This window comes from Poromitra crassiceps, assembly GCF_964638095.1.
Source record: "Poromitra crassiceps genome assembly, chromosome: 2".
Lineage (NCBI taxonomy): Eukaryota > Metazoa > Chordata > Actinopteri > Beryciformes > Melamphaidae > Poromitra > Poromitra crassiceps.
Genome location: NC_139624.1, coordinates 23840168 through 23892667, shown reverse-complemented (window position 1 = coordinate 23892667; position 52500 = coordinate 23840168). Strand labels below are relative to the sequence as shown.

At 44.2% G+C, this 52500-nt stretch overlaps 1 protein-coding gene across 1 annotated transcript; it reads left to right on the top strand.

Annotated features, from left to right (window-relative positions):
- The first annotated feature begins 2542 nt into the window (after positions 1 to 2542).
- Positions 2543 to 32812, top strand: prkcq (protein kinase C, theta). Its single transcript, XM_083660027.1, has 18 exons — positions 2543 to 2571; positions 5596 to 5995; positions 11138 to 11337; positions 13129 to 13189; positions 17765 to 17984; positions 18079 to 18110; positions 19116 to 19201; positions 21263 to 21392; positions 21611 to 21720; positions 22123 to 22255; positions 23084 to 23259; positions 25374 to 25547; positions 26260 to 26351; positions 26933 to 26995; positions 27099 to 27237; positions 28238 to 28426; positions 30714 to 30842; positions 30923 to 32812. Exons 2-18 carry the CDS (start codon positions 5878 to 5880, stop codon positions 31079 to 31081), a joined length of 2211 nt encoding a protein of 736 aa, XP_083516153.1. The 5' UTR covers positions 2543 to 2571; positions 5596 to 5877; the 3' UTR covers positions 31082 to 32812.
- Positions 32813 to 52500: the final 19688 nt, after the last annotated feature.

Genomic DNA, 52500 nt, shown 5'->3' with positions numbered 1-52500 from the left:
TTATTCTCTTGTCCACAAGATGGTAACATTTAACCATGCTCTGTTTTAAACATCTATAGACTGTTGAAATAGCCCATTCTCCTCTCTCGTCTTACAGAGCAAAACAGAAGGAGAGAGAAAACAGACGCAGAAACAGGCTTGATGTTGCATCATATTTAAATGTTATATACATGGCAAAGCTATAAAATGATGTGATGTGACATTTTGTAAGTACTAGGGTATCGGCCCCGGAGCTAATGTTGAGCTGATGCCATGATGCTATATGGAAACTGCTGGTAGGGTCAAAGTGCAGTGACTCCAATCATGAATCATCAATTATTATTTTTTTACTTCTAAAATACATGTTATGGGGAACTAACTACCATACATTCAACAAAAGATTTCTGACTCAACAGCCAACATTAACACAGCCTACCCATCAGCCATCATGGTAAGTGCATTGTACTGTGAAGAGTTTTCTTGTCTTTTTTACAGTCCCTGCATGCGTCTGCCTTTCATGTCTTGTACTGATAGGGAAACAAACACTGCACACAAATGATTGCCAGTTTCATCACATCAACTCTTGATAGGTTCCACAACCAGTTTCCTAGTTTGGGTTTCCTCCACCAGGAGGTGCCAGTGTTCATTTAATAACTCAGTGGGCATTGTCTCGTACAGGTTAGTCAATCTGTTTTAGCTCATGTATTTCCCTTTGTTTCAAGGGTTTTACTATTGAGCATTTAGCCTACTATGAACCATACCACTATTTTAGCTGCCTATAACAGTATTTACCGTTTTGTTGATCTGCAGGTAGGCTATTGGCCGGCTATTGGCATGTTATGTTTTACATGTGATGTGTGTCCTATAATGAAACCCTAATATGCTTGAGTAAAAAATAGTTTTGGTCAGAATGGATGAAAAGGAAGAGTCGTACGATCCATTTTAGTTTCTGCTTTGAAAGTTATCATCTTTATTATAGTATATACTAAGTTATACTAAATACTATTATAATAGTACTTAGAGAGATCTTATAGGTGACCATGAGCTGTATGTTCACGAAATGAAGGAAAGAAGAGCTGTTGTGTCCTGTCTCTTTGAATGGCTCCTGTTAAACCAGACACACACACACACACACACACACACACACACACACACACACACACACACACACACACACACACACACATGGACATCCTGTCAATAACAACAAAGAGACCCTTCCCCTCTCAGCTGCTTCAAAAACATTTGGTGCAAACACACACACACACACACACACACACACACACACACTCCCCTTTTGATGGTGCACAGAACAGAGGGTTGTTTGAATTTGCCCTCCCCGATGAGAGGAATCTGAAAGGGCACGCTGAGAAAGGTCTCTGACATTGGTACATTGGCACTTGTGTGGGGGGGTGGGGGTGGCATTTGAGTGCTCATGGGTGGTTAAGTGTCAACCCCCCCCCACCCACACACACACACACACACACACACACACACACACACACACACACACACACACAAGTGTATGCTGAGCAGTGTTGGGGGTAACTCATTACAAAAGTAACATATTACATGTAATATATTACTTTTAGCAGTAACTCAGTAATATAACTTATTACTTATAGGATTTCAGTAATATTATACCAGTTACTTTCTCAAGTAACTCAAGTTACAAATTGAGTTATTCTTTTTTTAAACCAAAGCACATATTTAAATTAAGATACAATCATTTCCTAATCAAACTGTGTGTTTTTACACAAATAACCACTATAGATGACAATAACAAAGGAAAATGATAACATTTAGAATTTTGGATAGTTTACAGTACTGACTTCAAGGCGGTTGAAATTATTTTTCGTTATGGTTCTGTCATTCTGCTGCTGCTGTTGTTTTGGTAAAAGTAATGCAAAAGTAGTGTAATAAGTAATGAGTTACTCTACACAGACAGTAATATTGTAAAGTAACTTATTACTTTCAAATCAAAGTAGCTAGTAATATGTAGTATATTACATTTTGAAAGTAACTTGCCCAACGCTGATGCTGAGGCACAGCCAAATAGGATAAAGTAATCCGCTTTGGATAATGCTATATTATGTGCAATGCACAATTCACCTCAAAGATACACGAACCAGAACTAAGCAGCTGAGAAAAAATGAACAGCAACACATTTGCGGCTTGTGAGTGGCTGGTTTGGTTAGAGTGGGTTTTATAAGCAGAGATCAGCAGCTTGCAGCAACAATGACCTCTGTGTTGCTCCTGCCTAAATCCACCTAGACTTACTGTATGGTCACTGCATGAGGGAGAAAGAGGCCACAGACCATAATAATCCCAGGATGTCACAACGTCATTAAAGATAACTACGCTGTGTTTTAATATATCGGTGTTATTCAATGTCGTGTTTGCATCAGCCTCACCTGTGAAGCTTTAAAAAAAAAAAACGGCAAAACGGCCCAGAGACAGGAAGTGTGGTTGCATAGTCGTAAGTCAAACACAGGAAGTTTGACTCCCCTACATGCAGGATTCTACTGAAACGTTCAAACTGCTGAAGAGGCTGTTAGGCTGAGAGGGCTGCAGCGCTGCACACTTCTCAAGGTACTGTACCAATCTGCCTTTGTAGGAGTCTTCGTGTGCGTGAATGGGGGGGGGGGTGTGGGTGTGTGTGTGTGGGTGGGGGGGGGGGGTGTCAATGTCAGGCAGTGTATATGTCTAAATCTGTGTGATCAACATACTGATGAAGAGATCCATTCCAGAATCAAATATCCACGGACGTACAGCACTCAACACGAAACAACTACTTGATCCAAAATGATCAAAATGATTGATAACACAAAGTTAGAAAACTATGTTGTTGTTTTTTTAAGGATAGTATATCATTTAAAGCAGGGGTTCCCAACCTTTTTTGGCTTGTGACCCCACTTTGACATCACAAAGATCTAGGGACCCCCCCCCCCCCCCCCCCCCCCCCGGTACATCAGCAATATCATCAGTGACATCATCAGTGATGTCACATGTAACAGTCTGCTGACTTTTCTTCTCAGATTTCTGACTTTAATCTGAGAATTCTGACTTGAATCTCAGAATTCTGACTTTTTTCTAAAAAAAATCTGACTGTAAAACTCAGAATTCTGACTTTATTCTCAGAACTCTGACTTTTCCCCCCTCAGAATTCTGATTTCTTCTTCTCTTTTTCAGAATTCTGACATTAAACTCAGAATTCTAACTTTATTTTCAGAATTCTGACTTTATTCCCAGAATCCTGACTTAAAGTGATCATCTCAAAGATTTTCATGTAAATAAATGTCTGTTAAGTCACCATCTATGATAGTGAGTTAATACGATGGTGTTATAAAATCCCCCAGGAAACATTGAATACTTTGGCATAAGATTGAATATTGCCACAAAATATATGATAGCTTCAGTACAGGAATATCAGTATCAGCTTTCACTTGTGCATATGGGCCGAACCCTAGACTGTAAATAGAGTGTAAAAAGAGATGATGGAGTGAATGTGACATCACCTATTGATTTGTCAACTCCTGTTTTGAAGCCTCCAGTTTGGCCGCTGCCATCTTTGTTCTCACACGAATCCAGGCGTTTCCCACAGAGCCGCAGCACCGCCTCCTCTTGGTCCAAGATCGGCGAACTGCACGATCACTGGACAAGCGACCTGTCAATCATGCCCAGAACATCTTTTTTTATCGTATTTTACTCTAAATGCGCGAGTTATGTAAGAATTCACCCCCCGTACAGTTGTCATGAAAGGTGAAATGATCTATAGAGACCAAAAGCGTTTTTTTTAACCACGCTGTAAACATGTTTATTTTTGCTGTAAAGTTGAGTATTTTAACATGGGAGTGAATGGGGAATGACTCCCTTTTGCAGGCAGCCTCAAGTGGCCATTCAAGGAAGTGCATTTTTTTGTTGTTGAAATACACGGCATTTCAATACACCATTGTGCGATGATTGGTCCCTGGTACCTCACTTTGAGATCTAACTGGGTTAGCATGGGGGTTGCAGGGCAAGTCGCTGGCAGCCACCTCTTGTGGTTATGGGTGATGAAACCTCTCTCTCTCTCTTTCTCTCTCTCTCTCTCTCTTTCTTTTTTTTTTGCTTCATCTGTTCAAGCCGGAACTCGCCCTTCGGTCTCTACCATTGTGTGTCCAGGTCATGGCACATGTGTCACAGGGTCAGCGAGTGTTGGGTAAAGGCTTGTTGTACATGGTGACTGGTGCTGGGTTGTCGTGACGACCACAATGACAACGACCAGTACTGCAGAGTCAGTCTTGTGTATTCCTGATCCACGTTTAGTATTACAGCTCTATTAATAGTCCCTTCTCCACCACTGGGACTGGGACACATACAGACACACACACAACTCTCAGGCAGGCCTCACATGTCAGTTGCCATCAAACCTCTACTGCTGCCTCCCTGTCTAAGCAGCAGGAGTTAACCTCTACTGCTGCCTAACCACGGGAAGTTTGGTAGCAGTTTATCTGCTAAAAGGACAAGTGGAGAGGGATTGTTGCAGTTACAAGACACTCTAGGAGTCCCAAGGAAGACGGTTGGCGTTGACAAGTGCTGAAGGTATGGGCAGTTTAATTTGAGCTGAGTGGAGGTTGAGAGAACTGGTTAGAGGTCTGCCAGTTATGCTTTTGGGGGGATTTTGAAGCAGGTTCAACCACTGCAGGTTTTCTCAAACGTCCTAAAATGTCAGCCCCCACTCCCCAAAAAACAGAGACAAAAGAGGCACATATTAAAGGAGAACTTCACTGAAAAACAAGGCTGATTTATTTTACACATGATCTCACACATATCCGAAAACTGTAAACAGTTTTGCAGACATTTATTTAGTTTGACAGTTATTGAGAGTTGATTTGAGTTTAAAGTCGATGCCAGTGATGTCATTTGTGCAAACTTTGTCATTTGTGAAAACTGTTTTGACTTTGTCCATGAGAAGATGTTTGTGTATAAACCGTCGGCAAGCGTGGCTGGTGAGAAAAGTCACTCTTACGTGCCGTGCCGTGTATTTCACATCAGAGCGCTTTGGAAATCATGTCGAGAGCGCTTCCAATGCGCACAAAACACAGCGCACGGAGCGTTTGTGTGTGTTTTGTTTTGTTTTTTCCTGCAGTCTGTCGCAGATTATTGGCAATTCTGGCAGCAGCGGAGGGTGAAAATCTCCCTGGCAGGAGAAGAGGTAGGAGGAGTGACATTGACGAGCAGCGCGCTTTTCCTCCAAATGTTGAACTTTTTTCAGCTTGAGACGCCCAGAGCGCTCCGCCAAAAACACTAGCCCCCAAGAGCGCTTAAACGCCAGGTGCGGTCCTTGAAAGAGGAGTGCGCCTAGCGCGTCCTCCTTACCATAGAGAATGAATTGCAGAAAGGCACTGGTACTGTAGCTCTAATACATATGTTCTGTGTGCACGGCACCTTCATCTTCCTATTGCGATGATTGGTCCCTGGTACCTCACTTTGAGATCTAACTGGGTTAGCATGGGGGTTGCAGGGCAAGTCGCTGGCAGCCACCTCTTGTGGTTATGGGTGATGAAACCTCTCTCTCTCTCTTTCTCTCTCTCTCTCTCTCTCTCTCTTTCTCTCTCTCTCTTCCTTTCACAGGGCAACTGACATCTCTTAATCAGGTCAGGGCAGGGTGTGCGAAGCGTCAAAGGCGGAAAGCAGCCCTCCCCGAGCCTGCCTCCCTCTGTCCTTCCTCTGACAGCCCAGCATCTTTCCTCTGGAGGGAAAGGCTAGTCAGCGCGTGCTGCAGCGGAGGGGACAATCAATCTCCACAATCTGAGAGATAGCATCCAACTGTTCTGAAGGAAGGACTATCCCGTGGTTCTCCAGAGGTTCTTTGGACCCTTTTTGGCAGAGGTCAAAGAGCAGAGACCTGCAGCCATGTCGCCGTTCCTGCGGATCGGTTTCTCCAACTTTGAGATGGATCCTGGTCTGGCCTACCATGAAGAGGTGCTGAGCCCTTACTGCGCCGTCTACATGAAGGAGGCCATCGACACAGGTGACCTTGTGTGTGTGTGTATATGTGTGTATATGTGTGTGTGTGTGTGTGTGTGTGTGTGTGTGTGTGTGTGTGTGTGTGTGTGTGTGTGTGTGTGTGTGTGTGTGTGTGTGTGTGTGTGTGTGTGTGTGTGTGTGTGTGTGTGTGTGTGTGTGTGTGTGTGTGCAAAATAGAGAGAGGTAGACATATAGAAGAGCATGGTTAAGTTGTTGAAGAATAATTTTGATCAGATTCCACACATACATGCAACTGGATCTTTAATTAGTATTAGTTGCAGTAGTACTAGTAGTAGTAGAAGTAGTAGGCTAGTACTAGTAGTAGTAGTAGTAGTAGTACTACTGTAGTACAGTAGTAGTAGTACATTAGTAGTAGAAGTAGTAGTACTACTACTACTGTAGTACAGTAGTAGTAGTAGTAGTACAGTAGTAGTAGTAGTAGTAGGCTAGTAGTAGTACTACAGTATTAGGGTTAATAGTAGTAGTAGTAGAAGTAGTAGGCTAGTAATAATAGTAATACTACAGTATTAGTGGTAATAGTAGTAGTAGAAGTAGTAGGCTAGTAGTAGTAGTAGTAGTAGTAGTAACACAACAGTGATTCAACCTCGAGTTGAATCAAAAGGCTTTTTACATTCGCTGCTCCAAACACCCGGTGTCTGGTAGCTCTTTCCAAACACCCGGTGTCTGGTAGCTCTTTCCAAACACCCGGTGTCTGGTAGCTCTTTCCTGGGGAGGGGAATCCTGTTTCACGTTTGTGGAAGCAGCAGCAACCGTTTGTCTGGAATAAATAGCAGAAGGTAGGAGAAATAGAAGAAGCTGCAGTCTACACTGATGTCTTTTACCACAAGCTGTCGACATTGAGTGCAAAACACTAAAGCAAGGAACGCTTATGACCAAAAGTCTCGCCAAAATCAAGAATCTCGCAGATGATCACTTTTAGGAGTTTTATCAATTTTGGTACATAATTTCAGCTATATGAGGTTTTACTATAAAAAAATATTGGTAATGGCGTTCATATTCAAACCCATACTAAGCTAAGCCCTGTGAAAGGAAGAGCTAAGCCTTAGCTGGGGATCCGAGCTAGATGACAGGCGCTGGATTGTCATGTTTCAAGGAATGTAACGACAGATAAAGATACTGTAGTGCCGTGTGTGTGTGTGTGTGTGTGTGTGTGTGTGTGTGTGTGTGTGTGTGTGTGTGTGTGTGTGCGTGCGTGCGTGCGTGCGTGCGTGCGTGCGTGCGTGCGTGTGTGTGTGTCTCCTTATATATTTTTAAAACAAGATGCCTTCATATCCTTCCATTTTTAAGGTCTGCACTGCGGTCGGCTGAGTCATGCCAGTATCATGCCAGTATCACAACTTTCAGCAAGTTCCGAGAGCAATAATGGACGACACTAGAAGTGGTTCTTCTGCTTGTGACTATCTTTATCCGCTGGTGAATATGAGTGCAGAGTGCTGCTAAAAACAGTGTGGCATTGAGAGGAAGGAGGAGGTGTCGTTTGTTTTCCTCCACTCTAACCACAAGGCCGGTCCTGCAGCGTCGCAGGGAGATACTCGAGTGTGTGTAGGAGCACTGAATTCAATCGATTGACTCTTTAGAAGGACTACGTCACTTTAGTTTCAGATGAAATCTTGACCTCAGCAACTAGTCTACGATACACCGAAAACGTAAAAATCAGCGTCATTATTCACACAATAGTATGGGTGATAGGGGTTTTTGGAGGCCGATAGATTGAAGCTGTTGATATTTTGTGAAGATAGTCAGTATCTGGTGGAAAGCCTCTGAAATGACATTTAGACACCCGCTCAGCTTCAGTGCTACAGAGCACACCCACTCAGCTTCAGTGCTACAGAGCACACCCGCTCAGCTTCAGTGCTACAGAGCACACCCACTCAGCTTCAGTGCTACAGAGCACACCCGCTCAGCTTCAGTGCTACAGAGCACACCCGCTCAGCTTCAGTGCTACAGAGCACACCCGCTCAGCTTCAGTGCTACAGAGCACACCCGCTCAGCTTCAGTGCTACAGAGCACACCCGCTCAGCTTCAGTGCTACAGAGCACACCCGCTCAGCTTCAGTGCTACAGAGCACACCCGCTCAGCTTCAGTGCTACAGAGCACACCCGCTCAGCTTCAGTGCTACAGAGCACACCCGCTCAGCTTCAGTGCTACAGAGCACACCCGCTCAGCTTCAGTGCTACAGAGCACACCCGCTCAGCTTCAGTGCTACAGAGCACACCCGCTCAGCTTCAGTGCCTTCAGTTGTTTGACTGACACGTTGCTCACCGGCTCCCTGCTGAGCTCGTATCATTAACAGCTGATGATGAGAAACGTCCGGCTAAATAAAAAAATCTAGCCGGCACTTTGGCTCACTGTAAGATGATGTGCAGCTGATTATATCCAGAAAAAGAAGGCATTTAGGGCTGCAACTAACAATTATCTTCATCGTAGATTCATCCGTTGATTTTCTCGATTAATCGATTAGTTGTTTGGCCTATAAAATGTTACAGAAAATGGTGAAAAATGTCGATCAGTCTTTCCCCAAGCCCAAGATGACATCCCCAAATGTAAATGTCAATAAATAAAAACATTCAAACCGATTAATCGATTATCAAAATAGTTTGCAATTCGTTTAATAGTTAACAAATAATCGATTTATCGTCGCAGCTCTAAAAGTGTTCCATTACTATGATTCTTACAGAAGTCAAAGTTGAGAGCGTTGAGGGTATTGCAGCATTACAGGTCCCATATTATTCCATTTGATGATTTTTATTTTATTTTATTTATTGAATGAATTTGAAGGCTCACAATGCTAGATCCTTATTGGCCGACAGCAGCCCCTCTCATTCAAAAGAGGTAAAACACGAGTGGAGGCTTTCCAGTTCAAATGCGGCAAACTGTCCTGATTGGACGGAAAAGATCCTTTACTGAGGGAGCCAATCAAGCAAGTCCGGTTTTTATGTGTTTTACTGGAGATAGTCAGAAACTGACTGGAACAAAGGATGGATTTTTAAAAGTCAAACAAACAGAATCGAGAAAAAAAAAATCTGGTAAAAAATCTGGTAAACTCTTTGCTCATGTATACAACCCCTTTAAACAGAGACATGAAAGCACACTCAAAGCTACGTTCACACAGCCATCCTTAGTGCTTGAATCTAATCTTTTCCCCCCTAAGTGACTCAGATCCGTCTTTTTCATGACTGTGTGAACAGTACAAGTCACATTGAAAGTGACTTTTTTTAAAGACGACCTGGGCTACTTTCAAATGTGGAAAAACATCAGATTTGAATCTGATGTTTTGGAATGTGAACAGACATCTGGCCCATATCTGACTTAATGCTTCAATGTGACTTTTACGCCATTCCAGAGCGACATTCGGCGGGAGGAGGGAGGACCAAGCAGGCAGATTGTGATTACAAACATGGAGGACAGCTGTGAGGGAGCTAATCAGGGGAGGGACAGTGAGGCGTTAGACCTTATATGTATTAGCAAGAAGTAGCAGCTATTGCTCCACAAAATGCCATCATTAAAATTTTGGCTCTCTTTTACCTCCTCCTCGCTATCATCTGCTCCTGTATTTGCTGGCTTCCACTGCACAATAACTTGTAAATGAAACCATGAACAACAGATGAAACAACATCGTCAGCGACCCCCATGTTTACTGCTGTCTTCTTCCGGCAGTGTGCTGCATGTGACGTTATAGTTGTTCTTCTGTGTATGCGGGTCACTTCAGGTCCGTGACCTGTTCACACTGGAGTCTGATATGGGCCACTTTTAAAAAGTCTGTGTGAACAGCCACACACAAAAAATCAGATGTGAGCAACAAGTCAGATTCAAACACTAAGGGTGGCTGTGTGAACGTAGCCTGTCAACTCTGTTTACTCTTTTTTTATACTGTCTTTTTTTTACAGAGAATTCACACAGGAACTGAGAGACCATGACACCTCTCGCTCTGAATAAGACAGCTAGGAAACTTTCTTGCGTGAAAATGATGCGTGCGTCTGGGGAGAAACAGACATATTTTCCTCTCTGGGCGGTTGAATCAGTAAACACAGCAGCTAAGCAGGGCAGGGCCGGTGGGCAGACATTACAAGCCGATGTTGGAGACAGATGCAGATCTCTCTGGGAGCAGAAAGAGCTTAGCAGGCTTTAGGCAGGATGGCATGTGGCAGTTATGTAAGTGGATATATGGGGTGTTATTATGGGATTTTATTGCAGGAAAGAAATGCATATGTCATTGATCAATGCCATTAAGAAGATTTCCGGGCCATGTGACGAGATAAAAAATCTCTTAGCACTATGATACATAATCATAAAGAGTGACTGGACTGTATAGGACTCGCTGTGGGGGGAAATACAGTTCCAGCTGAATGTTTAACTTTTTAATTTTATTCTTCCATAAATATCTAATTCTGTGCTCTTGAATATATTTAATAAGGTGAATAGTTTTTCCCATGTCTGCGTGTTTAACACGTTATGTCCATATGTAAATGTAGACCTGATAATGTGAATATGATGCACATTTTGCACATCATGAGATGTAAATTCCCATATTTGTTTTCTTCATAGTTCCATATTCTCACTCATTTGTATACATTGCATATCCTCTATCACAATATATTTATTATTTCTCACTCATTTAATACGTGGCTATTTATTTCTTTTTTTGTATTGCATATTTTCATGTCATGACATTTTGCACAGGCTCATAATGCTGTATTTTGCTAATATTTTTCATACTTCTCATGCATTTCTTTTAATATTACCATGCCAGTGGAATTTTAGATTGTTAAAGGAGAACTTCACTGAAAAAATAATGCAGATTTATTTTGCACACGATCTCACACATACTATCTGAAAACTTTCAACAGTTTTGCAGACATTCATTTAGTTTGACAGTTATTGAGAGTTGATTTGAGTTCAGTTGTGGACCAGTGATGTCATTCATGCACAAATGACATCACTGGTCCACTCCACAACTTAACTCAACTCAACTCTCAAACTAAATGAATGCCTGCAAATCTGTTTACAGTTTTTGTATATGTGTGACATCATGTGCAAAAATAAATCAGCATTATTTTTGGGTGAAGTTCTCCTTTAAGCTTTACAGTTTCATCTGACAGTGTGTCCCCTCTGTTTCCCTGCCAAGACAAGGGCCAGGTGTACAAGCAGAAGAAGCCCACCATGTACCCTCCGTGGAGCAGCACGTTCGACGCCCACGTGCACCGCGGCCGGGTCATGCACGTGATGGTGAAGGACCGCACGGCCGAGCTCAAGTCTGAGGCCACCGTGGCCCTGGACACCCTGGCCTCCCGCTGCAAAAAGGAAAACGGCAAGCTGGAGATCTGGGTGAGTGTCAACCCAATCGCCAGACGCCAGAATAAAATGTCGACATTGTACATTGCAATCCACGGATATGTAAAATCTCAATGTAAATTTGAAACAAAATGCCGGCCTGTTTACCTTTTTAAAATGTGGCATTTTACGTTTCTACAAATCTACAATCTCAAACTAAATTTGAAACAAAACGGCGGTTAATTTGAAGACCTCGCTGCCTTTCCAACGTTAAACGCAAATAAAACAACTTTTAACAACTTTGATTATGTTTAGGCGAGTACAAGTTTGGTTATGCTTGGGCAAGTAAAACCAATTGGTTATGGTTAGTTTTATGTTCTGGGTTAGGCTTAAATAACAAAAACGTTATGTGACTTAGAGTTGAAATGTAGACTTTGGAAAACACTGTGACCATGACTGGGACTTGAACACACGGCCCTCTGGTGTGAAAGGTTTACGCCCTCCATCCACCCCGCCCTCAACACCTTTACTGGCCACCGCACTATTTCTATACCAGACTCTATGACATGTTTATACACATAGAGTTGAAAAAAACAAAAGACTCCAAGGCACTCTCCTTTAAAAAAGTTAAAATGCCTTTATTTACATGGCAATGTCATATTAGACTTTACAAATCAACTTTGACGCGTTTCGGCATCTAGCCTTCTTCAGGAAGTGAATAATCAAGCAGATCTCCTGCCCCACCCGGTCTTTATGTAGAGGTGTTGAGCCAATGGGAGACTGCCACAGAAGGTGCTGTTGGTTAGAGGGTGTACAAATACACAAATTCCAATAGATGGCAGCATTCTGGCCTACATTATGTCAAAAACATACAAACACTACACAAACAACACAATGGTTTTGGGCCAACAATGTTGAGCAGAAACTGAATAAATAAAACAACCACATGAATAAATCACAATAGTAATACATTTACATCCTGACGATGTTTACAAATCAAAACATAATCAATGTTTACAAAAAAACAGTGAAATCTAGGTCCTCATTAAGGCCTGGGTGTTTAGTGGCCTGTAGTTTGTCAATCCAAAAGGTTTCACGTTGGTTCAGTTTCCTTTGCCTGTCACCTTTGCGGATAGACGATGGGATGTGGTCAATGCCAAAAGCCTGTAATGTAGATGGATTGCTGTTGTGGAACTCCAGATAATGTCTAGCTATAGGGTATTTTAAATTCCCTGTACGAATCGCATAATCATGCTCTGCTAGTCTGTCCTGTAACCGTCTTTTGGTTCTTCCAATGTAAAACACTTTGCAAATAGGGCATTCTAGCCTGTAAATAACAAAGGAGGTTTTACAATTGATGAAGTGATTGATTGTGAATTTGTTCTGAGATGTAAAATCTACAAATGTCTTGGTCTGTATGACATTTTTGCAGCGGTTACAGTGGCCACATTTGTAGGAGCCATGTTTATACACATGTCTAGAAACATGATATGCAATGTCTTTTTGGTTCAGAAACATGATATTCTACATATCCGTGGATTGCAGAATCATACAATGCCTATGTTTTATTCTGGCGACCATGCTGTGAGTGTGAGTGTGTGTGTGTGTGTGTATGTGTGTGTGTGTGTGTGTGTGTGTGTGTGTGTGTGTGTGTTTATGACATCAGCCACATTCTTCCCCTTTCATTCTTCATGTTTTTCTGATGAATTCACTCCCGTCCATTCATTCATTCCAGAGAATCGCTAAAATGTTGCCTTTGTTTGTTTCCCTCTTTCTTTCTTTCTTTCTTTCTTTCTTTCTTTCTTTCTTTCTTTCTTTCTTTCTTTCTTTCTTTCTTTCTATCAGCTGGAGCTGAAGCCACAGGGCCGCCTGCTGATGGAGGCCAAATATTATCTAGAGAAAAGCGGTGAGTGGTTCAAGGCCGTCATGTTAAAGGGACAGTTCACCCCAAAATAATAAACAAGTTTTTCCTCACACCTGTAGTGCTATTTATCCATAGATCGTGTTGGTGTGAGTTACAGAGTTTTGGAGATATCTGCCATAGAGATGTATGCCTTCTCTCTTGTGGTGCTCAAAGCGGCAAAAAAAATACATTTGAAAACCTCAACAGCAATGTCTCTTTCCACTCATCATGACCCGGTTACTCAAGATGAGCCACAGACCTTGTTGCGAGCAGTTTCATGTATAGGAACTATTTTCTTTCAATGGAACTACACCCGCTAGCTGATAGCTAGCTGCTGCTAACTGAACTAGCTGCTGCTAACTAAACCGAACTACAGCTCTGGAGTTGAACAAAGAGAGAACAGCGCTGCAGTCATTATGCTGCAGTGGAATAATGAGTGGAACAAGCTATAAGCTTCGGGTCGTATCAATTTAAGTTTGGCACAAATGATGGCATGCATTGAAACAGCGATCAATATAAAATAGTTTGGCTGAGTAATACTGTGCTGCGGTCACAGGTGTGTGTAGAGTATCTAACAACGGCTCCCAGCCAATCACAATAAAGAACTGGAACTATTCGTTTCATAATATAACACACAGGGCTTTTGAGGCAGAAAGCAGTGGTTACATTTTCTCAAACTGAAAATAAGGGTTTGGAGCCTCTTGTCATCAGCTGGTTAGAAGGACTGCAAATGTGGGGGGCACCGTGGCGCAGTGGTAAGCGCCGTCGCCTCACAGCTACAAGATCCTGGGTTCGATTCCCACCTGGGACGTTGTGAGCGCTGAAGGAGTGCGTGCCTGTCCACATGTCCCCGAGTGCCCACCGCCCAGGTGGGGTCGTCAAAAGGGCATTTCTGTGTGGAGTTTGCATGTTCTCCCCGTGCCCCGTGGGGATTTCCTTCATATAGGAACCCCATACCAAAACATACAATATCCTGGTCGCTGATGTGGTGCCTCCTCTGGTCGTTCGGGGCGCCTGTTAGGAGGGAGGGGAACTCGTTGGAATAGCGTGAACCTCCCACGTGCTATGTCCTACCGGTGAAGCTTCCCCTGTCAGGTGAAAAGAAGCGGCTGGCTACTGCCCATGTCTCGGAGGAAGCATGGAGCCAGTTTCGGCTCTGGGAGAGTCAAACTCTCAGAGCAGAGGGTGGAGCAGCAACCAGGATAAATAAATTAAAATTAGCACTAATGGGGGATAAAAATGGGATAAAAAAAAAATCTGGGGGAAAAATATATTGGGGGGGGGGGGGGGACTGCAAATGTGTTTTGTAGTATGGCGTTCACTGGTGCTTTGCTGACAGCAACACCATGCCAAGACGACCTGGAAGAAGCCCTCTCATGTATCTGTATTACTGTATATATATACATATATATAGACTTGTCAATTATAAGAGGCTGCTGCCCACAACAACAGGTGGCATAGCACTTGGCACACGTGTCCATTTGCTCGGTAGATGTCCTCCTCTGACACACACAAACACACTCACAGCAGCAGAGGACATGTAGCAACTAATATAATAACTGGCAGATAATAGTAATAATAATAATAATAATAATTTCACAATATAATAATAATAATTGTAATAATAACGTAATAACGAGCAGATTATGCATTATCAGTTGTTACTGGACATGCATCAGCTGATGGGAATGCTTTTAATAAACAAATGCCTGTCAAGTATTTACAGATGAAAATGTGGCTTGCCTCATGTGGGTTAGGGCTTTATCATTGTCTCTGTTAAAGGTTAAAAAATGTTTTTAATGAATGAATGAAAGGAAATTAAAATATGGTTAAATTAATATAGCCGATGTAGCCAGGTTTAGTTTGGAGCTCTTGTCAGTGAGAGTGATTCTTTTATTTTTATTTTCCCCGCGCCCCTCTCCCACCCCTCTTTCTTTTTTTAGCTTTAGTTTACACAGTCGCCCAGCACTTTCACACCTTTGAGAAAAATAGCCTCTGGTATTTCAAACAGTATGCACGTTATATTTCTTGTAAATCTTATCGATCTCTTACACCGAGTTCTCATTTTCTCACACTTGAGACAATGCCGGGGCCTGTTATCACTCAACATAGTGTGTATGCTGACTGTTACAGTAGCATGGAGCAAACAATCTTACCAGGGACAATACTTTAAAGCAGGCAGATTGTCTGCCTGCTCAGTGTGTTATAGTTGCCTTGTGCAGCTTTAATGGGAATGATGGCCAATGGACCAATCTCCTCCAAACTTAATTGCTACCTTTGACTTGTCATGTTCATATCTGTGTGCACTGCCTGTCTGTCTGTGTGCACTGCCTGTCTGTCTGTGTGCACTGCCTGTCTGTCTGTGTGCACTGCCTGTCTGTCTGTGTGCACTGCCTGTCTGTCTGTGTGCACTGCCTGTCTGTCTGTGTGCACTGCCTGTCTGTCTGTGTGTACTGCCTGTCTGTCTGTGTGCACTGCCTGTCTGTCTGTCTGTCTGTGTGCACTGCCTGTCTGTCTGTGTGTACTGCCTGTCTGTCTGTGTGCACTGCCTGTCTGTCTGTGTGCACTGCCTGTCTGTGTGCACTGCCTGTCTCTCTGTGTGCACTGCCTGTCTGTCTGTCTGTCTGTCTGTCTGTGTGCACTGCCTGTCTGTCTGTGTGCACTGCCTGTCTGTCTGTGTGTACTGCCTGTCTGTCTGTGTGCACTGCCTGTCTGTCTGTGTGCACTGCCTGTCTGTCTGTGTGTACTGCCTGTCTGTCTGTGTGCACTGCCTGTCTGTCTTTCTGTGTGCACTGCCTGCCTGTCTGTCTGTGTGCACTGCCTGTCTGTCTGTGTGCACTGCCTGTCTGTCTGTCTGTGTGCACTGCCTGTCTGTCTGTGTGTACTGCCTGTCTGTCTGTGTGCACTGCCTGTCTGTCTGTCTGTGTGCACTGCCTGTCTGTCTGTGTGTACTGCCTGTCTGTCTGTGTGCACTGCCTGTCTGTCTGTCTGTGTGCACTGCCTGTCTGTCTGTGTGCACTGTCTGTCTGTCTGTGTGCACTGCCTGTCTGTCTGTGTGTACTGCCTGTCTGTCTGTGTGCACTGCCTGTCTGTCTGTCTGTCTGTCTGTCTGTCTGTCTGTGTGCACTGCCTGTCTGTCTGTGTGCACTGCCTGTCTGTCTGTGTGCACTGCCTGTCTGTGTGCACTGCCTGTCTCTCTGTGTGCATTGCCTGTCTGTCTGTGTGCACTGCCTGTCTGTCTGTCTGTGTGCACTGCCTGTCTGTCTGTGTGCACTGCCTGTCTGTCTGTGTGCACTGCCTGTCTGTGTGCACTGCCTGTCTCTCTGTGTGCATTGCCTGTCTGTCTGTGTGTACTGCCTGTCTGTCTGTGTGTACTGCCTGTCTGTCTGTGTGCACTGCCTGTCTGTCTGTGTGCACTGCCTGTCTGTCTGTGTGTACTGCCTGTCTGTCTGTGTGCACTGCCTGTCTGTCTGTCTGTCTGTCTGTCTGTCTGTCTGTCTGTCTGTCTGTGTGTACTGCCTGTCTGTCTGTGTGCACTGCCTGTCTGTCTGTGTGTACTGCCTGTCTGTCTGTGTGCACTGCCTGTCTGTCTGTGTGCACTGCCTGTCTGTCTGTCTGTCTGTCTGTCTGTGTGTACTGCCTGTCTGTCTGTGTGCACTGCCTGTCTGTCTGTGTGCACTGCCTCTCTGTCTGTGTGTACTGCCTGTCTGTCTGTGTGCACTGCCTGTCTGTCTGTCTGTGTGCACTGCCTGTCTGTCTGTGTGCACTGCCTGTCTGTCTGTGTGCACTGCCTGTCTGTCTGTCTGTGTGCACTGCCTGTCTGTCTGTGTGTACTGCCTGTCTGTCTGTGTGCACTGCCTGTCTGTCTGTCTGTGTGCACTGCCTGTCTGTCTGTGTGTACTGCCTGTCTGTCTGTGTGCACTGCCTGTCTGTCTGTGTGTACTGCCTGTCTGTCTGTGTGCACTGCCTGTCTGTCTGTGTGCACTGCCTGTCTGTCTGTGTGCACTGCCTGTCTGTCTGTCTGTCTGTGTGCACTGCCTGTCTGTCTGTGTGCACTGCCTGTCTGTCTGTGTGCACTGCCTGTCTGTGTGCACTGCCTGTCTCTCTGTGTGCATTGCCTGTCTGTCTGTGTGCACTGCCTGTCTGTCTGTGTGCACTGCCTGTCTGTCTGTGTGCACTGCCTGTCTGTCTTTGACTTGTCATGTTCATATCTGTGTGCACTGCCTGTCTGTCTGTGTGCACTGCCTGTCTGTGTGCACTGCCTGTCTGTCTGTGTGCACTGCCTGTCTGTCTTTGACTTGTCATGTTCATACAGTATCTGTGTGCACTGCCTGTCTGTCTGTCTTTGACTTGTCATGTTCATATCTGTGTGCACTGCCTGTCTGTCTGTGTGCACTGCCTGTCTGTCTGTGTGCACTGCCTGTCTGTCTTTGACTTGTCATGTTCATACAGTATCTGTGTGCACTGCCTGTCTGTCTTTGACTTGTCATGTTCATACAGTATCTGTGTGCACTGCCTGTCTGTCTTTGACTTGTCATGTTCATATCTGTGTGCACTGCCTGCCTGTCTGTCTGTCAGATGCTCCGGGTCAGAGTGGTCCGGGTCAGAGTGATCCGGGTCAGAGTGAGGGGGATGTGGAGTCCGAGAAGGAGAGAGAGGGTCTGTTCGCCCTGTCTGCCCTCCATCAGCGACGCGGCGCCATCAAACAGGCCAAAATTCACGTGGTCAAGTGTCACGAATTCAGTGCCACCTTCTTCCCCCAGCCCACCTTCTGCTCCGTTTGCAAGGAGTTTGTCTGGTACGAACACCCGCTCTCCTCATATGAGTCATTTATAGATGTTTGGTTGACCACTCCCCTTATCTGTTTTTCTTGTGGTTTTTCTCCACCACAGGGGTCTTAACAAGCAGGGCTACCAATGCAGACGTGAGTGGCATTTTTCTTCTTCTTCTTCTTCACTGTCTCTGTATTGCCAAGGCTGCATCACAGCATGCTACTAGGGCTGGGCGATATGGACCCAAAATCAGGATAATCAGCATATCTCTCTATTTTTAGGCACTATATATATATATCATCATAATCAGCATATCTCTCTATATCTTTAGGCACTATATATATATATATATATATATTTTTTTTTTTATACGAAGTGGGCTAAATGTTCAGCCACGTGTGATATCAAGCACTTTTCTTAAAATAGGGCTATACGATATTGACAAAATCAAATATCACAAATACCTTGATATCAATATTGTGACAATATTGTAGGGATGACTATGGTGCTTTCACAAAATATTTATACAATGAGATTTTGTGATAAATCATCATCAGTAATGTGAATATACTCGGGGCGTCCCGGTGACTCACCTGGTAGAAAGAAATCGCAAGTGACCCTAACAATCTTCGCTAGTTTTAAATTGTGTGTGGTGTAAAGAAAAAGAAAAAAAAATCAAGTGACCCTATTTGAATTCCAGGCGACCCCACTTAGGGTCACGACCCTAAGGTTGGGAACCACTGGCTTAGTCCCTCACGTTGCTGACCCGGGTTCGAGTCCAACCCGTGGTCCTTTGCCACGTCATCCCCTCTCTCTCCCCACCTTTCCTGTCTATCCACTGTCCTATCAATAAAGGCAAAAATGCCCCAAAAATCATTTAAAAAAGTAATGTGGATATAATGACTAAGCGGTTAAAGGCAAATCATAGAACAGCTAGAACAGTCTGGTAAGTTCAAGAAGTCACTTCACTGTAATGCAGCCTTTAAAACCAGGAAAAGACAACACTTACAGTAGGCCATATCACGATATTACGATATTCCAAATCTAAGATGATATCTAGTCTCATATCACGATATGGATATAATAATGATATGCCCAGGCCTACATGATACACCTCTTCTCTTCTTTTCTCATCCCGTCATCTTCTCTCCACCCAGAGTGCAATGCAGCCATCCACAAAAAATGCATCGACAAAGTTATCGCCACATGTGCAGGTTCAGCAGTCAACAGCAAAGAAACAATGGTGAGTTTTGTCAGTTGTTCCAGAAATAGAAATCTCGCCCTTAATCTGGTTTTGAGACTCTTACACACATATGTATGTCACATCCGATGCCGTATAACAATGGGTGGATTGTTCAGAGCAGAGGTGATCTCTGAGGTGGCTGATGTGTAAAGGAGATTTGTAAATGTGTGGTTACAATGCTTACTAATCAAATAACCTCATGCAGGAGTATCTTATCGTTACATGACATTCTCATCGCGGCTCCCTCCTGCCTGCTTCATCTTCTCGCCCTTGTTTCACTTCCTCCTCAGCCGCGTGCCTGCCGTTTTCATATGCATGAGAACAATAGAAAATGCCAAATGTTGTGGTCCATATAGCATAGAGAGGTTCCGCCCACTCATGTTTTTGCCATAACTTTTTTGGCATGATACTGTACGTTTAGGGACATTTAGTGGGGATCAGCCCCTAATCAGAACGTGACATGCATACATGCTAAATCCCCCACTACACTGGATAACACAATTAGTATTTTTCTATATATTTTCATTTACAACAATAATACTTTTAAATAATTACTACTAAGTAACATGAGTTTTTACACCACAAAATATGTATTAAAAATGAAAAATGTAATATAATTCTTGAGAAGTTGTGAGATCAGCAGTTTCAGAAATACTCACACCTTAAGCGACTTTGACCGCACGGCATGGCTGGTGATGATGACCAGCCCCCCCCTCCTTCCCCATATCTGATGTTTGATGTGAACATGAACTGAAGCTGCTGGCCTCTATCTGCCTTGCATTGCACTGTTGCCAAATAATTGGCTGAATGGGTAATTGCATGAATAAGCTACAGGTGTTCCTAAAGGTGCTTTCCCACCTGGTTCTTGTCTCTCTCTCTCTCTCTCTCTCTCTCTCTCTCTCTCTCTCTCTCTCTCTCTCTCTCTCTCTCTCTCTCTCTCTCTTTCTTTCTCTCTCTCTCTCTCTCTCTCTCTCTCTCTCAAGAATTAGGTAGAATGGGTGGAGCCATCTATCTCATAGAAATTAATAGTAAAAACGCTTTCAATGACTATGACAATTATAATGTATAATGTATGTTACAGGGACACAGTGCAACTAGTGCCTGATGCTTTGCTACCATAGTTGCCATGTCTGCTAATTATAAGTAAATCTGGGCCTGTTCCCCCCCCCCAGAAGGTTGCTTAAAAATATTCATAGTCTCAGGTTTTTGGGCTTGTTTTCAAAATGTCCTTCTGCTTTTGAAGTTTTTATTTTTATTTCTAGACCCCCGTATATCAGTTTAAATAGAAGCTATCAAACACCACCACCTGCTGTCCAGTTCTGTTAACTGCACAACTGTTTGTTTCTCCTCTCCTCTACCGTATCAACTAGTCAACTATTCAGCTATCTGACACTGGAAGATACCACCAACAAAATGGCCAAATGGGCTGTCTCAATCAATCAAATTAAATACATTTTCAATTTCTCACAATTGCTTTCACTCTGTATATAATTCAGTAATAGATTTTGTGCGTGCGTGCGTACGTGCGTGTGTGTGTGTGTGTGTGTCTTTAAAAGAAGGAATGTGGTTGCTTGTTTTGGCCTTCATGTGCAGTTATCCAGAGTTTCAGGCTTCTCTTGAAAGCGGGTTTGCTGTTTCTCTCCCGAGATCTGGCAACCCTGCTTGCTGTGCGAAACCTGTGTAGCAGGGTTGAGTTCAGCCCCGACAACACGTAGCAAACTATTTATTTAAACAGAAACGGCAGTACCTATCTGTTGGATCCACTGTGCACACTGCCTCTGTAAACGGCAGGGTTTATATACACATCGCTGCTGATTTGGTAACCCCTCTGACACCCCCAGCAAACAGGAGACAAAGTACCTCACAGCCTGTTGCACACCGTTTCTAGTCTATGGTTTCGAGGAACATGACGTTCAACCCGGAAACCATAGCACACGGTGTACACAGTTTTGCAGATTGAACACACCCCTGGTCTGCCATGATAAGTTGTGTGTTACAGTATGTAGGCTATCTGTAGGCTTCTGTGCATTCAGGTGAGAGTGTGTTCACTGTGTGTTGCAGATCACCAAGGAGCGCTTCAAGATCGACATGCCTCACAGGTTTAAAATTTACAACTACAAAAGTCCCACCTTCTGTGAACACTGTGGGACTCTGCTGTGGGGGCTGGCCAAGCAGGGGCTCAAATGTGAGGGTGAGAGCCCTCGGTTACATCAGCACACATTATAATATCATTTTGTAACGTAAATGTATGTCAGAAACTTCACAGTACATGCTGAATACGTTTTCTACCATGTAATCAGTGCACAACTGTTCTCTATACTTAATACTGTAATTCATTGCTGCATCATTCATAACATTATGGTTTTAGCGGCATGTCCAGAGTGGTCGTCTTGTGTTTTCTGTTTTCAGAATGCAGTATGAATGTCCACCACAAATGCCAGAACAAAGTGGCCAACCTCTGTGGGGTCAACCAAAAACTGATGGCCGAAGCACTAGCTGGCATCGAGAGCCAACAGCAGGTCAGGCAAACAAAAAACAAACAAAGTTCTGGGCTATCTTCTCATTTAGAAAAAATACTATTGTTACTATTGTGAAAATGTACAATTAAAGGTTCCCTCGTCTTGAAGTCAATGGGTTGTTTGGATGGGGATTTTGGTTAGATGGCTGAAATATGTGGTAAAGAAAATGTTATGAAACTGAGACCGATTGCGATTTTTCCCAATCGCATTAACGCTTCAAAAATCATAAAAGTGTTTTTCTAATCTTTTATGAAGGTTATCTTGCTGAACACAAAGGTCTCAGTTTCATAAAGTTTTGTTAACCACAGACCTTATTTCAGGCATCTAACCACAATCCTACAAAAATACTTTGTCCCTGCGGCACTCTATCGGTCTGACTCTGGTAATACCTCCCCCCTATAGGCCAGAAGCACCAGCAGAGACCCTGACATCATTGGTCGAGAGGGGCCAGTAGGCGTGGGTCAGGCAGGAGTGGTGCGAGCTCCATCGGAGTTAGTGATGGGTTTGCCCGCTACAGCAACTCCTGCACGCAAAGGTAAGTGACAACACATGTGTGTATATTGCCAACTCCAACAGGTCTGAAATCTTCTCAAGTCTATTATTTCTTCTTCATAGGCCTTTAAAGGGATAGTTCGGATTTTTTATTTTTTGATCTGGGGTTGTATGAGGTACCTGCCAACAGTCAGTGTACTACATGCAGTAGAATGCATCCAGCGTGGTCCCAGTTTGGAGAAATGGAGAAAAGACAGCAAGTAGAGCTGTCTGCTGAATGTGAATGGGGTCACGAGCAAAAACATGTAAAAAACACGAAAAATATATTTATGCTTCCATTCTGCTCACCTGGCATAATCCAAGTCTCCACAAGCCCTGAGAAGCCAAGTTGACTTGAAAAGATGTCATTTACACCCTGTCAGTTTTTAGTTGAAATCAGCACTGGAGCCAGGTGCTCAAGCTATGAGAAGAAGGAAGTGAGGGTCCAGCTGCACATGGCCATGTCTGAGCTAAAAACAGCATGTAAATGACATATTTTCATGTCACCTTAGCATCTCAGGGCTTGTAGAGACTTGGATTACGCCAGGTGAGCAGTAGGCTATGGAAGCATTTTATGTTTTTCTTCTGTTGTTTCTTATGTTTTTGCTCGTGACCCCATTCACACTTGACAGCTTGGCTGACGCGGCTGGTCTCCATTTCTCCAAACTGGGACCGCGCTGGCTGCATTCTACTGCATGTAGTACACTGATTGTCGACAAGTACCTCATCCGCACATCAAAAAAAATCCGAACTATTCCTTTAATATTGCATCCCTCTTGCTTTCCCGTTCCCATTCCTTCACCCCTCGCCTGACCTATCTCTGCCTCCCCAGAGGTGCAGGGTATATCATGGGACGGTCCAGCGGATGTGAGCGGGCCGGTCACGGAGGAGGAGAAGGAGGAAGAGGAGGAGCCCCTGTACGCTGTGCCCAAGAAGGAACACCAGCACAAGTTCACCATCGACAACTTCACCCTGCACAAGATGCTCGGCAAAGGCAGCTTTGGCAAGGTGCTGGAGGAGATCAGGTCAAACAATCCTGGGGAAATTGGGTGATTGCAGCAGCAAAGAGTAGGGAAAAGAGGAACTAACGATAGAACAATTGAAACTTAAACTTGTACTTGCTAGACTTATGCTCCATTCCATTTGCATTGGGAACTAGGAATATCGCAGGTGAGTGACGTCACACCCGAGTTGTCGGCATTCCATTTAAACAGTTGGGAAACCAGCTAGGGTTAGCTCTAGCCAGGCTAGCCATTGTTAGCAATAACTGTTGATAACGCATTTCGCAGGTATTTTGCACATGCAAACACTGTAGCAATCAGAATCAGCTTTATAGGACGAATCAGCGTGATATCACAATAACAACAAATCCCCCAGAAATGCGGTAGCCTGCAGCAGTTAAGTAGTATGAGTTGTGCCAAACAAAAACTATACATGACATCGCTTATATTTTGGCATTCTGAGCAGAATTAGCTCAAGAGTTTGATGTATAATATATGCATGTCGTGTTAAAGTTGTGTGAACTGTCGCAGGAATCCACAGATATGTAGAATAATAATTTCTGACAATACGTTGGCATATATCACATTTCTAGATGCATGAATATTGACGTTATACACATCATAGAGTCTAACGACTGTCTCAGGTTGAAGTACGTCACTGGCGCTTAAAAATGAAGGGTGGGATTGGCGGAGGTGTAGTTTTTACTGGTTACCGGTTTTAACCCAAACCCAAACCATAACCCTACATGTATGTGTGGTGCCACTCTAACCGTAACCCTACATGTATATGTGGTGCCACTCTACTACCAGGATACATTTCCTAAGCCCACATTTATTTTGCTCTTCCTTTTTTTGGTGTTTGACCTAGTATATTTCTTCTACTCTCTTTTATTTTTACTTCTAGTTTGTACACTGTATGATCCTCTCCATATGAGAGTGCTGACATTGAGAAGATTGAGCCAGATCCTTCCAAATGCCTATTTGCGTTTGTAGTCCTCTAATTTAACCAAGTCGCTTTGTCACTTTGTTACCTAAACCTAACCAAGTCACTTTGTTACCTAAACCTAACCAAGTCACTCTGTTACCTAAACCTAACCAAGTCACTTTGTTACCTAAACCTAAACAAGCCACTTTGTTACCTAAACCTAACCAAGTCACTTTGTTACCTAAACCTAAACAAGTCACTTTGTTACCTAAACCTAACCAAGTCACTTTGTTGCCTAAACCTAACCAAGTCACTTTGTTACCTAAACCTAAACAAGTCACTTTGTTGCCTAAACCTAACCAAGTCACTTTGTTGCCTAAACCTAACCAAGTCACTTTGTTGCCTAAACCTAACCAAGTCACTTTGTTGCCTAAACCTAACCAAGTCACTCTGTTGCCTAAACCTAACCAAGTCACTTTGTTGCCTAAACCTAACCAAGTCACTTTGTTGCCTAAACCTAACCAAGTCACTTTGTTGCCTAAACCTAACCAAGTCACTTTGTTGCCTAAACCTAACCAAGTCACTCTGTTGCCTAAACCTAACCAAGTCACTTTGTTACCTAAACCTAACCAAGTCACTTTGTTACCTAAACCTAACCAAGTCACTTTGTTGCCTAAACCTAACCAAGTCACTTTGTTACCTAAACCTAACCAAGTCACTTTGTTACCTAAACCTAACCAAGTCACTTTGTTGCCTAAACCTAACCAAGTCACTTTGTTACCTAAACCTAACCAAGTCACTCTGTTGCCTAAACCTAACCAAGTCACTTTGTTACCTAAACCTAACCAAGTCACTTTGTTGCCTAAACCTAACCAAGTCACTTTGTTGCCTAAACCTAACCAAAGTTGTCTTATTTGCATTTAACGTTGGAAAGGCAGCAAGGTTTTCAAATTAACTGCTGTTCTGTTTAAAATTTACGTTGAGCTTGTGGACATAAAATAACACATTTTAGAAATGTAAGTTTGTCACTGTTTTGTTTCAGATTTACATTGATATTGTACCGGTTTTCAGACACGTAAAATGCCAACGTTTTATTCTGGCGACTGGGTTGCTTAATTTTCTTAATGCTCTGTGGATGTTTGTATAGTTGTCCAGCTTCTGCAGCAGTGGTCATGATGTTCCCGCTGTGTTTGCAGGTGTTTCTAGCGGAGCTGAAAAGCACCGGACAGTTCTTCGCGGTGAAGGCTCTGAAGAAGGACGTGGTCCTGATGGACGATGACGTGGAGTGCACCATGGTTGAGAGGAGGGTCCTTTCTTTAGCCTGGGAACATCCCTTCCTCACACACCTTCACTGCACCTTCCAGACCAAGGTAATAACACCCAGACATAGGCGCAATCCAAATGTTTGGACCTCCCTGCGCTTGCAGACTCTTAGCTGACTTTGTGGGCACTTTCCCGGGAAGTCTGCGAATGCTGACAGCTCCAAATCCACACTTCATCCAGACATCATCACTGATGACATCATCACTGATGACATCACATCATTAACTAATTAGCCTAATTAAAAGATCTGGCTCCGTCAGGTCACCCGCACGGGCGCCCTTTACACACCCTGAAGGTTTCAGCCCGATCGCACATAAAACGGCATAGCTGTGGCCGAACACAGAACTTGAAACAAAGTCCACATACTCAATTGTATATATATATATAGATAGATAGATAGATAGATGTGTAAAACAGTGACTTTATTAAAACATGACATCATGTAGGCCAGAAATAGAATTCAACCTCATTATGACAGAAATTATGTAGAAGTACAGGCCATAGAGGTAAGCAAAATGCATTTTATTATAGTCTTTAGGCCATAGCAGCTTATTTATATTTTTATATTAAATTTATATATTTATTTCACACTTGACATGATGACATTGAACACGTCACGATACGTACGACTGAAGTCTATGAGGGCTCAGTCCACAAGTCAGGAGGTTGGGCATTTGGATTGGGCAAGACACATCCACACACTCCGTACACCTTCATCAGGCAGTTCTCTCACCTATCTTTGTCTTGTTGTTTTCCCAGGAGAACCTGTTCTTTGTGATGGAGTATCTGAACGGAGGCGACCTCATGTTCCACATCCAGAGCTGCCACAAGTTTGACGTGCACAGATCCATGTATGTCAGTCCAAAGACACGTCACATGTTGGCTGAATACACGCCTCCATTTTGTGTCACCCTCCTTTACACCTTTAGGAGAGACCAGGCGGGAGGCGGCAAGCTCGGGCCTATGCGGAAGTGATTAAAGCTGTAGTTCCTCGAATGGCCACTTGAGGCTGGTTCCAAAATGGAGTCATTCTCCGTTCATCCCCATGTTAAAATGCCCGACTTTACAACAGGATTAAACATGTTTACATCCTGGTTCAAAACACGGTTTTGGTCTATATAGCTAATTTCACCTATAGCTAATTTGAATTTTTCTATAACTCACCCGTTTAGAGTAAAATAGATGATAGAAAAGACTGTGTTTTGGGCATGATTGACAGGTCGCCTGTTTAGTGATCTCGCAGCTTGCCGATCACAGACCATAGGTGGCACTGTGGAAAACCCCTGATCTCGCACGAGCTGTGGAAGAACCAACATGACATTGGCTAAAACGCCAAACTAGAGTCCACAAACTAATGGGTGACGTCACACTGACTCTGTCCATTTTGTATATGGTGTAAGACGCCATATCTCCTCTTTGTGTCTTCTTGCAGGTTCTACGCAGCGGAGATCGTCTGTGGGCTCCAATTCCTGCACTCTAAAGGAATCGTATACAGGTAGGTTCTTAGGTTCTCAGCCTAGACCGGATCTCGCACTGGAAGAGATTATACAGTACACAAAACACCACCACCACCACCACCACCTTCTGTTTCTCTGCAGAGATCTGAAGCTGGATAACGTGCTGCTGGACTCTGAGGGCCATATAAAGATAGCAGACTTTGGCATGTGTAAGGAGAACATGCAGGAGGACTCGCGGACCTCCACCTTCTGTGGGACCCCTGACTACATCGCCCCCGAGGTGAACACACACAATAGGACATGTTTGCATTGGAGATGCCATTGTAAATTATGGTCAGGTATGGGGCTGATATTGGCCTTTTATTAAAAGTGAGATGTGGCCCAGCCATTGTCCAGGGTTCCCATGGGTCCTTGAAAGTTTGTGGATTTGGGGGGGGGGGGTATATCGTTTTCCCAACCCAGTTTCAATGAAAGCACACGTCATTTCCGATCACTCGCACGGAAGCTTGACCAAAATACTTTGGAAAGATGACTGAAGATCGCTGTTATGCAGCAGAGCGGATATATAGGCTACGTTATACAGTTTATGCATAATACACATTAATTCCCCCCCCCTTCTGATTTTATCCCATTTTCTCCCCAATTGTCCTTCACCAATTATTCCCCCTGCTGCTCCACCCTCTGCCGATCTGGGGAGAGCCGTAGACTAGCACCATGCTTCCTCCGAGACATGAGCTGTAGCCAGCCGCTTCTTTGCACCTGACAGCGGGAGCGTCACCGGTAGGACGTAGTACGTGGGAGGATCACGCTATTCCAACCAGTTCCCAACTAGCGGTTCAGCTGTCATAGAAATATGGAAGATCCTGACGCCTCCTCCACATATTTTAAAGCTTAATTTGCCATCTACAGACAGTTTACCTTACACAAATAAGCTAACTCTTTCAATGGGGTAAGGTTTCTTGACCCGTACTCACTGTCAGGATGGGTCTAGGATCCAATACATCGCCAAATGCAAACAATGCAGTTTGATTGATTACATATTTTTGTAGGATTGATCAACACTACACTGGTTATCTATGGGGAAACCTTAAACTGAATTGATTCCAAGGCTGAGCTGGGCACTGTGTGTGTGTGTGTGTGTGTGTGTGTGTGTGTGTGTGTGTGTGTGTGTGTGTGTGTGTGTGTGTGTGTGTGTGTGTGTGTGTGTGTGTGTGTGTGTGTGTGTGTGTGTGTGTGTGTATCGGTGTCTGTGTGTGTCTGTGTGCGTGTGCACGTGTTAGATCCTGCTGGGTCAGAAGTACAACAGCTCAGTGGACTGGTGGTCGTTTGGAGTGCTGCTGTACGAGATGCTGATCGGTCAGTCTCCGTTCCACGGCAACGACGAGGAGCAACTGTTCCAGTCCATACGCACCGATGACCCCTGTTACCCCCGCTGGCTGCCCAAAGACGCCAGAGACATCCTGGTCAAGGTCAGAGGCTGTGTGTGTGTGTGTGTGTGTGTGTGTGTGTGTGTGTGTGTGTGTGTGTGTGTGTGTGTGTGTGTGTGTGTGTGTGTGTGTGTGTGTGTGTGTGTGTGTGTGTGTGTGTGTGTGTGTGTGTGTGTGTGTGTGTGTGTGTGTGTGTGTGTGTGTGTGTGTGAGACGTCACCCATTGGTTTGTGGACTCCCATTTTGAGTCGAGGTTGGCATTTTGACTGTCGCCTTCTTGGTTATTTAGAGGCAGTCTAAATAGGCAGTCTCACACAGTTAGTGTGAGACACACAACTGTGTTACTGTGTGTGTCACACTGTGTGTCTCACACAGTTAGTGTGAGACACACAACTGTGTTACTGTGTGTGTCACACAGTTAGTGTGAGACACACAACTGTGTTACTGTGTGTGTCACACAGTTAGTGTGAGACACACAACTGTGTTACTGTGTGTGTCACACAGTTAGTGTGAGACACACAACTGTGTTACTGTGTGTGTCACACAGTTAGTGTGAGACACACAACTGTGTTACTGTGTGTGTCACACAGTTAGTGTGAGACACACAACTGTGTTACTGTGTGTGTCACACAGTTAGTGTGAGACACACAACTGTGTGAGACTGGGGGCGGTTTCACAAAGATAGACTTTGACTATGGCTTAGATATAACAGTCAGACTTCAAACAGATGTCTAAACTCCTCCGTTGCACAAAGCAGTTTAGTTCTTATTTAAGCAGGACTAGCCTATCTGGTACAATGAATTCTAGGTAAATTAAGACTCTTTTCAAAGTAGAAAACATGGTCGACCGAGTAGCCTAACTGCATCCAACTGCTCTGTTTACTCTAGCAGAAATGTTGGTCTTTTGGATTAATTCAACAGATACAAGTACTTTTTACTTGGAACATTCAGTCAAGAGTGCAAACAAAAGAAAAAGATATGGGGGGAAATTGCAGCGAGAGTAACCCGGTTGACAGGAGCATCAACGATGTTACCGTCCTCATAGGCTATCATAAAATGATTAGCTAGCTAGCTAACTACCATACCAAAACCATGGTCACAAGGTAAACCTTTTTTCTTTTGACTGATGTCATCAAAACAATCACTAGAGACTTTATTGGCTTAATGTTAGCTGTGTTCCCCTCTTGGCTCTCTCCCTCTTGACTTGGTGGGCTGCTGTCAACACCATGGTCACATGGGTCTCAAGGCTTTTGCACACCAAGCCCGTTTCTGAAATTGTCACATGTTTAAAAATAAACACGACCTCATGTTGTGTCAATCACGTTTGAAGCATAACATCCTAGAAAACTTGACGGTGCAGGAAGGGGAAACACAGTGTGTATGGAGTACAAATCCCCTCTCATGTGCACAGGTGGTGGAAATCCTTGAAAATCCTTGAATTTTAATGTGGCGTTTTAAAGGTTTTAAAGGTGCTTGGATTTTGAATAAAGTGCTTGAAACTTCTTGAAATTAGCCTGCGGCAGGCTAATAACGAATCCATTTTCAGGAGGGATTGGGGTGATACAATATGGTAGGACGGCGATTTGTCCCATATTGCGAATAGAGCGACGAATATGATAATAAAACACATCAGACTCAGTGTGCAAGGTTTCTGTGCGTAACGATTTTTATCAGATAACAAACTGGATGGAAAAACTGACTGTGTATGCAAAGACATTTAAGGCCTCAGTTAGCCTGGGGGTAAGGTGACTACACACAGCACTGTCATGAGTCAGGTGGAATGGAAAGGACGGAAAGATGATGTGCTTCATCACATGGCCTCTAGAGGGCGTCCGTGGCTGTAGCATGTTTGCAACACATGAGTCAGAGGGTCGAACAAACCCCGTGGCGCAATGAAAGTGAGGGCCACCGCACACCGGCTGAGGTGGGATCCCGGTGGCCACTGTGGGCTTGTACAGGATCTGTGTTTGTTTTGGCTTAAAATGAGTCCATCTTTATTTTGATGAAATTGTCTAACTTGCATTAGACTAATCTATGAGCAAAATGAAGACTGACCTACTGTAACACTACAGACCAGACTCAAATATCTTTGTGAAACCAAACCAGCCCCACGGGTTTCCCACAGACCCACCCGACAGAAACACATTAAGATATTGAAAGTCACAAGATGAATGTTTCATTCTTTTGATTGTTAAATTGTTAAATTAAAAGAGTGATTTGTCACACTGCTCGTTCCTGGGAAAAGTCATGATATTACTGTAATCCTGCACTGCCTGTATGTCATGTACTATATGTAACCTGGGCTCTGATATACTTGTCTGCTCTGCTAGCTGTTTGTGAGGGAGCCTGAGCAGAGGTTAGGCGTGAAGGGTAACATCAGGCATCACACCTTCTTCCACGGCACCGACTGGAACGCGCTGGAGCAACGGCAGGTGGAGCCTCCCTACAGGCCGACTGTGGTAAGTACAGTCACAAGCTGATAGTCATTTTCGATGCAAACATATTTCACGTTTTCACATTCTCTCCTCCGGCCTCTCAGAAATCGGCCAGTGACTGCAGTAACTTTGACAAGGAGTTCCTCAACGAGAAGCCCAGGCTGTCCTGTGCTGACCGGACCCTCATCAACAGCGTTGACCAGACCATGTTCAAAAACTTCTCCTTCGTTAACCCAGGCATCGCCCGCAACCCGGCACCCTGACCGCTCCACAGACCACCTGCCGCCTACCAGCAAGCCGCTCACAACCAGCACTTACTACAATGCAGAGACAATAGACCGTGAATGTCACAAAGCTCACCTGTAACATATTCTCAACTTAACCATAACCAATAACCACTAAGCTCAGTGAAAGAGGTAGATGCATCATATTTCAGCCCGTTCTCACTCGTCCAAACTCATACTAGAGCTCCGCTTTGTCTCGCGTCTTGTGCGTTTGAGGTAATGCGCCCCGGGACTTTGTGCGTTTTATGGAACACACCACAGGCGGACCGTTAAAAAGCACTCTGCACCTGTGGGTTCAGGCAAAGGTCAAGTGCCGTTGGGCTCTTTGTACAGGCCGAGTCGGGGAGAGGGGACCCTCTCTCTCCCTGGTCTTGGGTTTGGGGCTTGAAGACCCCTGGGTCTCGCCTGGGGTCTCAGAGGGGTCTCCGGAGACCCCAGGGTCTCTGACCCACCTACCCAATGCTTAAACCTAACCCTAAGACCAGAATTCCTAACCCTAACACCACCTACGCAAAGCCTAACCCTAACACCACCTACCTAATGCCTAACCCTAAGACCACCTACCCATTGCCTAAGCCTAAGACCACCTACCCAATGCCTAACCCTAACACCACCCTAAGACCACCTACCCAATGCCTAACCCTAAGACCACCTACCCAATGCCTATCCCTAACACCACCTACCCAATGCCTAACCCTAAGACCACCTACCCAATGCCTAACCCTAAGACCACCTACCTAATGCCTAACCCTAAGACCTCCTACCCAATGCCTAACCCTAAGATCACCTACCCAATGCCTAACCCTAAGACCACCTACCCATTGCCTAACCCTAAGACCACCTACCCATTGCCTAAACCCAAACTGTGGCGTCCCAGGGCGTAATTTGACCGCTGCGTGACCCCACATTGCCGGTTTAACGGACCGCCCATGGTACGTTCCATAATATGCACCACTGTACTGGGGGTAACACGCGGAGCGCGTTACCTCCAACGCACAAGGTACCAGGGCGTGTTACCTCCAACGCACAAGGTACCAGGGCGTGTTACCTCAAACGCATAAGGTACCAGGGTGCGTTACCTCAAATGCACAAGGCGCCTGACAAAGCGGGGCTCTGGTACGAGTTCGGAGTGAGAACGCGTTGCATATTTTCATCACATTCACAGAGACGTCACCTCTCTCATTAACTCATTATTAGAAGCAGATACTGCATAATCATCAGACACACACCAGGAAATGATATTCAGTCATGTCAAGTTCCCCCATAAGGTATTCAACCCAAAGGCCAAAGCTGTGATGTCAACCTTAGTCTTTGTTCCACTGGCCAGCCACCATTTGTGTGTGTGTGTGTGTGTGTGTGTGTGTGTGTGTGTGTGTGTGTGTGTGTGTGTGTGTCCTTGGTATTCCAGTACGCAGTGCACCCATGTCTGTTAGCTCCATTTGGATCCGATTGCCATTGTCCTAGAGTTGAAGTTGTATAGTTGATAGAAAGCCAAAATGTTGTATAAGTAAATGTTGTCCACATATCTACAGATCTGTTGATGTGTAGCAGAGGTAAATTACAGGGTTTTTGTTTACGTCTTTTCCTTTTGCACCTCAGGAGCTTTGTGATTGATGTCATGATTTGGATCAGGTACTTAGATCCTGCATATGCTACTGTAGTCTTTATTGTGAATCGTGTACAATGAAATCAGATTTTTTTTATACCGCTGTCTGTCTGTCTGTGTGTGTCTGTTTAAGTGAGCTTTGTATATATAAACGTTCTTAACAAAACCTTATTCTAGTGGCAAATGAAGAAGTTGGCCTAATGGATAAGGTGTCTCATTTAAGATGAGGAGACTGAGGGTTCGAGTCCCTTCGTGGTCTGCTTTCTACTTAAGCAATTCTAGATGTTTCTATACAAGCCAGCAGGCATTACAACTGTGATTGGTGTTTATTAGAAACTGAAATTCATTACTTCATTAGTACTTTTTGAAAGTAGTTTTAGTTTGACAAGCAATTCTTTTTTTTTAATTGTGTAGTTTAACTAGGCTACTACTTTTCATTGTGGTGTAGTAGTTTGGTAAACTATTTACAGTTTTCCACAACACTGATTATATGTCAATGGTCTCTACTCTCTAGACCATGTCTCAAACCCAAAGCCCGGGGGCCAAATCCGGCCCGGCACCTCATTTGATGCAGCCCGTGAGAGCTAGTAAAGAAAACAATTTGTTCAATACAATTCTAATTCTAGTTAGTTCTAATAGTTGCAGGCTACTAGTTGTCTGCCATTGTTTTACCTATAATTCTGCTTTCAGAGCAAGTTATTAATTAAGTTATTACTAAAACCCAATAATAATCGAATCAGAGGCAATTATGCAATATCATAAGTAGGCTAGATACATTTATATAGTGTCACATTTACAACCGGCCCTTTGAGGGCAAGCATCATTATGATGTGGCCCGCGATGAAAGTTTGACACCCCTGCTAGACCCATTGGAACACACAATATCTGCAGTTCTCCAAAAGATGGCAGCACAGGGTCATAGCTGACGGGTAGATGCAGCAGCAGTGTGTGTGTGTGTGTGTGTGTGTGTGTGTGTGTGTGTGTGTGTGTGTGTGTGTGTGTGTGTGTGTGTGTGCTTGCCTGTGTGTGTTGGAATGGTGGGGGAACGGTCCCTGCTTCCTGTCCTGAGGGCACATTGGTCAAACACTCCCTCAGGAGAAGGCTTTCTCACGCTGGAGTAGGCTATGGTGAGCACAGCTACGAGGATACACACACACACACACACACACACACATACACACACATACATGCATACTGTACAGGACAAACACCTCTCTCATTCACGCTGCGTTTATGTGCACACACACACACACTCTCATGCTGTAGGCTATACACATATAGCCTACCTACAGTACAGACATATAGCAGACATGCACACAGATGTGAACACTGAATGAATCTTTGGAATTGCTGCATGTTACGGTTTGAAACCCTCATTAGTGTTTTGCTTGCACCTGTTTACCCTGCCTTTTCGACACAAAATGGTCCCCGTGAAAAGGGTCCATCGTCCCAGATCGGCAGAGGGGGTGGAGCTACAATCGGAACAGCTTGAAGGGGAATTGGACCTACAATTGATGAGAAAAGTGTGTGTGTGTGTGTGTGGGGGGGTGGGGGGGGTGGGGTGGGGGGGGTGCTGAAAATACAATAAAAATTAAACTACACATGCAACCAACTAGATCTGAAAGCGACACAGAGGCTCAGGTGAAGCAACATTTTCAGTACTAGACAGCGCCACAGCATCTTTATCACTCTCAGTATCACTCGACGGAGACTTCTGTCATAAGGCTTCAACACATTTTAGATTGATTCTATATTTACCTTCTGAAGTTCAATGAGTTGCATCCATTTCTCTGGGTGTCATTGGGTCACAAGTGCAACTTGTATGGGGTACGGGGGTACGGTGGCGCAGTCGGTAGAGCTGTCGCCTCACAGTTAGAAGGTCCTGAGTTCGATTCTCGCCTGGGACACTGTGGGCGCTGTGGTTGTGTTCCCCCCATATCTTCAGTGCTTACTTCCCAGGTGGGTTATCTCGTCGTAAGGGCCTTTCTCTCTGTGTGGAGTTTGCATGTTCTCCCCGTGCTCCCCCAGGGGGTTCCTCCGTATATAACCCCCCCACTAAAAACATGCAGAAGATCAGATCGTCATCGTCATCCGACCAGTGACGACAACATCCAAAGTTGGTCCCCGGGCGCTGTACGAGAAAGCGACCACTGCTCCATGCCTGGATGGGTTAAATGCAGAGGACACTTTTCACCGGCCACCGTCAGCATGAGTGTGTTGGTGGCCCGGCCGCATGCATGTATTGTGGTGTTCGTGTGACAATAAAAGACGGGCTTGTCCGTTACGAGAGAGTTTTTTTTCCTCCACTGGTGTCATAGGGGTCAAAGGTTCACATTTGACCCCTGTGACACCAGCTGTGGAGGAAGTTGCACAGCTGGGTTGTGGACTGTGCGTGTGTGTGTGTGTGTGTGTGTGTGTGTGTGTGTGTGTGTGTGTGTGTGTGTGTGTGTGTGTGTGTGTGTGTGTGTGTGTGTGTGTGTGCGCAAAAACAGAGGAAGTGAGGGTGAGTGGTAGTGGGAGTGTTTGCAAGACCCGGGGGGAGGTGTGTGTGTGTGTCTAGGGGAGAGAGGTCTTGGGAAACACTGGCGGATGGGAATCTCTACATGCTGTCGTCCCCTTGCTGTCATGTAAACACACACACACAGACACACACACACACACACACACACACACACACAGACTGAGGGCTCTCCCATACACCCTCTTTTCTGCTCTTCTTTCTCTCTCTCTCTCTCTCTCTCTCTCTCTCTCTCTCACACACACACACACACACACACACACACACAGCCTGCCGGACCCCAGGCCGTGGCCTCTCAGCTGGTATATAGCAAAATGGTCTCCCAGGCTCCATACGAGCTCCGTGACCTCGCTAACATGTCTGACAAAGCTGTGGTCTGTAGAGGGCTTTCAGGTGATGACTCATCTGCTCTGGCCGCCATATTCTCTCTCATCATGTGTTTGGCCGCCTTCGCCATTCAGTGAAGACACAGTACGCACAAGGGCTTGCTCAATGCTCCATGTTGTTGGTCACTTTCTTTCGGCAACCTGGACATTTTCTTGTTACGCCCTCCCACAGTATACATTATGACATCTCAATGATATATGACATCACTATTAGTGGCCGGGCTGTGACATCATCAGTGATTTATGACATCATCGGTGATATATGACATCACTGTAGTAGCAATTTGGCAACCCATCGGTAAAAAAAAACATTTTTCTCTAACCTCTGGGGGCAGCCTCGTTTCAATGCTGTGTAACAGGAACTCGAGGGGCTTCGCCGGCAGCGGAAGAAAATTCTGCTCCCTGCGAGCTCTGCCATTGGCTCCAACCGACCGGCTCTGCCCATTAATGGATTTCCTTTGCCCTCCCTGACAACATCGCTAACTCTTTGCTAGTAGCAAGTAGCAACTTGCTACATGCTGAAAATGGTAAGTTTTGACTACACACCGGTCACGTCTACTCCATTTTGATCAGGTAAAGCGCACCCTGCGAGCCTGCACCCTGCGAGCGCTGTTACACAGCTTTTCACTGAGCTTGCCGACAGATTTTCGATGCAAGTCGAATGTCTGTCTTGAGAGATTAGTGTATAGTGACCTGGCTACCAGGCCGAGCCTTCCAGAACTTTTATTTTTTCTGATTTCCCCCCGATTTGATCCCCAATTGTACTTGCCCAATTCCCCCTGCTGCCCCGCCCGCTGCCCCACCCTCTGCCGATCTGGGGAGAGCCGTAGACAAACACATGCTGCCTCCGAGAGCCGCTTCTTTTCACCTTACAGCGGGGAGCTTCACCAGCAGGACAGTATGCGGGAGGATAACGCTATTCCCACCACTTCTCTTCCACAGGCACCCTGACCGACCAGAGGAGGCGCTAGTGCCTTCCAGAACTATATGACATCATCAGCGACCTGGCTACATATGACATCATCGGCGACCTGGCCACTTGGGCCCTAGTTCCCACTTTTTACATCATCGGCGACCTGGCCACTCTCTTTCTTTCTTTCTTTCTTTCTTTCTTTCTTTCTTTCTTTCTTTCTTTCTTTCTTTCTTTCTTTCTTTCTTTCTTTCTTTCTTTCTTTCTTTTGGGGGGACATATATACAGACAGACATACAGACAGACAAACCCTCTTATAGACTCTCTTATAAAAAAACAAGACAGAACTTTTACCAGCAGTCAGGTGTATAGTTACAGTTGGTCTGTGTGGCAACGCCCACAAAATGTTACTACGGCTGGCGTGCGAGATATACTGTATCTCAATGGGCTGACTCACCAAAGGACGGCGCTGTGGCTCTACACTGCAGGATTGGAGATTCAAGAGCAGGTACATCGGCCTCTGTTCAGATGTGCGTTTACTGCGGTGGTTGAATCCCTGATCCTGTCTGCCTGGGCTGGGCTAGCACCTAAATGCTAACTATGCTGGCTGGGAAGAACGGAACGATTTCCCCCATGCTGACCCATTGACCCCATGCTGACCCAAGTCTATGTATAGGTAGTCATGAGGGGCCCGAGTGCAAGTCATTTTGATGGGGCCCTACACACTAGTTACAAGCAATGCGTGCACGCGTGTGCATGCACACACACACACACACACACACACACACACACACACACACACACACACACACACACACACACACACACACACACACACACACACACACACACACACAGGCTATATATACACCAACATGTGTTGGATTTTACAGTTGATTGAGTTACTTAGGCTATTGCATGGGGGAAAATAGAGAGGTCATAGAGCAAGCTATCAGAACCATGGACAGCGCTCTGACACCCAGACAGTCAAAGTAAGCAGCACCTGAGAGCGGAGGAGGTGTCTCTTTCAATGTGGTTCTGACATGACTGCTGACTTTAACATGTTTAATGTTGATGAATGTTGATGTTATGTTGAATAAGCATATGATTTTGTTATAGATTGCTACTGACTATTTTACAAAAAAGAAAACCACGGCAGAGATGGTTTTGCCTTTCAAGGGCATAAATTGCAAATTGAACCACTTTAAATCTAATGTGTGTTCATATTTGAACACAGGCGTGTTCTGGGGTGGCAATTTGAGGCATTTGCAAGGGGACGTTCTCTGCCCAGTATGTTGTTGGAGAGTCTGCTCTCTCCAGGGGCCCCGGTGCAACCGCACTGCCTGCGCTGTCTATATATCTACGCCCCTGCCAGCATGTAGGCTAATTGACAAGGTTTCTCTGTTGTTTTCCCATAAACCGATAAACGTCACATCTCTGCAACTCTTTACCGTTTACCCCCTTGTCTGTATCATTGCTGGTATAGCCTTGACATAGTAGGCTTGGAGTTGGAACAGAGCTGGTAAAGGCCCATGCCAGTGTGTGTAAGGCATATGTCCCTTTCCTCTTTTGTGCCATATGGCTGTCTTTTTGCCACAAAGCAGCAATTCCCATCCAAATCCGACCCATGTGTCACAATGTAAACATAGATGCAAGCGTTAAATTGATGATAAAATATGTTTATAGCTTAAATAAAAGCCCAATAGGCCTATTGCATTGTTGATGTAAGACCCTTGCTGCGCCAGCAGAGCTTTGACGGTCCCGAATGAAAACTCCCTGCCAATGCTGCTGATAAAGCCTTGCTGTTTATTAAAATGAGAAATGACACTACACTATACAACCACAGGCCAAAAATAAAATTAAAATAAAAAATAAAAATCTTTGCAAAATACAAACGCTCGGCTTTCATTTGACCTACATCTCCCCCCGTATAGTCCGCGTGCTGCTGCTGATGGAGGGACACACACACGGGACACACCAGACTGACGCGCTCACGAGCGTCCTCTCCTCCTGCCTCCTCCTCCAGTATAAACAGCATGGTATAAACAGCATTCACGTCGGATAAGCCAAGGTCACGACCTGACCCGGGAGGGTTTGTCCGAACTGGACAGGTGTGTCTGTGCAGCCCCGTGTCAAAAGCCGGGTAAGTGTCGGGGGAAGGCTAGTCTATTCCACCCTCATTCCCTGCATGGTGTCACGCACGACGTCTTCGGCTTCCGATGTGTTGTTGTTAGGAGAGAACCTCACTCACGCCAGACTCCATGTGGCCGTGCGTTTCGATAGGCTAAAACGTTACATACAGTAGGCTACATACAAAAAGACTCGAGCCTACATTGTGTGAATATTTAGGTTAGGACAGGAGATATTCTCGTTTTCGGTAGGCAGGCAGCAGGCTACCCCATTTCAGTGAAATTCCTACATTTTGAATGGTTAACGTTGACCCAATTGCTGTTTTGTTGGTAATGTTAGGATTGTGGGAATATAACACAGGCTAGCCTTAGCTAGTTATAAATGTTGACATTTGATAATGTGCTGCTTGGTGAGTTAGGCTATGCATGCCGAATTGAAGAATTTATTCTAATGATTTAGGGGGGGGAATGGGTCATAGTTTATAAAATAGGTTTTACTGGTAAACAAGGTAATAATAACTCATGGAATTAGTTCGGTGCACCTTTTCCCAAGAGAGTATGAACGTCTTGCGCGTGCACGTTGTCAACACAACAGAAAGAAAGCATGGATTATTGCATTGGTTCGTGCGCATTAGTCTGGTCATATCCAAGATCCCAGATGACTTCCCGACAGTAGCCTATCTAGCCAAAGGATGCCTCGTAATCCTGCATCCTCTCAGATGTAGCCGAAAGGATGCAGGATTATGGCATTGCATTGCATTGTTTTGGAATGGTCATGTGTAAAATTATAATAGCCTCTGGCACTTTGAGTTGGAAGTAGCCTGCACCCAATTCTACTTTACTGTGTCTTTTACTCATTCATATTCATTTTTTTGAATATTGTAAAATACTAAAATCAACTTTGGAAACAGATATTTGACATAGGCTGTTATATTCAAAATTTCAAAAATATCTACAGCCTATGACCCATGTTGTGAGGTTTGTCAACTTAAACCAGGCTATTACAAGTTATTACAAGATGTAGCCTATCTGAAGCCTTAATAAATAAACAAACAAACAAACAAACAAATAAATAAATAATACAATGAATAGCAATAAACAAATAACCATATTATTTCAGACAGGCCTCCAGGCTTGACTGACAAATCAGTTCCAGCACACAAGCTGTGAAGTAAGTCATAACCACCATCCCAGCACAAAACTGGTTCAAGTTTGGAAACCTGATACAAGGAAGAGCTGCGTTAAACTATGCACAGTTAGACAACAATACCGGAAGTAACTCTTTTGTACCTTCAGAATAAAAGTGTAAATGTTCACTGCTGCAATATTAGAGTGCTGCAGGAATGAGTCCTAAAACCTGGAAGTTAGCATTGCCTGTGTCAATGGTATTTTTGTATGGGGATTTTGGTTAGATGGCTGAGTAAGGTCTGTAGCCTGGGTAAACCCAGCCTTCAAGTGACGTCACAGGCTATGCCTGTAGTGTAAATTTTTTCATGGTCTGTGGTTAACAAAAGTTTATGAAACTGCAACCTTTGTGTTCTGTTCAGTAACATAATCTTTTCCTCTTTTTTGCTATTCTTATGCTCCAAAATCATAAAAGTGGTGTTCATTTGTGACGATAATCTCTGCAGCTCTGCTGTTGGCACAGGGGATTTCTAGTTAACAGGTGCGAAGAGCCTTTTCAACTATGAAAGAGACTATGAACATGGGGTGTCTGTGGATTATTTTACAGATTTTGTTTTTTCACAATGTAGTCTCGCCGTAGCCTGCCACCCGTAGATTAATATCTACGTCTGGGGTACAACTCTTGACAAGTGGGTAAGGCCAAAACAAAATGCGTGACAGACATATGAATTGACCAACCACGGACCTCCTTACTTGAGTGACGCAACTCGTGGGGCGGTACATTTTTCACGATGCACCAATGCACGCAGAGAGCCAGACTTCCGTAACAGCCCAGCCAATCAGAGGCTTGCAAAAGGAATTCCTATGGCAAAACCCGGAAATGCTGACTTATTATTCAGACCCTCTGCTACGGAGGGTCTAACCACGCGAGACTATTCACAATGTAGAGAGAGGGAGGGAGACAGAGAGAGAGCACGCCGAGCAATTAGGGGCTGAGTGAATCAATGCGCTATGCAGTTCTACAATTAAAGAATGGGGATAAAATATATTGTGGTAGTCAGTGCTGATATTGTGGTGGGCCGCCACAAGCATTTCTGTGTGGGAAACACTGTAGAAATGGTCATAGATATGCCTTTTATTTTGAAGGCGGTGAGTGGATGTGCTGTGTTGTACTCTCTCTGGCTTGACCTGCCTGGTAGAGAGAGGCAGCAGTATGCGAAGCAGCTGATGTACTGGCTGGGCTAAAAATAATCATCTTTTTCTCTCCTATACTTTCTACACTTTGTCTCTCCCTCCCTGTGTTTGAACTCTGTTTTCTAAAAATCCAGGTATCGGAATGAAACGGTGTCACTAAGGATTATTTGTTTTCTCTGAGGTAAGTGATTTTGATGTTTTATTTAGTCTTTCTCATTAGGCTACAGACTAATATACAGATTAGGGTTGTATTTCAGGTGTTTTAAAATGCTGGAGGTTGCCCTGTGGTTTGCTTTGGCTGTTAGTTAGATTGACTGTTTTGCTTCATAAGCATTTTACCAGGATGTCTAGTGTGTGTGACAACTGGCTGCCCTATTAGGACAGGAGAAGAAGAAGAAGCCTCCCTTAAGACCAGTTTTCTGTTCATAATATATATTTTCATATAAATGTGGTAGACTATGTACATTAGTCATGCCCAATGAAACATTGAAAGAGACTTTCTGGGGTGGGGGGTGGGGGGGGGATCTGTATGGGACGATCCATGTGAAAAGGGGGGGGGGGGGCTTCTTGCCCCTGAAGTGGTGTAATGTTGACTTCAAGTGCTGTCGGAAATATTAGTTCTGAGGTGAGCGTAGGAGTGACTTATCACTGTGATAAATGGGACTATGATAGGCCTACCCAAATTATACAGATGTGATGTTTAGTGTTGACAATTTTATTTTGCCTCATCAATTACATGCCAGATGTGCATTTCCCCCTCTTCATATTGCTTTTGCATCACAAAGTCTCTCTGCCGCTTGAATTTGACAAATGAAAGAGCCGTCAAAAGAATTGCATAGGGTCCATTTGGATTAGAATTTCTGATCAAAATTATAATTGAATGCATGTTGTCATACATATTATTTATGACTTATGAACGTTACAGTTAAAGCTTATGAGATGAGAAGCACTTGAAGGCAGCAGCCCTGCTCCACTGTCACTGACACTGTCAGAACTAACAGTTAAACACATCTTTTTTGCTGGACCGAGGAGGGCCGGCCTAGAAGAGTGTGGGGCTTACTGACTGACTCCCTGACTGACTCCCTGACTCACTCACTCACTCACTCTCTCACTGACTGACTGACTGACTGACTGACTGACTCACTGACTGACTGACTGACTGACTGACTGACTGACTCACTCACTCACTCTCTCGCTGACTGAGTCACTCACTCACTCACTCACTCACTCACTCGCTGACTCCCCATTGTTGAAACATGCATGCCTGGGTGTTGAACAGCAGCAGGCAGCTGAATGACACAGGTGTGATTATGTCAACCAAACTTTGGAATGGGAATATTTTGTCTTTCAGCAGAATAAGAGAGGAGAGCCAATTAACCTGAACAAGCTGGTATGTGAACTTTGTTTAAAAACAGTGGCAACGAAAAGTGGCAATACAACTGCTCATCTAAAACATAACCATCACATCCAGTTTTCCGAACTGGGGAAAAAGCAGTTGGAGATATTCACACAGAAGTGAAATGTTTTTTGGGACGATCAGTGATTTATAATAATTGCAGAGATCATCTGCAATATTGGTGATTCTATTGAAAAAGAGTAGCTTGGAGCAACTCATTCAGAAATTCAGAAATGAACGTGAACTGTTCATTTTTTGGGACCATGAATTTAGTTAAAAATTAAAAATTGTGAACTATAATGTGAACTAGTTCATTTTAAGCTGCGTTTCATTTCCTTTGTAATTTATCTCATGCTAATCTATGATTGGTCGAAAAACACAAGCAATTCACAACAGATGAGCCTTAGCCTGCCCTACCAATCAACAACCAACCAAAAGATTGACCCATCTTCAACTGGGTTTCAGCTTGAGGCGCCAGTATGAACCTAATAAGGAAGTAGATCCCTGGCCTGACTGGCACTGTGATGACTGATAGGTAGATAGATAGCACATTACATTTTCCCATTCGTTTTTTATTGTGCAGAAAGTTAGCTAGTTGTATTAACAAACAACGTGAACTGAACGCATTTGGAGCTTGGAGGGCTTGATCCAGGGTTGGATGTGTTAAAACAACGGCTGTGACGCGAGGTTACGGCTGGGGGCTGCATGGTGAGACGGGGTCAGCTCGCCATTCCGAAGTGTCGGCATTCCGATCATTGACTTCTATGCTTTCGGAGAGGCGGCCCTTTTTATCTCCAAAAAATGTTTCGCCGAGAGGTTAGGTTCTGGGGGAGGTTAGGCTTAGGCGTGGGGGGTGGGAGAGGTTAGGTTTAGGGTTAGGGTCTGGGGGAGGGTTCTTTCGCAATGGCGAGACAGATCTAAATTTTGTCGGAATGCCGGTATTTCGGAGTGCCGACATTTCGGAATGCCGAGGTGTCCCCGACAGACGGATGTTCAAGTAAGTCAGTCAATTAAGGTCAGATTATTCGGCTCTTCTGGTAAATTCGGCGTGTAAATGGTCCGCCAAGCAGTGCTTTATAATATTGTTTCATCAAACTTTCATGCTGCTTTGCCGGCTTTAAAGTGCCGCAATTTTTAATTGAGTTTGGCGTACAGTAGCTATTCCCTCCGTGCGTTGGAAATGGAGTCAAGTGTTTTTTATTGATTTGTTTGTCGGGTCTTTTGCTGATGGACTGGCTGTGAACGGCTCGGGGTGTTTTCACGTGAATGCTCGTTAGAGAGATGTTAGAGATCTCTCTCTCTCTCTCTCTCTCTCTCTCTCTCGTAGCTGATGTCTGTCTGTCTCTCTCTCTCTCTCTCTCTCTCTCTCTCGTAGCTGATGTCTGTCTCTCTCTCTCTCTCTCTCTCTCTCTCTCTCGTAGCTGATGTCTCTCTCTCTCTCTCTCTCTCTCTCTCTCTCTCGTAGCTGATGTCTGTCTCTCTCTCTCTCTCTCGTAGCTGATGTCTGTCTCTCTCTCTCTCTCTCTCTCTCTCTCTCTCTCTCGTAGCTGATGTCTCTCTCTCTCTCTCTCTCTCTCTCTCTCTCTCTCTCTCGTAGCTGATGTCTCTCTCTCTCTCTCTCTCTCTCTCTCTCTCGTAGCTGATGTCTGTCTCTCTCTCTCTCTCTCTCGTAGCTGATGTCTGTCTCTCTCTCTCTCTCTCGTAGCTGATGTCTGTCTCTCTCTCTCTCTCTCTCTCTCTCTCTCTCTCTCTCGTAGCTGATGTCTGTCTCTCTCTCTCTCTCTCGTAGCTGATGTCTGTCTCTCTCTCTCTCTCTCTCTCGCTCGTAGCTGATGTCTGTCTCTCTCTCTCTCTCTCTCGTAGCTGATGTCTGTCTGTCTCTCTCTCTCTCTCTCTCTCTCTCTCTCTCTCGTAGCTGATGTCTCTCTCTCTCACTCTCTCTCTCTCTCTCTCTCTCTCACGCGTAGCTGATGTCTGTCTGTCTCTCTCTCTCTCTCTCTCTCGTACCTGATGTCTGTCTCTCTCTCTCTCTCTCTCTCGTAGCTGATGTCTCTCTCTCTCTCTCTCTCTCTCTCTCTCTCTCTCTCTCTCTCGTAGCTGATGTCTCTCTCTCTCTCTCTCTCTCTCTCTCGTAGCTGATGTCTGTCTCTCTCTCTCTCTCTCGTAGCTGATGTCTGTCTCTCTCTCTCTCTCTCGTAGCTGATGTCTGTCTCTCTCTCTCTCTCTCTCTCTCTCTCTCTCTCTCTCTCTCTCTCTCGTAGCTGATGTCTGTCTCTCTCTCTCTCTCTCGTAGCTGATGTCTGTCTCTCTCTCTCTCTCTCTCTCGCTCGTAGCTGATGTCTGTCTCTCTCTCTCTCTCTCTCGTAGCTGATGTCTGTCTGTCTCTCTCTCTCTCTCTCTCTCTCTCTCTCTCGTAGCTGATGTCTCTCTCTCTCACTCTCTCTCTCTCTCTCTCTCTCTCACGCGTACCTGATGTCTGTCTGTCTCTCTCTCTCTCTCTCTCTCTCTCTCTCTCTCTCTCACGCGTAGCTGATGCCTGTATGGGCCGGAGCTGTCAATCCTCTGCGTTGACGGTGTGATGGGGTTCGCTGGTTTCTCTGTGGGGGGCCTGGTGGTGGCTTTTTAGGCGTGTGTGTGTGTGGCCTGTAGGCCGGTGTTTTTCGGGGTGATGATTTAGTTAGGATATAGTCTTATGTGAATCACATTTTGGGTGAAGCAAGATTGAGCTATTTTTAAAGAAAAGTGGGAGCAGTGTAAGCTAATGTAGAAGTGAGTGACTAAGCTAATAATGACCATAACAGCACACATAATTGACAAGAATCTCTAAATAAATATACAGTATTTACTCTAATGAGAAAAGGAACAATTATTGATGGTTAAAACTGAATAATGACATCACAACAGTCTAATCCTAGTGCTAAATTAAAATGAGATATTCTTCTAAATCTGTCTTCAAACGGCAAAAGAATCAAAAGAAAAACACCCACATTTTTTTAGAGCCCTCCTCCCTTGTCTTCTAGCTCAGGAGCCGCCACTGCCCCATAGGGTCCCATTGCCGTTTCCCCCGGAAACGCGGTGTTTACCAAAATGCTGCTCGGCTGTTCCCTCGTATACAAAATAAAAGCCATGTTAACCTAGTTATCTTCAGTTAGCATTAGCGATGAGCAGCATTACACAGTAGACAATGTTTCATCTGTTCTGCATCCTGTTAGAAATTATGTTGCCTCAACCTCACACTAAATCACTGAATGCTTTACTTTGAAACTACTGTAGCAGCCCAAGCCTGTGCTAGCTTGCCAAACTAACATTTAGCTAGCTTCTGGGTCCTCAGTTATGTTTGATTAAAAATAGCATTGTTTTGTACAAAAGGACCCTGCTGACCTTATTTTTAAATACTTCTCATTGTCAGTGGATTGTCAGTGGCCCACAATCTTTTCAATAAAGAGTAAAGCACTGAATGTGAATGACTTGTAAAATAACAACAAGAGATAGTGCGAAATATTGGAGTCTACAGAAAAAGTCCCACGTCCTACTTTAATTAGGGTTGACGTGACCAGAGACTTTGCAATATAGAGATGGTGCAGCCCAGGCTCCTCCAATAGTATGAAATGGTATTCTTCCGGTCCCTCGATGTTATGGAACATCATTGGCTCCTAAGTCTCCTAAGGGGGCATGGCAGTAGCGAAACAGATACAGGAAGTGACTGGAAGTTGAACTGTGTCTATATTGAAAAGTCTCTGATGTGACCGGTTCTCCCCAGTCATCAGGTCATATTTACACTAAAGCCTGGATTATGCTTGACGCTTTGGCCGGCCGCACGGAAATGAGAGACACGGAATCCTGACGAGGAAACGTGTGGAGCTTTTATACTCTGTGTGGGTTTCTGCAGGCGGAATTGAGCGCGAGTCTTGAAAACTCCACTTTGTCCGCCCGTCGGCGTCCGCGTCCGCGTAGTTACAAAATTCGGCGTGCGCACGGCCGGTCGAAAACCGTCCGCACGGAGCCTTGCGGAGGGGCGTGTCTGCTGATTTGACGTCACTTTTCCGCGCGGACACTCGCGTTCCTCGCTGATGCGGAAAGCATAATGAGACCTTAACTCCCATATGACACAAACCCGGACCGACGATGGATGATGACTTCTACTCTGACTAATGGAATTCTGACATCACCAACAAGGAATTATGCAGCCAAGTGTAGGAAATTATATTATTTCAAATACAATCAAATGAAATTAACAATTGTCATCATACAGTAAGTCACTGTGTGATCACATGACAAAATTACTTGCTGAGTTTTAGTTTGGTGGTTGACATTACAATGTTTGGTGTGCTGTAAAACATGAACATGTATCATCACTGAGTACGTGTGTGTTGATTGTGAAAAAGTTGAACAGCACCAACCAGAGTTTACAGAAAAGTTCAACCATGAAGTTTTGACAGCTTCAAATGACTTTGGATGCCTGAAGACGTCAGAGTTGTTGCTGTACTGTAAAGAGCTAAGTCTTTGTGGCCATTAGACCCATATGACAAGAACGCTCCATAAGCCTGGGGGCATTTCATCTTGGCAATGCCCCTGAAATGTCTAGATAGCTCACATGCCTGACAAGAGACTGTGTGTGTGTGTGTGTGTGTGTGTGTGTGTGTGTGTGTGTGTGTGTGTGTGCGCGTGCGTGCGTGCGTGTGTGTGTGTGTGTGTGTGCGCGTGCGTGCGTGTGCGACAGGCCACTAAGATGCCAAAGTCCTTCTATTGACAATAACCACAAACCATGACTATAGGAAGCACTGAAAAAAAGTTACACATATTTATATGTGTGTGTGTGTGTGTGTGTGTGTGTGTACAGTATACACACACACACACACACACACACACACACACATTGAATGATGTTTTCTGTGACTGTAAAGTCACGTTGAATGATGTCTTCTGTGACCTGTGATGTCATGTTGAATGATCTTTTCTGTGACCTGTGATGTCACGTTGAATGATGTCTTCTGTGACTGCGATGTCATGTTGAATGATATCTTCTGTGATGTCATGTTGAATGATGTCTTCTGTGACTGTGATGTCATGTGAATGATGTTTTCTGTGACTGTGATGTCATGTGAATGATGTCTTCTGTGACTGTGATGTCATGTTGAATGATGTCTTCTGTGTCTGTGATGTCATGTTGAATGATGTCTTCTGTGACTGTGATGTCATGTTGAATGATGTTTTCTGTGACTGCGATGTCATGTTGAATGATGTTTTCTGTGACTGTGATGTCATGTTGAATGATGTTTTCTGTGACTGCGATGTCATGTTGAATGATGTCTTCTGTGACTGCGATGTCATGTTGAATGATGTTTTCTGTGACTGCGATGTCATGTTGAATGATGTTTTCTGTGACTGCGATGTCATGTTGAATGATGTCTTCTGTGACTGTGATGTCATGTTGAATGATGTCTTCTGTGACTGTGATGTCATGTTGAATGATGTCTTCTGTGACTGTGATGTCATGTTGAATGATATTTTCTGTGACTGCGATGTCATGTTGAATGATGTTTTCTGTGACTGCGAAGTCATGTTGAATGATGTCTTCTGTGACTGCGATGTCATGTGAATGATGTTTTCTGTGACTGTGATGTCATGTGAATGATGTTTTCTGTGACTGCGATGTCATGTTGAATGATGTTTTCTGTGACTGCGAAGTCATGTTGAATGATGTCTTCTGTGACTGCGATGTCATGTGAATGATGTTTTCTGTGACTGTGATGTCATGTTGAATGATGTTTTCTGTGACTGTGATGTCATGTGAATGATGTTTTCTGTGAATGCGATGTCATGTTGAATGATGTCTTCTGTGACTGCGATGTCATGTGAATGATGTTTTCTGTGACTGTGATGTCATGTGAATGATGTTTTCTGTGAATGCGATGTCATGTTGAATGATGTCTTCTGTGAATGCGATGTCATGTTGAATGATGTCTTCTGTGACTGTGATGTCATGTTGAATGATGTCTTCTGTGACTGTGATGTCATGTTGAATGATGTTTTCTGTGAATGCGATGTCATGTTGAATGATGTCTTCTGTGACTGTGATGTCATGTGAATGATGTTTTCTGTGACTGCGATGTCATGTTGAATGATGTCTTCTGTGACTGCGATGTCATGTGAATGATGTTTTCTGTGACTGCGATGTCATGTTGAATGATGTTTTCTGTGACTGTGATGTCATGTTGAATGATGTCTTCTGTGACTGCGATGTCATGTTGAATGATGTTTTCTGTGACTGTGATGTCATGTTGAATGATGTTTTCTGTGACTGTGATGTCATGTTGAATGATGTTTTCTGTGACTGTGATGTCATGTTGAATGATGTTTTCTGTGACTGTCTGTGATGTCATGTTGAATGATGTCTTCTGTGACTGTGATGTCATGTGAATGATGTCTTCTGTGACTGTGATGTCATGTTGAATGATGTTTTCTGTGACTGTGATGTCATGTTGAATGATGTTTTCTGTGACTGTCTGTGATGTCATGTTGAATGATGTCTTCTGTGACTGCGATGTCATGTTGAATGATGTTTTCTGTGACTGTGATGTCATGTTGAATGATGTTTGATGTCTTCTGTGACTGTGATGTCATGTTGAATGATGTTTGATGTTTTCTGTGACTGTGATGTCATGTTGAATGATGTTTTCTGTGACTGCGATGTCATGTTGAATGATGTCTTCTGTGACTGCGATGTCATGTCATGTTGAATGATGTTTTCTGTGACTGTGATGTCATGTTGAATGATGTCTTCTGTGACTGCGATGTCATGTTGAATGATGTTTTCTGTGACTGTGATGTCATGTTGAATGATGTCTTCTGTGACTGTGATGTCATGTTGAATGATGTTTTCTGTGACTGCGATGTCATGTTGAATGATGTTTTCTGTGACTGCGATGTCATGTTGAATGATGTCTTCTGTGACTGCGATGTCATGTTGAATGATGTTTTCTGTGACTGTGATGTCATGTTGAATGATGTCTTCTGTGACTGCGATGTCATGTTGAATGATGTTTTCTGTGACTGTGATGTCATGTTGAATGATGTTTTCTGTGACTGTGATGTCATGTTGAATGATGTTTACTGTCTGTGATGTCATGTTGAATGATGTCTTCTGTGACTGTGATGTCATGTGAATGATGTCTTCTGTGACTGTGATGTCATGTTGAATGATGTTTTCTGTGACTGTGATGTCATGTTGAATGATGTTTTCTGTGACTGTCTGTGATGTCATGTTGAATGATGTCTTCTGTGACTGCGATGTCATGTTGAATGATGTTTTCTGTGACTGTGATGTCATGTTGAATGATGTTTGATGTCTTCTGTGACTGTGATGTCATGTTGAATGATGTTTGATGTTTTCTGTGACTGTGATGTCATGTTGAATGATGTCTTCTGTGACTGCGATGTCATGTTGAATGATGTTTTCTGTGACTGTGATGTCATGTTGAATGATGTTTTCTGTGACTGTGATGTCATGTTGAATGATGTTTTCTGTGACTGTGATGTCATGTTGAATGATGTTTTCTGTGACTGCGATGTCATGTTGAATGATGTTTTCTGTGACTGCGATGTCATGTTGAATGATGTCTTCTGTGACTGCGATGTCATGTTGAATGATGTTTTCTGTGACTGTGATGTCATATGAGTGATGTTTTCTGTGACTGTGATGTCATGTTGAATGATGTTTTCTGTGACTGCGATGTCATGTTGAATGATGTTTTCTGTGACTGTGATGTCATGTGAATGATGTTTTCTGTGACTGTGATGTCATGTGAATGATGTCTTCTGTGACTGTGATGTCATGTTGAATGATGTTTTCTGTGACTGTGATGTCATGTTGAATGATGTCTTCTGTGACTGTGATGTCATGTGAATGATGTTTTCTGTGACTGCGATGTCATGTTGAATGATGTCTTCTGTGACTGCGATGTCATGTTGAATGATGTTTTCTGTGACTGTGATGTCATGTGAATGATGTTTTCTGTGACTGCGATGTCATGTTGAATGATGTCTTCTGTGACTGTGATGTCATGTGAATGATGTTTTCTGTGACTGCGATGTCATGTGAATGATGTTTTCTGTGACTGTGATGTCATGTTGAATGATGTTTTCTGTGACTGCGATGTCATGTTGAATGATGTTTTCTGTGACTGTGATGTCATGTTGAATGATGTTTTCTGTGACTGTGATGTCATGTTGAATGATGTTTTCTGTGACTGTGATGTCATGTTGAATGATGTCTTCTGTGACTGTGATGTCATGTTGAATGATGTCTTCTGTGACTGTGATGTCATGTTGAATGATGTTTTCTGTGACTGTGATGTCATGTTGAATGATGTTTTCTGTGACTGTGATGTCATGTTGAATGATGTCTTCTGTGACTGTGATGTCATGTTGAATGATGTCTTCTGTGACTGTGATGTCATGTTGAATGATGTTTTCTGTGACTGTGATGCCATGTTGAATGATGTTTTCTGTGACTGTGATGTCATGTGAATGATGTTTTCTGTGACTGTGATGTCATGTTGAATGATGTTTTCTGTGACTGTGATGTCATGTGGAATGATGTTTTCTGTGACTGTGATGTCATGTTGAATGATGTCTTCTGTGACTGCGATGTCATGTCATGTGAATGATGTCTTCTGTGACTGCGATGTCATGTTGCATGATGTCTTCTGTGACTGCAATGTCATGTTGAATGTATGTATATCTCTGTGTCCTTTTTTAATGTTTCTCTTTTTGTGATGTTTTAAATGTAGCTGCTGAGACGCAAGAAAACATTCAGACTTATCTGACAATAAAGTACTATCGCATTGTATCGTATCGTAACCACTAACCAGTGTAGTATCCATCAATTCAAATATGTAATCAATCGGGTCCTTTTTCCCAGACTGAGGCCAGGCTTGTGTGGAGCGGGCGGCTGGTGGCATGGCCATGTCGTTCTGTGGCGACGAGGGTCACAAAGCCTACAGCGTGGTGGACGGCGTGCTGAACAATGGCTGCTTCGTGGACGCTCTCAACCTGGTTCCCCACGTCTTCCTACTCTTCATCACCTTCCCTATCCTCTTCATCGGTAGGTGACGGACAAACACACACCCACACACACACACACACACACACACACACACACACACACACACACACACACACACACACACGCACGCACATACACACACACTTAGTGAATGAGTGCATGTCACACAGGGACATACCGGTACATACATGTCACAAATGGTCACTGGAAAAGATCACACTGGTAAATACTACTAGAACAAATCTGTTAACCCAGTTTTCACATGGTACTGTAATGAAGGATGTTTTTGGTTTTTGGTTCTGATGGTTATTTCCATATGACGTGAATGCAGCGATAGCACACCCAGACACAAACACACTGTTTCTGTGTATTAGGAAGCACATATTATGCTCTGTTTGTCCGCTTAAGCCTCTTATCTCTTCAGCCATGCTCTTGCACGTATCAGAAATCACTGCATCTGTCATGTAGTGTGGTGTCTGACACTCCTCTTTTGAGGAAGATGTGGATCAGATCCAGGGAAGACCGGACAGCTTCGCTGATGCTGGCTCAATATTATCATTGTGAAGATGTCTTTCATATTGTGTTAATCAAGCAATCATTTTTGTATTTGTTTATTTCATATTACATTCATTTATATCAGTGGTTCTCAACTGTTCTAGCCTCACGACCCACATTTTTCCTTAAAGTCCCTGGAAACCAGAAATATTTCTTTATTATTTAGCATTTTGAGTTCATCACATCACAGGACCCTATGTTAATAAGCCACCAGCCAAATTTGAACGATGATGAACGTCGCAAAGTATATAAATTTAGGTTTGACAGGTGTGGCAAAACGCATGAGAATCGATTATTTTTTAGAGTGTATATTCTCCCGCGGAATGTGTGGGCGTGTCCCATCTACAGCAGGGAAATTTCTGTCTCTCGGAGAGCGCGAGAGAGAGGGGGGAGGGAAACGGAGAGAGAGAAAGAGAGATGAGTGCACACACCGTGTGTGTGTGTGTGTGTGTGTGTGTGTGTGTGTGTGTGTGTGTTCGCGCGTTGCTCCGTGGCTCTGAGAGGAAGAGATC

What these genes read in the sequence shown, in the direction of transcription:
- prkcq (XM_083660027.1), top strand. Translation starts at nt 5,878, where the DNA reads ATGTCGCCGTTCCTGCGGATCGGTTTCTCCAACTTTGAGATGGATCCT. An exon ending in TCAACAGCAAAGAAACAATG is followed by an intron (nt 19,202 to 21,262) that starts GTGAGTTTTGTC and finishes TGTGTGTTGCAG; the next exon opens with ATCACCAAGGAGCGCTTCAA. An exon ending in GCAGGGGCTCAAATGTGAGG is followed by an intron (nt 21,393 to 21,610) that starts GTGAGAGCCCTC and finishes TTCTGTTTTCAG; the next exon opens with AATGCAGTATGAATGTCCAC.